Below are 72,089 nucleotides of genomic sequence, written 5' to 3'. Positions count from 1 at the left end.
GTGTTATAACAGTGTAGTACCAGATGGCACTGTAGAGCTGAAATCGCAACTCAATTATATTCAATTGTGAGCTTTACAATGGTTTTTTGCAGAGCATTTTCATAGCGTTTTTTATTAGCTCTGTAGATCTAGCCACAGTGTTAGAATTAGAGAACAAGGTGCTTATGAACACATACCTGAACCAAGGAATTTATTTTCAGTAGCAGAACTGACCTGGCCACTTTTGTGGTTAGTGTTCTTCATTTCAGTAGCTTGATTTAAGTTGGTGAAAAGCCTCTTTGTTGTTTGCTATTGGGAGTCAGAAAACCTTGTTGATCTACTAGAAAACACTGGGACATCTGGCAGGAGATCCAAACCTTTATTTTGCCAACCCCTGCTCTAGCTGCCACAGGTGGTTCATAATATCCTGCTATAATACTGCTAGCCTTCTGGAATTTGTCTTCATGATGCATATCAGTCTGGGGTTATAACTTACTATATTTGTGACTTGACTATGATCTCCCAGAAGCTCTTTATAGGGTGGTGGTTTTTTACATTATTCTATTCAGATTTATTGGCCAACATAGGTCTTCTTAAACAGACACAAAACTGCACTTCATTGTAAAAGAGCAGCACTCATTGCTCTCTTTGGGGGATTGTAAAAGCCTGCGGCAGCTGGGACTTGGTATTCCTACTACATCTGCGACTGCCAAACGACACCACAGTTTGCTCACAATTAATGTTCAGACCGAGACTTTTCAAAACATAGCAGTTATTTACCGAAAAATTATGTCAAAGGAATGTAAGACAGATTGCCATCCAATTCTACTGTTAAACAATTTGCTCTTTTTGCTGCTATTTCATATTTAGCTAGGATCCTTGCCAGGTTATATATTGCCCAGAGATTCCATTTTGGTTTTATGTTTTCTGGTTTAAACCATTTGGTTACATTTGACTAAAGTCATCTTGAGGGGTCTTAACAGGCACTTAGTTTCTCCTGAGCTAGAATTTTGTACTTAAAATTCCCAGGCTTCACACCTAGAATTGAGTGCTCTGATTTGCATAATGTGTGAATGCAAATTTAAAATTTCAAATAATTAAATGTGCCTGCTTTTAAGAAAAATAAAACGTCCAGGAGGAACTTCCCCTACCCTTAAAGGAAGGCGGGAGGCGAGTGTTTGAAATATGCAGTTTTTAGAGGAGCTGCCAAAAGGCAAGTTTCAAATTGTCCCCATCATTCTTTCAGTTTACCTAAAGCAAAAGAGATATCTATAAAAGGCACCACCTTTCTCTCTTTCAAAAGCTCTACCCCATTTATGTGGGATATATCAACCTCAAATAACCAGCATACTTAGATCTAGTTAATGCATAAACTAGACTAATGCTAAACTAATGCATAAACTGGCAATTACAAACAGAGGTGCCAGCTTGCGAGGGCAATTTCTGGGGACGACAACGTAGCACGTGTGATGTCGTGCATGTGATATCAGGACGCTGGGAGCAGCTGGGGGCACAGCCGAACACGGTGGCGGCACAGCTTAAATGGCTGGCGGGTCTTGCTCCATCTCCCCCTGGCAACACCAGTGGCGCCACCACTGGCGGAAGATTGCTTCAACACTCCTTCCCCTCAGGAGGAGGAGTTGAAGGGGCTGGTCACTGGAGCTGTAGCACACTCAGCTCTACACTTGGCCTCCACGCTTTATTATGTAGAAGTCATTATCTCTGCTTTACATGAATGCGAGGGCGGGGAAATCCAAAGATTATGTTTGTAGGAAATTCGGCAGTGATATTCTAGGTATGAACGAGGGCCAGATGATATCTGGTTTTCAGCATTGTGATATATCACCAGCTAAACATTGTGATATACTGATTTATCATGAGGTCTGAAGGAAGGATGGAGCTATGTAGAGGCACTGGCTGGCTTCGCGGTCCGTCCATCCCCCGCATGGTGTTTTTTGCCGGTGCCCGCTCTTGTGATTCGCTGCGCCCTGCAGGAGGCAGAGAAGAGCTGAGCTGGCAGAGTTAACAGGAGCTGCAGGAATCGAGAGAAGCATTCGCTAGCTTCAGTTTTCCCCACATTTTTTGCACAAAACACACACACACACTGAGTCAAAATATATTGCTGGGCCCAAAACTAAGAAACTGATAACACGATATGAACTTCAAACCAGTTTGGGACGATGTATCACCCAGCCCTAGTATGAACTAGCTCAAACGTTAGATTTAGAAAATGATTCCCTGATAATTGCAATTATCACATTAAAATCAGGTAATGGGGGTGTTATGCATATCAGCGATCAACAAGAAGAATAGCTGGGGCTATTACCATGTCCATGAATTGTTAGCAGGGTGTCAACATTTACACATGTCAGGGTGTAAATGTTGTGTTAGCAGGGTGTCAACATTTGCTGCTCAGTATGCAAAAGTTAGAGTTTTGTTATTTTAGGTAGGACATGAGATTTGTTTTGTTTTGTTTTGCAATATGTATTAGGCATTGATATGTCCAACACCAATGACTTAATCTCAGCACAAATATCAATTCAAAAGGGCTGTTTAAAGTAGCGCACATGGTATTGCAAAACCGTATTCCCAAGGGGGCTTTTGAAATGACACTCGCTATATATTGAACTTATTAGGCAATGGAATTTGTGCTTCTGAGGATTTCTACGCTCTCATCATGAACTCTGCAGTGGCAGCCTACCAAACCCCATTAAAGCCAGAAGGACTGCGGGGAAGTCTAGGTATAAAACATCTGAGGATCTGGGTTTTGGGGGTGCTTTGGCAAAAGAAGACCAGAACGGCAAGACTAGAAGATCAATGGCAAGCCCGTAGGGACTTGTGTGTGTTTGACATGGAAGGACTCTTCACATTATTTACTCCACTCAAAATGTCAAAGGGACGGGTATAAAATATGAATATATGCCTGACAAAGAGTGCTTCCTTCCTGCTAATTGAAAAACATTATGCAACCCAATATTCTGTAGTGAAGTAACTATAATCTACTGTAAGTAGCTGCTGGGAACAGAGGTTCCTGCACCTTCAATTGTCAGTATGTAGTACAACACATGCAGGTATTATTTTGGAGTTTGATGCAAAGGGTCAGTAGCAACAGGCGGAAGGCAGTTCTGTACGTGCCATGGGGAGAGGCATGATTACCCCACTTCTCCCCTGTAGTGACATCACCCTGCACCACATCCCATGCCGTCTCTGAGGGTCAACTTCCAACTTTTTCGGAAGTTACTTTTCTTTGCTGGAATTTTCAGTCAATGAAAGAAAATATGGACAAGGCATCTAGTTAAAACCAAAACCAAATACAACCCCCTTCTCATCAAATAACAAGCAGTCAGAGCCAGAATCAGTCACCCGCAGCATACATTTAATGCACCATCATGCAACTTTAAATCGTCACAACTTCCCTCAAAATAATCCAGGGAGCTGCAGTTTGTTCCTGGTGCTGAGAGAGTTGTTAGGAGACCCCCTATTCTAGACTCCCCTCCAACTGTCCCTATTTTCCAAGGATGTGCCTGATTTAGAGAAGCCGTCCTGGTTTCTGATTTGATCCCGGAATGTCCTGCTTTTCCTTAGGATGTCCCTATTTTCACTGGAGAAATGTTGGAGGGTATGGAATTATCTGACCCCCAAGCTGTCTGAAGGCAATCATGTATAGGAAAGGTTTTTTAAAAAATGTTTAATGTTTTGTTATGTTTTTATATACTTCAGAAGCTGCCCAGAGTGACTGGGGCAACCCAGAAGATGTGTGGGGTATAAACAGTAAAATTATCATTATGGAATGAGACGTCCCTATTTTTATTGGAGAAATGTTGGAAGGTATGCTATTCTCCTTACAGAGCTACATTTCTCACAGTGGTTTAACAGTCAATCCCTCTTCCCAGAGAACTCTGGGAATTGTAGCTTGGGGAGGCGGGACAAGGGGCCTCCTAACAGCACTAAGCCCCCTTAAGAAACTACAATTCCCAGAATTCTTGGGTGGGGAGCCATGACTTTTTAAAGTGGTACAATCCTATTTTAAAAGTGTAGCAAATAGATTAGAATAGAATAATGGAAAGCAATGGGATTTAAGCTGAAATTTTAGAAACATAGCTTTCTGAAGGTTTACACAGCAGTTGTTGGAAGCTGTACGGCTTCCAGAACAACAGACACAACTCATTTCAGCAAAAATGCCAGCTCAGCTTGAATCAATTTCCTGTTCTTTGCCATGGGCAGCTTTAACATATAATCCTATTTCCCCCCCTTCTGGTTACTATTTCCTGCCAGTGGCATAAATCATCCAAGAATACTGAGCCCAGTTAGGCTTTATTTTTTACAGTCTTTTCCTTTTCCAGATAATTCAGTATGCCGATCACTGTTGCACCTGGATGAGGAGTAGGGTTTAAAAGGCAATAAAGTCAAAGCAGTATCCTACCCTATAATATATTTCATTTTAAAATATATTTTTTATCTTGCCCCTCTTCATAGCTCAATAGCTATATAAAAATCAAAGCAGCTAACAGATATGAAAATCGAATATACATAAAATCCTACAATGAAACACATCTCAACAGAAGAACAACATGCAACAGCAGCAAGAACTCAAATGCAAAACCAGGAGAACTGGGTAAAAAAAAAGAGGAATGAATGTAATATGTGATGAGGGGAACACAGAGCACGGCCTCATCTGGAGGCTGCAGAGACAGGGCAGGTTCATACGGTCAAGAGAAGATGATTCTTCAGATTTTCTGGACTGTCCTATTTAGGGCTTTAAAGGTGGAAACTGGGATCTAGCTTATACGTAGCCAGACAGGCTTTTTCTTTCCTTAATCAACAATAAATAAAAAGAAATAGGGATACATAGCCAGGGTGATATGTTAGCTAGAGTGAGAGACCAGGGCTGGGTACATACCAAACATTTAACCCTCCCTCACCACAAAGAATAATAGAAACTGTAGTTTACCCCCTTTAGAGCTACATTTCTCAGTTCCCAAGATTCTTTTTTTGTGGGGGGATGTGTTTTAATGTATGGTGTGTACGCAGCTTAGGACTGGGGAAACCCAGGTAATTTTGGACTCTGGACTTAATGGTCTTATGACCCCCCCTCCAGAAATATTGTGTAGATGGCTTTGGCCCTGTATATCTAAAGGAGCATCTCCACCCACCATCATTCAGCCTGGACACTGAGGTCCAGTTCAAAGGAACTTCTGGCAGTTCCCTCATTGTGAGAAGTGAGGTTACAGGGAACCAGGCAGGGACTTCTCAGTAGTGGCGCCCGCCCTGTGGAATGCCCTCCCATCAGATGTTGAAGAGATGACCCATTATACGACCTTCTGTAGACATCCGTGTATTGGGAAGCTTTTAATGTCTGATGCTTTGTTGCGGGTTTTTAAAAATATTCTGTGGGAAGCCGCCCAGAGTGGTTGGGGCAATCCAGTCATATGGGTGGGGTATAAGTAAATAACAACAAGGTAAAGTAAAAAAAGTAAAGGACCCCTGGATGCTTAAGTCCAGTCAAATTCGACTATGGGGTGCAGCGCTCATCTCACTTTCAGGCTGACGGTGCCGGTGTTTGTCAACAGACAGCTTTCCGGGTCATGTGGCCAGCATGACTAAACTGCTTCTGGTGCAACGGAACATCGTGATGGAAACCAGAGCACACAGAAGCACCATTTACCTTCCTGCCGCAGTGGTACCTATTTATCTACTTGCACTGGTGTGCTTTTGAACTGCTGGGTTGGCAGAAGCTGTGACGGAGCAATGGGAGCTGCTCATCACCATTGAGTGGATTCCAACCGCTGACCTTCCGATTGGCAAGCCCAAGAGGCTCAGTGGTTTAGACCACAGCGCCACCTGTATCCCTTAAATAACAGCAACAACAATAATTTCTCTTACCTCAAAATGTGGTAAATGGATACATTTGGGGACCCTTCAGCTTATTCTGTTGAACAGGCCCTGTCCTCCTTCCCCAAAGTCCTACTCTGATGGTACCACGAGACCCACGTTCAAATCCCTGCTCTGCTTTTACTGAGTGGCCAGTTGCCACCAACAGCCTAGCCTCCCTCACAGGGTTGTTCGGTGGCTAAAATGAGAAGGGAGAGAACCACAAATACCACTCTGGGCTACCTGAAGGGAGGGCAAGAGAAATAAATAAGCAATAACTAGTTTATTCAGTAGTAAGTTAACCAATCAAGTTTCCGAAACATTTGTCAGCTCTGAATTAACCCATCAGCAGCAATCGCAGGGCTTTTTATCAGCCAGAACTCACCGGAACTAAGTTCCGGCACTTATCAGCTGGACACCATTGCCGTTATAAGAGAACAAGGGATATATTCATGGTGAGTTCTGGTACCTCTTTTTCTAGAAAAATAGCACTGAGCTATACGGTCCACTCAGAAGTAAGTCCCATTGAACTAACTAGGGGTTTCTCTCAAGCAGGTGGGTACAGGATTTCAGCCTAAAACAGCATAGCCACTTCATGGAAGATCATAATCAATAATAAAATCTGAATGGAAATGGTAATCAAAACACATTTTAATTAACGATTCAGTTCCAATCCCGTCTTTTAAAAATAGCATTGAGAATTTTCACTTTGTCATAATCCAGAATTGGAGAGTTAGACGGCAGCCCCAAAGAGAAATTAAAATTGGCCAGAGCAGCTAAGCAACTGCCTCAAACAAATAAAACACGAGAGCAGCAGACATGAATATTTTTTACAGATAATTTTAATTTTCTGAGTTCACTGAATTTATAGTCCCCAGATGGAATAGAATTTATAGCCAAACATCTTCCTACCAGTCATGATTTGACAGACCACCGTTGTTTCAGGGAGACAGTAACTACAACAGCATATTCTACAACTTGCTTTACAGCAGTGGAACAGGAGTTCCAAAACGGTAGTAAGGTGAAAAACACAGACTTATTGCGACTCTGTCGAGTGGAAACATTATTTACTTGCCTTTGCCAATTTAAAACGTGTGGCGTGAATTCTGCCTTGACTAAAGAGCTTGTGGGTTGGCCAACATGCTGTGAAAACCAGGCATTTGGACCTCCGATGGTTGTGGTGATGGAGAACGTAGCAGGATGGCCTCCAGTGATGTTTGTCTCGGGTCGGATTTTATATCAACTCTGTGATTTGTGTGTTCACTCGGACCACTACAAGTACCAAAAGTTCAATTGTTACACACGCTGAGGGACTCAAGTAATAATTTCTGCAGATGCCGGGTCATGAGGCTCAACAGGCAACAGCAGCTGAGTCCCAGAAGGTGAACTGTTTCTCACCTTTCCAACACCAGGTCATACCCTCCAGGTGTTCCGATTTTCCAGGGACAGTCCTGGAATTATGAAAGTCACCCCAGCTTCTGATTTGATCCGAGAATGTCCCTATCTCCCCCACCAATGCCACCGCTGCCGAACTTGGAGAGGAGTTATGGTGGCAAGGGAGCAGCCCATTACCTCTCCATGGCCACTGGTGCTGAGCTCCTCCCTTGGGCAGCTTGTAGAAGCTTCTGGAGGGTGGGTGAGGAGGATGAGGAGAGGTTGCTGATGTGCCAACTCTGAGGGGCAGGCAGAGGGCAGAGCTGCCCTCAGCTGGAAGAAAGGGGGGGGGGAGTGCAAGAAGTCTAGATCAGGGGTCTAGATCCCTCTGTGGGCTGGATTGCGTGTGTGTGTAAGTGCCCCCTCCTGTGATTTTTGGCGTTGCAGAGCAAGTCCCTGTGCTGCGCTGCGCTGGTTTAGTGCAGCACGAGAAAGGGTGGCTCAGCAGGGGGGCAACTCGTGGGACGGTCAAACGACCTCCGCGAGTCACTTCTGGCCCATGGGCCTTAGGTTGGTGACCTCTGATCCAGATTAAAATAAAAATAAATGCTGTGTGTCCCCGCGTCTAAACCTGCCAAAAGCAGTTTGAAGAAACACCTTTCTTGGCAAGATCCACCCAAATGAAAGCATTTTTAAGTCCTGCTAATTTCAACGGAAGAGGTTTAAGCACATGCTTAATTTTGGCTGGGGTCATGCCCATGGTACTTTCTTTTGAATCTGGTTTTATTCAAAATCCACAGGCTGGGTTTTTATACTTGGGGTGTGTGTAAGAACAGTTGTGGGGACTGGGAAGATGACTAATAACTAGATAACCAGATGCATGCATTAATTATCTTGCATGTCTCTTTGGAAAACAGGCAAGAATAGCATCTAGAATTAAAGATTTTCGGTAAGTATTCTTTTGAGCCATTAGATGTCACTATTCAATGCAAAATGCTTCAGCTTCAGTAATTATGTCTATTCTCCACCTACCAAACATGTTTTTTTAAAAAATCTATCACAGTTTTTTTTAAACTATCACAGAAATCCAGTTAAGTTTGCAGATGGATTGGCAGTTCTAAACTGTTTTGTGTTGAGTTCCTTAGAAAAGAGAGTGGAGTGGTATAAAACAATAAATATATGTTTTGATGGAAAAGGATGTAAAATGAAAGGCACCGCAAACACACTGTGGTTTAAAACAAAATAAAAATACAGGGGAAAATGAAATGTCAAGGATTGGCAGAGACATGTGGAAAAAAACACTTCAGGTCTCAAAAGATGTGAGAAGCAAGATTTATAAGAAAGTTGAAATGTGATTCTTTACACAGAACTCCATGTATTCCAAGTTTAATTCTTTTACTAAGTATTAAAAATAAATCACATCACAGATGTCATCACACATGGCTCACCATCTAAGTGGCCCATTCATTTTTAATTTTCTTTTCTTTTCTGATATGCATTTAATTTACAGTAAATAAAATGGGGTCTGGGTTTGTGGCTAAGGCTAGATCTACACAGCTATTAAAAACACTCTGAAAATGATCTGCAAAAAACCACTGTAAAGTTCACAATTGAAAATATCACTGAGATGCGCTTTCAGCTCTAGAGCGCCATCTGGTGTCACAGTGTTATAACGCATTTACAACGCTGTATTTTGACTAACGTAGCTGAGTCCTAAGTGTGCATGGGCACTACATAAATCCGCAGAATGGCTGTTTATATAAATGCAGCGGCGGAGCAAGCCGATCGGGCACCTGGGGGGTGCGCGTGCTCTGCGCTCGGGGCGGGGCGAGCTGGGGCAGGACGCTCTGTGCGGCCTCTGAGGAGTCTGCCTGCCTCCTCCCACTCAGCTGCCCTATAGCTGAGGGGGAGGCGGCGGGCGGACTGTATGGGGCAGCGCGGAGCCTGTGGGTGCCCAAGCCACCGTGTCACTCCCAGGAGAGATGTGTGGCTCGGGCGTGCTGCAGGCCCCGCGGTGAGTGCCACCCGGCATTTTGTGACCCCCCCTCAGTGGTGACACCCGGGGCAGACCGCCCCTACTGCACCCCCTTCCTCTGCCCCTGTATAAATGCAGCCCTTTGTCCCAATCCAGCAAGAATATGATTTGTAAGTACAGTCATACCTCATGTTACGGACGCTTCAGGTTACGTCTTTTCAGGTTGCGTCCCGCAGTGACCCAGAAGTACAGGAAAGGGTTACTTCCGGAGTTCGCCGCTCGCGCATGTGCAGAAGCACTAAATCGTGCTTTGCGTATGCGCACAAGCACCAAATAGCACCACGTACCTGCACAGATACGGCGCTTCAGGTTGCACTCTTTTCAGGTTGCGAACGGGCCTCTGGAACGGATCCCATTCGCAACCAGAGGTACCACTGTAGAAGCAGAATTCTTCACAAATCCCTTGGTCAGATCAGGAACCACATGCACTACAGCTGCTATGTGCGGAGTTCCCTTGACTGGGTCACTACACTCAGCATCAAGAAGAATCTGAAAGTGGTGTAGCTAGATTGGGACTTGGTGCCAAACAAGTGGATGCCATTGCCAGCTTTAAAAGTGGTGACTGTAGGGGTGGGAGAAAATGAGCTTGGGCTCCCTTTGTCCTGAACAAGTTACTGACTTTGTGAAAACGGCAGGGTAGACCCATGACATTTTGCTGGTTGAGGCAAAGGACCTCTTGGGCTTGCCAATCAGAAGGCTGGCAGTTCGAATCCCCCCGACGGGGTGAGCTCCTGTTGCTCTGTCCCAGCTTCTGCCAACCTAGCAGTTTGAAAGCACACCTGTGCAAGTAGATAAATAGGTACCGCTGCAGCAGGAAGGTAAACAGTGTTTTTGTGTGCTCTGGTTTCCGTCATGGTGTCCCGTTGCACCAGAAGCGGTTTAGTCATGCTGGCCACATGACCCTGTGCACAAACGCCGGCTCCCTCGGCTTGAAAGCTAGATGAGCAACGCAACTCCAGAGTCGCCTTTGACTGGACTTAACCGTCCAGGGGTCCTTTGCCTTTTTTTTTTTACACAAAAGCTGACTGGATTCCCCACTGAGTCTTTCTTCAACAGGGGCAACAGAATAAGCTCTTCCACTGTACTCAAGTACAGCTGCCTAGATTAGAAGGTGCAGTCTACCAACTGCTCCCCACCTGCTGCCTGAGGTGGTCACCTCAGCTACTTAAGAGTAAAGTTGGCCCCACAAAACAGAGAATGAGGAGTATCTGATTGTCAGGTATGCGAATGCTGCCCAGTATATGTATCACTGAACCAAGTGTCCATGATTTTGTGGGGATCTATTTTGTGATTGGAAAGTTCATTTGAAAAAGGATTTAATTCACCCTAGTTCAATTTAAAATTCATTCACATGTTCCTCGGCATTTTTTTCTTCAGCCTTCAGAATTATACAGCCAGCTCTGCTAAAGTATAAAATATACTAAGAGCAAAATAAGAATCAAAATGTATAGGGTAAGGTGGACAATTGCTTTATTTCCTCCAACAATTACAAACTTTAAGCTTAAACAGCTTTTCGGACAGATGAAAATGGTAAATGCAATTGCCAGAATCAGAGTTAAGTGTGACAAAACCCATATATACAGAAATTATTGAATTAAACTTAAAGCTGAATTGAAACTGAATTTTTAAAACCACCCCAAGTTCCACTGCAAAAGGAAATTAATTCACATTCAGTTCACCTGGCAATTATAGGAGTTACTTTCAGATGCAATTCAAAGATTTTTGAATTAGATCAACAGAAATACTAGATTTATTTATAATCTGCCTGCACCTTTAAAGTACAAACCTTGGTTAAAATATCGTTCTCCAATTCAGGTATGATTTGTCCTGGCCAGATGGAAATCTGACTGGTTGTTATTGCCATTTTGTGCAAGGGAAGCTAGAGTGGAAATGTTTTTGCAGCTCATGTTTTGCGTTGAATGGAACTGGGGGACAAATGAGGCAAGCAACTTGTGTTCAATTTAACATCTGTACCTGGAGCTCTTTTTGCCCTAGCCAGGAGCTAAGAGATAATGGAGCAATATTACCCTTTTCATGTTCTACAGTTGCAGACAGACTAGAGGAATATAACCCATAGTGTGGGATGTTCCCAGCACTAACTAACCCTTAATTACCTTCCTTTGCACACTGAGAGTTACATGAGGGTGGTGGGTGCACTTTTTGTGTGTGTGTGGGGGGGGGGGGTACATTCTGGAGAGGTGGCCAGAGTCGGTGGTGGGTGAAGCCATTCCCTCCCTGTCTTTTTCTCTCTTGTTAATCTGGGCCCTGCTCATGGGCGTAGCCAAGATCTATTTTTTTGGGGGGGAGCAGGCATTATGCTAGGGGGGCAGAACCTAGTTATCTGCAATGGAACTGGTCTGTTAAGTATTTTTATCTACTTACTTGATGGGGGTGGGGTCAGCTGCCTCTCTTGCCTATGCCCATGGTCCTGTTACATCCAAGCAACCACTAACTTCAGCAAACATAAGAGCAACCACAACAAACCAGAAACAGATGATGATAAAGAAAAGTTCAACTTTGTGCAAGCCGCTTGGGGGTTTTATTGAATCACAGTGATGGCACCTGAGACGCTGGCCTCTTGGGCGATCCTAAGAACGCAGCGCTAAGGTTAAAGAAAACATCATACCTAAGAAGATACTAAAAAGAAGAACGGGGCATCTTAGCAAATGTGGAATCAAAACGTTACTGGGTTATTTGGAAGAATATGATGGAATTTGCCAAAGTGACTTAAGTAAAGAACTACCCGACACCAGGAGTCCTAGTTACGCTTTCTCCTAAAGATACATCTTACATGGCTTTACCTTCGTGAATAATGAAATTGATGGAAAAGAGGGGAAAATCTGGTCCAGTCCCTGATCAATTTAAAAAGATGTGCAGAGACACTTTCACACCCTCCTATCTTAACACTCTCCCCACATGTACCTGCTGTTCATCACATACACACACTCCGGGTAACAATGAGTTTTATTAAAAAATGCCAGGAAATTTCAAAATTCTTTTACAAACTAGGTAGGCTGGAGGACAGTGGAAAGACACCAACTCTTCCACTAGGGTAGGAAATGGCAGGCCTAGGATTCTCATGCTATTACTATGACTGTTTTGCACACAAATGCTCTATGCATCATAACTACATTGGCAAAACAGTCATAGTAATAGCCTAAGAATCCTAGGCCTGCCATTTCATACCCTAGCAGAAGAGTTGGTGTCTTTCCACTGCCTTGAAGAAAGCTAGAGCAACATAAAATGTAATATGGTACTTAAAATATCACATGCATATCTTAATCCATATGATATTTTAAGCACCATATTACATTTTCTTTTATGTTGCTCTATCTTTCTTCAAGGCTCATTTTTAAAAATGAATTTTAGTCTCTGAATTAAGCATTGCGAATCAGCACATGGAATGATTCATTTTGGCTGCTAAAGTTCAAGTCTGAGACCAGCTTACACCAGCAAATTAACCTTTCTCCCACCCACACTCATTAGTGACTAATGAAAATGGTGATAGTGGCTTCGGGTTTGAAGAATAAGTCTTCCTTCTATTTTAAATTCAGATATTGTAAAGTCACTAATTGACCTGCAAAACCAGACCTGCCAGTTCATGCCTAATGCAGCTACGGTAATTCATTGATCATTTCTGCATCCCCTGCAGGCGACTGAATCTGGATCAAGAGGGCAGTGTGCACAAACAGGTTACAGAAGTAAATCCCCCCCCCTTACGTTCAGCAACACCCGAGTCCTGTATGCTGGAAGCATACAAAGTTCCTCATATTTCTCAATCTTCATAACCCTGCAGAAGTTCACAAAAGTGATGGGTCATCGTGACAATCTAAGAGCTGCATATCTGTAATGTAATGGTTTCTAGCCTGGGGATGCATACCAAAGTATTCTCAGGGCCAGAAGTGAAAGATCACCACACCACATACAATCCAAGCTATTTTTCTCCACCCATCTTCCTTGTCTGTTATAATAACCCCTCTAGAAACTGCAAGTGGGGCTGGAGCTGGATTAGGGCAGTACAGGCAGTTCTCCTCCACAAGGCGCCAAGCCAAGGGGGAGCAAAATAACAACAACAAACCTATATTTATATGGGTATCTACTAAGAAGATCCATAAAAAAGCAACTGTACCACAATAAATTGTGAAAACTAAGAGATTTTTTGGGGGGGGGTGTGTGCCAAATTTTGTCTTCACTCAAGGGGGTCTTGTGCAGTTTTTTGGCAGGAGTGCAGTGGTCAAACTGTGGATGCTGAGGTGACTTACAGGTCAGTCACAAACCACCATTATGTATGAAGGCTAGTACATTTTCAAGATGATGCTGTCTCTATGGGAAGAAAAGCAAAACAGAGTGCTAATCTGAGATGGGGCTCAGGAGGTAGGGCTGCCATATGTCTAGGATTTAAAAGGCAAATCAATCGAAAAATTGTGGGTGGTTTTTTTGTGTGTTTTTGTAAAAAACCCCAAACCACAACTTTGGGGTTTTCATAAAAAAGCTCAACAACATTTGGGGGGCCCTGGTTTTTACTTCTTGAAATATGGCAACCCTAACAAATGCTTTGCTGTCTCAAAAATGGGGGGGGGGTACATAGCCTACCTAAATGTTAGAGTTTTAAGTCAACATTGCTGGTCCCTGAATCCCTGCCCCCCCCCGAATAAGCAATGTATACTGCATATTATCTCTGACCAGATTTTTTAAAAACTATGGAATTTTGAAAGAACAGCTTGAAAATGGGCACTTAAACCGATTTCTCATTTTGAAGGTATCCTCTTAAAATATATAAATGCCTATGTAAAATGAAGTTTTGACTGTTTCAACTACATGACTATTAAAAACTGCACACCTTTGTCTATGGCAACAGAGGAAGCAGCCACATTCCAACTGTATGGGACAGCTCTGGAGTTTCAGACATTGGCCACAACATAGTCCCTTCCAAAATTCTTTATTTGCTTTGTCTTGCTCTCATAAAATAAGTTCAAAGTACCCACAATGACAGCACATTGAGCTATCACAGAGTTTGGCCCTCCCTTGGAATTCTCTGTTAGGGGAGACTAATACTTTTCAGTAATATGCCTATTTAACTAAGTGCAGATGTAGCTGATAAAATGTTGGGTCGTTTCAAGGTTTGCAATTTACTTGCTATAATATGAACTGAACATTTGTTGTCATAGGACACTGAATGACAAAATACCTATGGAACTAAGTCTAAAACATGCAAATTGTAAAGTGAGCCTACATGATTTGTGTAGCTAAACCAAAGCTTCAAGCGCAAACTCTCTTACATTCTAAGAAGTTAATACAGTGGTTCCTTAGTTGTCAAACGTAATCCATTCCGGGAGTCCATTCGACTTCCGGAACCGTTTGAAAACCAAGGTATGGCTTCCAGTTGGCTGCAGGAGCTCCTTGCACTCAATTGGAAGCTGTGTCAGACATTCAGCTTTCAAAAAAATGTTTGCAAACCGGGTTGGTGGTGTTTGGAAGCCCATTTGTTCAGGACCCAAGCTGTTCAGCAACCAAGATACCATTGTACTGGATATCAGAACCAAAGTTGCTGCTTGGGTAAAGCAGAAACCAAATTTGGAGAGGGATATTTGGATATTCATCTTAGATATCAGAGGAAAACACTATGAAGAAGACAGACGTCTTCATGAGCAAGACCCAAAGCTCAGTGGCAAAAGACACTCTCTGCTGGCAAAAGGTTCCAGGCTCAATCCCCAAGTTTTCCAGGCAGGGCTGGAAAAGAGCAATTGCCAGTTAGTATGTACAATGCTGAGATAAGTGGATCAATGGTCTGATTTGGTGCAAGGAAGTTTCCCATGTTAACTCTTGTAATATTAGACTCCAGAAAAAGTGAAGGCAAAAATAAATTGTGGCAACCCACACACATTTTTCTATGCCTTTGCCAAGTTTAAGAAGAAGCAAAAATTCAGTTACAATTCCTCCCATCAGGACAAATTGGGAAGCAGCTTGCAACTGATGGGTCTGATGGCTTTCAAGTCAGTTCCAACCTTACCAGTAAATTCTATTAGTTCTTACTGGGGTTTCCCAGTTATTTTTTTATTACTATTACAAAAGTAAAATCAACACCATGATACAAAAACATTCCGTAACAAAGTAAAATATAAATAAATCTCTTTCCTTTCTCATGAAGATGCCCAGCAGGCCTGCATCCCACATTCACAGGCTCCTGAACATTACCTGGTGATGGCGATAAGGAACAAGGCACAGTTAGCCTTCATCTTGATTGGGACCCAAAGAACTATTTCAGGGGTGCTGAAGGTCATAAACATGCCAAAGGACGACTTGACTTCCCTCTTCTCGGAACAGGAGATTCTCCCCTCTTCCTTATATTACACAACCCCTTCATTTTGAAATGCGGTTTCATCATATGGTACAGGGGACTGTTCTTTGACAGACTCAAGTACAACGCTGCCTTAGGCATAATTTGAGGGGCTTTTTTTGGTTTTTTGGTATCCACAGACTTTGCAGCCTGGGCTAATGAGGTACTTGTGCATTGACAAGTGCATGATAGAATCCACCCATGGCCAGCAGCTGGCTGTGAGTTCCCTGTTCCACTACTTTGCCATTCTGGATGACTGCTATGATGTCAGAATTCTGGATCGTGGACAACCGATGAGCAATGACTATGCAGGTCCGACCCTTTCTAGCTTCATCCAAGGCCTTCTGGACAATCTGCAGGCATGGGCAAAGAAAAAAATAATATTTAGAATGATAGCCTCGATTCACCCCTACCCTGCTGCAGTACAGGAAGCAAGGCTGCAAGTTGACTAACCTTTTCACTTTCTGTGTCAAGAGCTGATGTGGCTTCATCCAGAAGAAGTACTGCTGGTTTTCGGACAAGGGCACGGGCAATGGCTATTCTTTGTTTCTGTCCTCCTGAAAGCTGTGCTCCTTTGTCACCTACTCGAGTATTATATTTCTGTTTTTAAAAAAGAAAAGATCACAGACATTGTGAGTGTTGTGAAGAGCAAGTTAGACCTTTCGGCATCCTATCAAAACTAATAGGCTGTGCATCTGGATCTTGTGCAGATGTTTCAACAGGGAAAAAAAAAAGGATTTGATATCCCGCCTTTCACTCCCCTTCAGGAGTCTCAAAGCGGCTAACATTCTCCTTTCCCTTCCTCCCCCACAACAAACACTCTGTGAGGTGAGTGAGGCTGAGAGACTTCAGAGAAGTGTGACTAGCCCAAGGTCACCCAGCAGCTGCATGTGGAGGAGCGGAGACGTGAACCCGGTTCCCCAGCAAGAAGCAAGACCCACTGCTTGCCACAGGACTTCCTCAAGGATAAGTGTGCATGGGAATGCAGCCTTAAATATGCATTTAAAAATTAATCTCTGACCATACTTTATAAGTCAACATGATAAGGTTGGGGTGGGCTACCTGTAGCCCTTGGCCTAATTTCATATATGTGGTAGGGAGAGAGAATGACCAGAGTGCGGGGAGATGTGACAGAGAGAGAAAAGGATACACCACCCAATTTTGGCTCCAGCCCTGCCCACCATTAGCACATGGCCCCCTCAGAGGGACCCTAGACAGGAAGCCCCTTCCCTCATGCAAAGGATTCAGCTGCAGGTTTCTATGCAACTGGGATTTGTGCAAAATAGGATAGTTATTCCTCTGGAGAAAGAGAATGCTGGAAAACGTAAGGACATCATTTACCTCTGGGAGATTTTCTATGAAGTTGTGGATATTAGCTGCTTTAGCTGCTTCTTCAACTTCTTCCTGACTGACAACTCGGCTGTTGTCGCCATACTGGATATTCTCTGTAATACTGCAATCAAAGAGAATAGGCTCCTGTTGCACAAGACCAAGTCTGGATCTTAGCCACTGTATATGTAGAGATTTGGTGTCCACGCCATCTGCAAGCTGTAGGTAGAAATGGAAGTACAGAAAGTTTGCAATGAGCTTCTGCAGAGTTGAAAGACACAATAGGCAGCTGAACCTGCGAAAAATTTAATGGACGCACCAAGTTTATGGTCTATATTTATTGTTGGGGAAAATATATAGACATGTAGCATATATAAACATGTATTTTTAGGAGAAAGTAAATACAAAAACTCGCATATCAGATAAAATATGTGCATTTTAAAAGCAATTTTTGTGTGTTTAAAAGACATGGCAAACGACAGGATCAAATGGACTTATGATTTTGAACACATACAAAACTGACACAGAATGGAAATAGCTGGATCTGTCCATCCCTGCTTACCACTTGTCCTGATCCTGGGTCGTAGAATCTCTCCAGAAGCTGGATGGAGGTGCTTTTGCCACAACCACTGCTTCCCACCAATGCCAGAGTTTGCCCCTTGTTAACCTTTAAACTGAGTCCTTGCAAAACTTGAACTTCTGCTCTAGTTGGATATTCAAAATGGATGTCTCTGAATTCAATGTTGCCGTCAAATTTCACCTACATTGCGGGGGGTGGGAAATGAACAAAGATATATGTTATGGGTTATGTATAAAGCCATATCTCAAATAAAGGAGTTTCTTTTTGAAGCCAATTTTAAGCAACCAGAAACTGAGCTGACAGCAGTAAATAAAACAGCATTATATTTCTTTTCTTTTATTCCAGTAGACTACACCGAGCCCTGTTAATAAAAGAAGCACAACAATTCTATTTCTGAAAGCACTATCTGTATAGTCTTACCAGTTTTTCACCTTCTTCACTATAGCTATCAATCACTGGCTTCCGATCCAAAAGCTGAAAAATTCTTTGTGCAGAAACCTTTGATTTGCCAAAATCTGGTGCAAGAGAACTGGACTGAGCAACATTCATAGCAGCAAAAATCACAGAAGAGAAGACTCTGTAAAACACAAAACAAAGAAGCATAGAAAAGCAAATGTTTTGCATTGAAAAGCAGAAGCCATACATCTCTGGATTCAATTGCAAACTACTGTTTATCGTGCAGAACTGAGATTTATACAGTGAGCTCCTATTAACAGGCCTGCAATATTACTATGTACAGTGCATCTCTAACACACTTATCCTGTCACTAAAATAGTGTATCTGTACATATTGTGTACATACGATATATACATAAGAGCAAGCCTAAAAGAGCACCCATTGTCTGCAATACAATTCATGATAAATTATTTGTAGGACTATCCAAGCCTACTTAAGTTAAGAAAATATGCTTGAGACTGCAAACATATACACACTTTGGACTACTTTTGAGTACACACACACACATAATTGCAATGAGAATCTATACAAGTATAACTAAGCAAAAGACTATTATAACAATGCTCAAGTTGAATCAGAGATGTTTTATTCAACGAGTATACAATTTATGTACCTGATTGCACCAATAATTGATCTGCACACTTGTAGTTATTCACACATAACACTCAACATTTGGGAAACTTTAATGTGGGACTCCCACCCTTTGTCCAAACTGCAAGTGAGGGCAGGATGGAACTTTGTCGCTTGCTCCTCCTCTGTCACAGTCTCTTGCAGATCAGAAGGCGTCAGGAAACATTTTGATAGATATACATATTTATGTATATAGATTTTCACATTAGTATTTAAAATCAGTTTATGTTTTGAGTTCATTGCCTAGCTCTTACAAAATACAGAAGACACACTCACATAAAAAGTTGCTCGAAGTCCATTAAACAATGGGCAATAAGCCACGCTCCAAATCTGAAGACAGCAGCATTTATAAAAAAGTTGAAACACTGGGCTATTCCATATGTAACTCCATGAAGGGGAGCCTTCTTCAGAGAGTCCCTGTTAAAGGAGAAAGCCAATTAAAGAGTCACAATTCATCATGAAATAAAAGGAACAGTATAGCTTCTGCTCCCAAAGCATTTTAAAAAAGCAAGTCAGAGTCATTGACTAAGATGCTAGAAAGCTTTTAAAACCAAAAAAACACACTGCAGAAATGAATCCTCAACAAATGGGGGTAGTGGAATCATACTACCCATTTTCTCAACAGCCAGCCCATCTTGGGACATGACTCATCTATATATGTTGGGCATAACAAGCAAGTAGCACAAATCCAAATACCAGAAGCCCAATAGCTTGTCATTGTTATCGGGCAAGATTGGCCAAGCAAGGGTCTTCACCACTTACATACTGTGCCCAATCTGTGTAGGTGATAACAATTTCTTGTTATTCTGTATCACTGTGACGTTAAATTTCAAATCCTCTTTTGCAAATCCTTTCTTTTGATCCAAGTTGAATATACTTCTAAGTTGTATATACTGCCATCTGTCAATTTCATATTGCCGTATCTCTTCATATAATTTTAATCTGAATTTCCATTGTTCCTCTTCCAATAATTGTCTATATGTTAGCCAATTTGTCATCATATTCAGTTTTTTGATAGCATAAGCCTCCAGTGGTGATATCCACCAAGGTGTCTGTAGTTCCAGATGCGATCTATATTTGTTCCAAACTTTATATAATGCACCTCTTAATATATGATGACATGTGAATTCTTTATTGACTTTTACTTTCTCATAATTAAGATACGCATGCCATCCAATCTGTGTAGGTGAGCTGAGTATGGCAGCAGAACAAGATGCACCCATGCTGCACACTGAGAGACACGGTATCAAAACCAAGACTTGTACTCCACTAATACTAAACCAGCTTGGATCACGCTAACGCTCATCAGTGTCTCTAGTGTCATCAGTAAGACCGTTTGCAAAATTAGCTGTAAATGAAGTAGAAATTCCTCCCTTTCCATTACAATACTAAAAGAGGATCATGGGAGACACATCATCACATCGCTATGGGAACTCAGAACTGCTGGGAACACAAATAAGACTGTTTGAATGGTGGTTTCTGCATGCACCAAAGTTTTGACATACCACTACTATTAGCTGAAAAGACTGTCTAGCAGTTGTATGCTAAAACTCAACATATTCAAAGTTCTGCAGGAGCCACTGGACTTTAGACATCACTCAACTGCACATTTTGGTACTAGCTGTTTAAAGCCATTGCAAGCCCCAGATATTTGGACCTTAAAGGGGTGATATCTATCTATCTAAATTGTGTATGGGGAAATGGTACAAGCTGGATTCAATCACACTTCCAGAAATTTAACATAATTATGCACAATAATATTTTTAGTTTGTGAAATAATGTAATTAAGAAATAAAACTCAGGAACTCAAAGAAGAAGACGACAGACTTGCATACAAATTTACCTGTATGGACCTTCTACGCTTGAAATATATCTCTCAAAAAATCTGTCTTCTCTTGTTAATGAAACCACAGTTCTTATATTTTCTACAGCTTCTGTTGAAATCTGATTTGGGAAACAAGGAATGTACAAGGCTTTAGAAAATCCCGACTTCACTAAAGGTTAGGTGTTCTCCATTAGATGTTTAACCTCATAGCCATACACAATATTGAACTAGGTGCAACTAAGGGTCCAGGCATTGAAACAATATCAGAAGTCAGGCACTTGCACCCGGAGGGTTTGGGGACAGTGTCCTTGAAACCTGAAGTAACATATTGGAAGTGGTTATCTGCAGGGTTACTCCTTCAGTCAAGTACTTGCCGGACCATCCAAAGTGCACCATGCTGAGCCCCTTGTGGAGGAATCACTGTCCCCACTGTGGGTATTGATATCCCAGCAGTCATATCAGGAAAGCGGCCACGATTCTGCCTGAGCCAGTCTGTCACCTGAGGGCACCCAAATGAGAGCCAGTGTAGTGTAGTGGTTAAGAGCGGTGGACTCGTAATCTGGTGAACCGGGTTCGCGTCCCCGCTTCTCCACATGCAGTCACACTTCTCTGAAGTCTCTCAGCCCCACTCACCTCACAGAGTGTTTGTTGTGGGGGAGGAAGGGAAAGGAGAATGTTAGCCGCTTTGAGACTCCTTAGGGTAGTGATAAAGCAGGATATCAAATCCAAACTCTTCTTCTTCAAATATAGCTGGGGACTTATTCCAGTTCCATGTACAGTCGTACCTCAGAAGTTGAACTGAATCTGTTCCAGAAGTCAGTTCGACTTCCAAAACGTTCAGAAACTGAAGCGCGGTTTCTGATTGACTGCAGAAAGCTCCTGCAACTGATTGGAAGCCGCAGAAGCCTCATCAGACGTTTGCCTTCCAAAAATAGTTTGCAAACCGGAACAGTCACTTACGGGTTTGCGGCATTCAGGAGCCAAAACGTTTGAGAACTAAGCTGTTTGAAAACCAAGGTACGACTGTAATTGAATGAACCCTGTATAGATTCTGAGGGCATTCACATCAACTGTTTTAATGGTTGGCTTTAGTGGAGTGTGTTTTAAATCAGTGTTCATCCTTTTACAGTGTTGAAAACTTGATGATATAGAAATATTTTGAATAAGCCAATCAACAAACCAACCAAGGGCTTCTGGGATAGGCATCAGTGGACATGAATAAAAGTTAAGAGCCGCGTTGGAAATTTTCCCTTCTCTCACTGCCACAGATCTAATCAGAACCACATGTTTTAACTATATAGAACTCACTCTTCCAGCTTCCTCGAGGGCTTTTTGATCCTTTGACGCATGGCCGGTCACTGATTTCAGTCGTATAACATGGGCTATCATAACGAAAGGAATACAGGCCAGGATGAGCAATGTTAATTGCCAACCATGCACAAAAGCAATAATAATAGCTGTCAAGAGTGTAAAGATCGTTGAGGTTAATAAGGCCAGCCGACTTCCAGTAGCCTAGAAATAACAAAAACAAAAGACAACACGTTGGAAGTTAACCTCATTAAAGAATTAATTGCAAACACACATGCAAGTTAATCATGTTCATTAGTGGGTCTAACTCTGCATATGGCTAGCCATTGTCTTCCTAAAATAGCAAGTGAGTCACAATTATACTTGGGAGTTTAACTAAGAAGGCACAATGCACATATTTAATCTCTCTTTAGCTTCAACCAATACAGCAGCCCTGCTCTTGCCAAGTCATGTTCCTAAAAGTTTTGAAAAGCCATTCAACAGTCCTCACAAAATTCATCTTTGTTAGTTAGAATGATTCATCAGGATTTTTGCAAAGGCACCTTGTAAGAGTCTCTATGCCAACATGATGTCAGCATGAGATGCTACAAATCTAGTAGGCTAGTTGGCACAATTACACCTGCAACCCAATGTCATAGTGCTGAAATAAATCATCCAGAGACATCTCTGTCAAACAACATTTAAGCGACTGCAGGAGATCCTCTCTAGACTGACCTCTCTCACTCTTAACCAACCAAATGCCCTGAGGTGTGCATTATATTCAACAAGCTACATTTACAGAAGTCAAGCTTATAGCAAGCTGAATCATCAATAGCAGCCACAAATTAAAGACAATGAGTTGTGTACTGTTCAATTTCATTCAGAGCAGACTCTCTGAAATTTATGAACCCAAGTTAGTCATATCCATTAATTTCTACTCTGAGTATGACCAGTACTTGATACAGCCCACTGTCAGTGTGGTACATTAAATGCCATGCAGTTTCAAAAGTAGATTCATTATGCTCTTTCCACAAAAGCTTCTTTTTGAAATCACTGCAATTTAAATTTCAATTCTTTTTTTTTTAAAAAAAACCCCTAAATAAATGGAAAGCATACTCCTTTGACTTGAGAAGCATCTGTCGCAAGCCGGGTTAGCAAAACTCCGATGCCGTTGTTATGGTCATCAAACCATCCAATTTCCTGAAAACAAAACAGATAATTTTTGCCTTTGCAAATGGATATTGTCATGGCTCAAAGCAGCCTATGAAGCTTTTGAAGTACGTGATAGTTTTTTGTTGTTTTTTTAAATAAACCCTTAAGAAGTTGGGAGGGATTGTAGCTCTGTGACAGAGCACAGGTTTTGCCTCGGGCTGAATCTTTGGCATCTCCAAGCAAGAGCTGTGGCCAATCAGTGGAGACAACACTGAGCTAGATGGTCTGACTCAGCAGGTCAACTTCCTACGTTCCCGCAATCTTTTGTGTAACGACTTGAGGCTTCCCTACTTGGCCTTCAGCATGGAGACTAGAGACTGCCCCTGAAGACAATGGACCACATCCCAGACCCACCCACAAAATTGCTCCCCTTTTCCTGTATCTGTTGGTGTTACCTGTTGAAGCAATGCTTTGAATGAAAGTGATCGCAACCTCATAGTCAGAGCTTCCCCAGACCTCCCAAACATGAATCCCTGAAAAATGTAAACATAAAGCATTTAGATTTTATTTACCTGTACAATGCCATAACATTTTTAAGACTGACGAGCTATAGACTAAAGCGCTGGAAGAGTTGAAGCTATTTACTAATACAGAAGCTCAATAGAAATCCTACAGTATGTTTTGGTATTTTTCCATTTGTTAAGCTAAGTTGAGGAAGGTTTGCTGAGGGCCAACATTTTTCTGTTAGTTGAACAAGAACCAGGCTGTCCTCATTACAACACACACTGCATTTCCATTCCAGTGCTTCTAGAATAGGAATAAGGCCAATTTGCAAAACTAGTCACCCTTTTGCCTTTTCAAGCTTGCTCCTCTAATTAAGACACTGATAAAGTGTCCTATAAGCATAACACCCACAAATTTTGAGTACTGATTATGAAGGTCCACCTTTCTAGTCGCAAGGTCCACGGGGCAGAGGGGGACTAGATGTTGGTCTGAGAAATGCAGTAACAAGAGGGGTCATGAGCAGGAATGGCAAAACATGCGTAAAATTAAGTAGTCAGATAGGAGAAACTACCTTCCTGAAACTGCAACAACCAACTTCTTCCTTGGTGCTAATGGCTACCAGGAACATAGGTTGCTGCACCATCGGTCCTAAATATTCTTTTCCCCACCACCTCACCCCATTTTATTTACATTTGGTGTTCTTATCATACTGAATGCACTGCAGTGGTTGCATTTTTGAGTGACAGCAGCTCCTCCCTCCATTTATAAAGCTACAGCCCAATCCAACTGTTGCCTTTGCAATATCAGTTTTAAGTCACTGGGGCACAGAAGCTCATAGAAGTAGGTGGTAGGATCCTACTCTCACCATCTTGTACCCCAACCCCAGTTCTGGACTGCCATGGATCCCATTACAATCAGAGTTTACAGTAATCATGCATCATTATTTGATTGAAATGTGCCCAGAAGCTTGAGGGCTTCTATATCTTAAATAAATGAAAACCATGGTGCCTCAACACCATTTATTTATTTTTTGCTGGGGAGTGGGGACAGGGATTCCTTGTTTTGCTTGAATTTTCTGAGTGAATTGGTACGTTATCATGGTCTCACAAATTTCAGCAATCCGCTGCACCATTCTGATATTATTATTAATTACTATTATTACTATTATTATTATTATTATTATTATTATTATTATTAAGTAGGCCTTAGGATAGTCCTTACCTGGACAACATATGTTATTAAGCTGATCACTCCCAACAAAAGAAACATAAGAGAAAACAACACCGTTTTTTGGCTTTTCTTGACTTCGTCTGTTTCTTGGAAAGCCTGGGTTACAAAACACAGAGTTAGTCACCAGTACTAGAAAATCATTTATTTATTTTCTACACTGTCTGTCACCCGAGGATCACAGGGTGATTTACAATATAATAAAAAAAATAATACATAACATGGTAACAAACAAAAACAATACCCCCAGCCCACCAGTTTAAAAGACCATAGTTTGTTTAGTTAGCCAAAGGCCTGGGAGAAGAGAGCCATCACTGAAGAGGCCCTATCTTCCACTTCAAAAGGCAGAGACCCTGAGAGAAGAGACTCTCCAAGTGTTAGAAGACTGGAAAGATTAATATGGATGGAACTGCCCTTTAAAGCTACCTAGGGCTTTAAAATGTTATATGCATTTTGAATTCTGATTGGAAACAAACTGGAAGCCAGGCAAGATCTTTTTAAACTGGCCAAATATGTCCAAATCAGAAAGCCAACTTATGTACTGTATTTTTCGGTATATAATGTATAACACATGTTTGTGGGGACTCCAAATTAAGAAAATGGGGGGAGACTGTCAAGAGTTGTTAAGGACCAATGCTGAAAATAGCAAGCAAAGCAAAAGCCGCCATTCGCCGGCCCAATTGACGCAGGGGCAGCCAATCGACAACAGCCCTTGCCGCAGCCACCAATCAACCGCCCAATAGCCGCTGACAATCTCCTGCTCATGGCTGCAACTAACCGCCCGTCCCCCCTCTGCACTATCTGTGTATAACACGACCCCCAATTTTTAACATAATTTTTAAAGATAAAACCCTCGTCTTATACACAGAAAAATACGGTATTTCTAGTTGGCCCGTAAAAAGGCATACAGTGGGGAAGACTGAAAGCTACGCTCCTGACCTGACACCAGAGTCACTGTAGCTTACGTGAATCAAACTGGGCTGCACTGGCAGAGCCTATCCAGTACTCTTGCAGCCCCAACCTCTCTACTGCTCCCAGACGAGTAAGCTGTAGCGAGGCCAGTGGCAGGAGGGCAGCTCCATAGCCCCATAGGCTGCCCCCACAGTTGCCCAATATTTAACGCATATTGGCATTAAATCTTTCAGGCTTTTAAATTATCTAGAAGGTGTTTTTTAAAAGTATGCACTGGTTGAGAGCAAAAGGTGCTAGCAAAGTATCCTTATTCTAAAGGCATTTGGACCAGATGTCATTATGGAAAACCAACCAATGACACACTGAATTTCTTTGTTTTCAATGAACTGAGAAGAGGGTAACATCTTCTGATTTCTTTCTGCAGGGCCTGTAAGACAGAGTTGTTCTGCCTGGCCTTTGGCTTAGAATCAGTTTGATTCCCTCCCCCCTCTTTCTTTTTTCCTTTCTCCTCCTGTGAAGAGGCTGCATCTTAATGTTTTAATGTTGTATTATAAACTTGTTTTTTAAATTGTATTTTAATCAACTTGTTTTTATTATTGGTTGTTAGCTGCCCTGGGGAGGGCGGGGTATAAATAAAAATTATTATTATTATTATTATTATTATTATTAAAGATAATGGAAAGTGGGAGCAAAAGGTTTTTGCAGAGGCTGAAGTATAAGCTTCTAAACTTACCCCAATTATTTTACCGAACAGAACAGCAAATGCAGGCGTGACGCCACCTCCAATGGCAGCAGCAATGATTCCAAACACTATAGAGCAGAATTCGGGCTTATTTAGGGCTAGAATTCTAGAATAAGGCACCTCAGGGAGCTTCTCTTCCTGTAAGAGACAAAATTCCAGTTGTCACCAGCAGGTGAGAACACCGAAGGGGGTAATGTAATTGCCTGGGCAATGAACCATGCTAGCAGAAGATTGCTGGGAAATTAGTATGAACTCAGAATGTACTAAATACGGAAACTTACTGAGTTATGCACACCCATTGATTGTCAGCAAAGTTTTAATTGCTCAAAAATGTGGAGAAAACAAAGGGGGGAAATGGAACAAAAGGCCGACTCATGTCAAAATCTATGTAAAAGGGCACTGAAAAGTCAAACTGGATCAGTCATAATGAATGGCAACTTTAACGCATGAACCTTTCTGATGAATGATTTTTAAAAGAGTCTTTTAATTTAATTTTGATTTCTCATCATTTTCATGTTTTGATGTAAGCCGCTTAATTCTTCAGAAAAAAGGGATCTCAATGTTTAAAAATTAAAAAGTAAAAATTGAGAACATTAGTCTAACACAGCTACAGCCATCCTTGAAGTCAGTGGTTAGGAAGCAATATCACGAGTGTATCAAACCTCTTCCAAATTGCTTTGTCTATCAGTCAAGCCCAATTACCCAAACCACCAGAGAGTTGTACAAAACTGCAATTTAACCAATATATATTTTTCTGCAGAAATGGACATAGGTGTATCTTTATGTCAGGTTATATGAAGACAGAATCAAGCATACAAGTTTGTAGAAAATATTACATGAAGTCATGAGGCAAGTTTTTCAGACAAGCTATTTTTCACAAGATTGATAGATACTGACAGAAGCATGACTATATTTGGCATATTATTATTACTATTACAATGGATATATTAAAAAGGTAAAGGTACCCCTGCCCGTACGGGCCAGTCGTGACCGACTCTAGGGTTGCACGCTCATCTCGCTCAAGAGGCCGGCGCCGTCCGAAGATACTTCTGGGTCACATGGCCAGCGTGACGAAGCTGCAACTGGTGAGCCAGCACCAGCGCCGCACACGGAAACGCCGTTTACCATCCCGCTATAAAGCGGTACCTATTTATCTACTTGCACTTAGGGGTGCATTCGAACTGCTAGGTGGGCAGGAGCTGGGACCCGAATGGCGGGAGCTCACCCCGCCGCGGGGATTCGAACCGCCGACCTTACGATCAGCAAGTCCTAGGCACTGAGGTTTTACCCACAGTGCCACCCGCATCAATGGATATATTAATTACCTTTTAAACCATCGTCTCAAGGAGATTTACTCAAAAGATTATTTAAAACAGTTTAAAACACAAATACATTCAAAACAAGAGTAGAACCTTAACAATTGGGCACTCATGGTAAAGACCCAGCTGGGAAAATCTATTCTCAGCTTTGCAAAATGGATGCTTCCAGGAATGCTACACAGGGGCTGTGTCTTTAAAGTCTTCACTGGCTCCCAGTTCCACTTTCCCACTCTTAACTCCATCCCTTCTTCCACTTTGCCTACTGTGAAACAATATTTTGTTCATCTGTCAATACCAGGCATAGGCAAACTCGGCCCTCCAGATGTTTTTCGGACTACAACTCCCATCATCCCTGACCACTGTTCCTGTTAGCTAGGGATGATGGGAGTTGTAGTCCCAAAACATCTGGAGGGCCAAGTTTGCCTATGCCTTGTCAATACGCTCTCGTTTGTTTGTTCTGCACAACTTTTTCTACACCACTGGACTGTCTCCCATTTCTGCAATCCCCCCCCCCCTATTTTTTCTTCCCACGCATGAAGACAAATGCGATAGGGGAAGAAAACAAGAGGGCACTCCCAGGGCATTTGTCACCTGACAAGCAAGTCTGTTTCCACAATGGAAAATGTCAAGTCTGCCCACCAGTGGATCTAAACAGTGGTTCACCTCATCTGCTTTACCTCTCTCTTGTGCTTTGGTTGGGGTGGGTCTGCCTTTATTTTTCACTGCCTATTTAATAATAATGGAAACTTTTCATTGTTATAAGAGTCGTTCAGGAAGTGGGTGGATAAATTCCTGCTGGCACTGTGTGAACCCACCTCTGGCCTATGCTTCAAATTTGCAGAATTGCTTTGTTCAGAGTCCAGCCATGGAAAGCCATTTGGACTGAATGTAGTGAAGGCATTTCCAGGTTGACTACTCATGTGCCAGAAAACCCTACATGTTAGACAGTTCCCACCATACCAATGCTGGTTATGCATCAGCCAGGGAGCAGGCCCACCATCATTTAGGGGAAGAACATCCCCTGCATGGTCCTCCTTGTTCCTTCACATATTCAAACTGACCCCTGTAGAGAGTTAATGAAAGATTATCTCTGAGTGATAGTGTCAGGGACTGGGCAGAGGAGCAATGGTGGAGACCGACTCCCCAGTCTGACCCTTCCAGAGGGAGGGAGGTCAGAGCTCAGAGGAAGATGAGGGGGAAAGTTGGGAAATAATGGGAGAGAAGGAGCAGGCAGAGCTGGAGCAGAAGCTGGCTGACACGTTATCACTAGAAAGCATTCCAGACCCACCATCTCCCAGAACCAAGTAAGCCTTAAAAGTAGGAGAGCAAAGAGCTCAAAGACAGATGCCACTAAGTGGCGTGATGCTGATGACGAATGAGGAAGTGGGAGAGAAGGGTGTGTGTGGAGATTTACTCGGGACAACACCATTATCCGAGAGGCTGTGTTCCAAAGCCTCTCTCTGTAAATACTGAATAAAAAGCGGATGGTAAGAAACTTTTCTCTGTCTTTGTACGTTCCTGGCAACCGGCCGTGGGTGTTGCTTGCAGCCACCTGATAGACAGAGACTTTGTATTTAAACCTCAGCCAACATACATGCATCAATAAAAAGCATATGGATTATGAAGTTCATGAAAGCTGAAACTAAACAGTGCTCAGGTCTAGCATGATGTATAAGAAACACAATGCATCTACCATCTTAACAAAATGGAATGTTCTGTTCTAAATTTTATGCTATTCTCACAAGGCATGTTAAGAATTAATCTTAGCACTAACCACTTTCTTCTTCTTCCCTTTCTTCTTCTTCCTCCTCTTCCTCTTCTTCCTGTCAGAGTATCTTTTCGTAGAAGCCCTACTGAGGCTGCGTTTACGGAAGCTTCCTCCCTTAGCTAATTCTGTGCCACCAACAGGATTTTCCAAGACACTGGCCTCCACCTCATTTAGATAATCATCCTCAGAGTCGTCGTCATCTTCCTCAGTCTCAAAATCTGTTTCTTCTACTGTTTCATCGCTTTGATCATCTCCACCATAGCACTAAGGTAAAGAGGAATTAGTCATTCCGAAGAAAATTCATTACCCATGGAAAATATCAAGAGAAACATATTTAATTACTATGTACAATGATTAAATCTCTGTACACAGAAAAGCATGTGGTGCACTCTGAAGTGGCACAATTTCAGATTTTTTGGGTGGTGGTGTCATTTTTGAGTTCCATTCCAAAACTAGTTGCCCAAGAGATATTCAGAAAAAGGATTCTAGCATAGTCTTTCTTTTTGTACATAAAGGTTTTCCCCCTTTTTAAACGTGCAATGAGTTTTTGACAAGAGTATTTTAACAGGCTGCCACACTTCTGCTCTGAAATCCTATGGAACTTGTGCTACGTGCCTTTCCTGAACATGTAGAGCACTTTTAACTGAAAAGTACTTGCCTATTTCTATCAATGAAAGTGGAATTAAAATAAATAAAACTACCCAATACAGTAGTTCTCAGAAACAGACACAGACAGAAGAAAGCACCAGTTCAATCTGTAACTTTGCTTGGGTGTCATCTGGGCAGATGGGTAGAAATAACCCTTTTAAGGCTGAGGGCCACACTTACGCATGGTCAACTATGTCAACTGGGGCCCTATGTCAAAGTTGGCTTGACCAAATGATTGGGGTTTTTTTTAGCAACAATTTTTGCGGGGTATTCTGAGCATCACAGAATCACAGCAGGGGACTCACGGGAATCATCAGTAAAGAAGGGGGGTAGGATTATTATTATTATTATGAAAAATGGACATTTGGGGTGCCACAAGAAACATTTTAGTATTGTGGCATTACAGTGGCTTTCAGCATTTGAGGCATAGGTTTTCAGGACCCACCTTATTTTTTATGGTTGTAAGTGTGAAGGGCAGGAAATAACTAACTAACTAACTAAAACTAACTAACTAACTAACTCCCATTTTAAAAAAAGACAATGGGGAGGTTCTGGGCCCTCTCTTCAAAAAACCTCTTGCATGACCTGATACGACCCATAGGTCATGGGTTAGCCATCCCTGATATATATGAATTCTTTGTTATGTTACACTAGAGAAGCAAACAACATTTGACAAAGACAAACATGTGTTGTTTCTGTTGAGTATCCCCATTTGTGTGCAAATTAGCTTTTAACCACCACTGCTGTGCCCACCAAGCGTGAATGCTTAGCTGTTTCAAGCACCTTCACTCAACACAGGGAATATAATTGGGTGAAAAGGCAAACCCAAATGGTAGGTGCAGTAGCATGATGCAAACCTTACAAAAGTGGTCCGTAGCAATGGTTTCGCTTCTTTGGCAACCTGCCATCTTTCCCAACACTCTTAACTCTGTGAAAAGGATCTCTAGTCTCTCACCTGCTTGCCACAAAGCCCTGCGCACTTCCACGCTTCACCTGGTCCAACCTCTTTCTCCGAGTTCCCATTATGCTGACCCATGGGTTTAGCATGATGTGTAAACTGGGCCACGATGGCTCATTACCTGTTGCATTACAAGTGCATAGTAGACTCCCTTATGTGCCATGAGCTCGTCATGGGTCCCCTGTTCAACAACGACACCTTTCTCAAAGCCAGCAATAATGTCGGCTGTCCTGATGGTGGAGAGTCTGTGAGCAATCACAATGGTGGTTCGCCCAGTTCTGGCCTTGAGAAAAAAGAAACGAAAAGGGGTGGGAGAAGGCAAACATTTTTGTATACACAAACACAAGAAACATATACACAAGAAACTTTGTTCATCTGACATCTGCACACAGGATGTCTAAAAGGAGGAGTCCCAGAGATTATTTATTTACTACCAATAACATACATCCAACAATTCTATTAATCACCTCTTATATTTAACTAGATTGTTATAGTTATAATTCATCTCTCACTTTTGATTTCCATTCAATGTATTTTCAGCACGTGATTAGACATATCATTATTGCTGTTTCCTCAACCGATTTAGCATTTCCTTTACAGATTTCACATTAAAATCTCAGTGTTGGCTAAATTAACATGGTTAACACTACAGTACACCAAGTCTCACTGCTTTGGCACCTTGCATTTTTGTTTGTTTTTATTTAAGTATTTTTAAATAACACATAAGGGGGGGGGGGTGAGAATCCAAGGTGGTATACAACCTAAAAACACAGTATAATAAAAACACTAAACATATAAGTAAAAGCTGGTTGGGCAAAGAACCTCAGGTTTGGAAGTTCTGTCTAAATAATATTTTTCAAGGGTTATGGCATATTCTTAAGGCCAAACTAGAACTGGCCTAGGAGATGCCTCAAGGAACTTCAGTTTTTTAAACTATAGCTCAGTTGGTTGAATTGTGGTGCTGATAACACCAAGGTTGCAGGTTCGATCCCCAGCATTGCAGGGGGTTGGATTAGATGATCCTCAGGGTCCCTTCCAACTCTACAATTCTATGATAACAGACTATTTACCTTATCAAGTGCTGCTTGCACTATGGATTCGCTTTGATTATCCAGAGCAGAGGTAGCTTCATCCAGCAACAGGATCTTGGGGTTCCTGGCTAGGGCACGAGCAATTGCTATACGCTGCTTCTGCCCTCCACTCAGCTGAGCTCCCCTTTCGCCAACCATGGTGTCAAATTTCTGGGAAATTCAAAGCACAGAAATCAGACTGAATCACATGAGAGTTTCCACTCTTAGTTACAAACAAGAAAAGGCGATGCTGCGTAGAAGTAACACTCTACAGCCAAACACAAAACATTCAGTAACATTCAGCAAAGGAGCTTTCGTTTCTGTTTTCAGGGTACCATACCTCATGAGCATGGGTAGGCAAACTAAGGCCCGGGGGCCGGATCCAGCCCAATCGCCTTCTAAATCCGGCCTGTGGAAGGTCTGGGAATCAGTGTGTTTTTCATAGGCACCGACTCCATGGGGCCTGAGGGGGCCCGAGCCCCCTCAAAAATTCGTTTGGGGGGGCTCTGCCCCCCCAATAATCTCGGGCGCCCCTCCAGCAGAGCGCCACCACCGCCCCTCCCCCAGCCCAAAATGCACAGGATCGGGCTGCATGCCTCCTGCCCTCCCTCCCGAGCAAAAGCTCCACCCAATTTCCTTCGGAGCTGATTAATAGGCGCAGCACGCTCTCCCCTATTCGCTCACGAGGAGGCGGCGCCACTTTATCTGCATATTTATGAGCTTATTTATTATTCATGAGCTTTCGCGGGCTCCCCCAATATTTTTTATAAGTCGGCGCCCCTGGTGTTTTTACATTAGTAGAATATGTCCTTTTATTTAAAATACATCTCTGGGTTATTTGTGAGGCCTGCCTGCTTTTTTTACATGAGTAGAATGTGTGCTTTTATTTGAAATGCATCTCTGGGTTATTTGTGGGGCATAGGAATTCATTCCCCCCCCTCAAAATATAGTCCAGCCCCACACAAGGTCTGAGGGACAGTGGACTGGCCCCCTACTGAAAAGGTTTGCTGACCCCTGCTCATGAGCATAAGGACTTATTACTTGCAGCACAGATGGTGCTAATAACAGATTTATCTGTAAATATCTGGGACGCGGGTGGTGCTGTGGGTTAAACCACTGAGCCTAGGGCTTGCCGATCAGAAGGTTGGTGGTTTGAATCCCCGTGACGGGGTGAGCTCCCGTTGCTCGGTTCCTGCTCCTGCCAATGTAGCAGCTTGAAAGCACGAAGTGCAAGTAGATAAATAGGTATTGCTCTGGAGGGAATGTAAATGGCGTTTCCGTGCGCTGCTCTGGTTCGCCAGAAGCGGCTTAGTCATGCTGGCCACATGACCCGGAAGCTGTCTGCGGACAAACGTTGGCTCCCTCGGCCAATAAAGCGAGATGAGTGCTGCAACCCCAGATTCGTCCGCAAGTGGACCTAATGGTCAGGGGTCCCTTTACCTTTATATCAGGGACAGATTTAGCTAACAATACCTGGAAACTTTCCTAATGGAGAGAAGAAGGGGCGAAAGTGCTATGGTGGCACTCCAGTAATAAAATGGGTTTCTTCATTTGTGTGAACAGTCTAAATGATTTGGTTAGCTATTCACATTGGATTCACCAGTGTGTCCTGTATGATCCAATATGCCATTTGCTAAGAATAAGTTTTTCTGTTATCAAAAGGAAGCAAAGGATTGGTTGACTGGAGCCATCTCAATGATTAACCACACTTAAACAATGACTCATCTAAGCCACACATTTGAAGAGGACTGAATATCCAGAAAATATAGGAACAAAGAATTTGATTTAAGAGCTGAGCAGAGGGATATTTCCACTCACTCCAGTGTCCCCTCCCACAGCCAGATGTACAGCTATGCTGTTGTTTTAAAAAAGAAAAATTCTTTGTCCATCTACTGGAGTGAAAAACAATTAGCAATACAGTCATACCTCTTGTTACATTCGGTTCAGGTTATGTCTTTTCAGGTTGCATGCTGCGGCGACCAGGAAGTACCGGAAACTGTTACTTCTGGGTTTCACAGCTTGCACATGTGCAGATGTGCAAAATGACGTCACATGCATGCGCAGAAGCGGCGAATTGCGACCTGCGCATGCGCAGACGTGGGTTGCGTTCTGTTCAGGTTGCGAGCAGGGCTCCGGAATGGATCCTGTTCGCAACCAGAGGTACCACTGTACAGTCGTACCTTGGTTCTCAAACAGAATGCATTCCAGGAGTCTGTTTGACTCCCGAAACCATTAAAAAACCAAGGCAGGGCTTCCGATTGGCTGCAGGAACGTCCTGCAGCCAATCAAAAGATGCAGCACACAGAACACTCACTTCCAGGTTTCAATCGTTCGGGAGCCGATTTGTTCGGGAGTCAAGGCGTTTGAGATCCAAGGTACGACTGTAGTTTAAAAGCTGACACGTGTAAATCCTTGCACATGTGGGAACGAAGTTCTCCAGATCGTAACAGAGAATGTGACAGTTCAGGTACTCACATCAGGAAGTTTGGATATGAAGTCATAAGCATTAGCTTCTTTTGCTGCTTGCTCAATGTCAGCATCAGTAACATCCTCTCTGCCGTAGCGGATGTTGCCTGCTATTGTAGTAGCAAACAATACGGGTTCCTGGCTTACAATGCCAATGTTTTCTCTCATCCACTTGAGATTGAGTGTCCGGATATCATGTCCATCTATGGTTATCTGGGATAAAGATGTAGCAATTTGTAAGAGGTCACAAAAGCAGGTTTTAAAATGGGCATAGTTAATAGCTACATTCAGATAAACTTTCTTAGATAACTTCTAACTTTACGGATGATGAAGGGATAAATATACTCCAGTAAGCTATAGTTTTCCATTACATCTGAACCACAAAACTGTGGTTATTTGCTTTTAAAGAAGTCTGGATATGAAACTATGATTTAAAGTTGGCTTCAGATTCAGACTTGTTTGGAAACCACTGACCACAGTTTCCTGGTTCGAGCATAACAGATGACTTCTCGGTTTGTTTACTAAATTGCAAAGGGAGGGTGAAGAGGGGAAATGCTGTTTGTTCATATCTTATCATGATTGCTTGAATGTAGGGAATAGCTAAAATGTTGACACATACGTACATACAGACTTGCCCTGGCCAAATCTTACGAACCTTCTTAATATGAACTTTTTGTATTTAGGCAATTAGTTTCAATAAGAGTTGTATACTGTATATTGACTTGAGACTACAGTAGGTCATGAAGGTAAAAAAAAAGGGCAACGAAATCAAAAAGAGGACAAGGCATTGCTAAGAAAAGCAAAAACTACAAATTGGGAGTTGGAAGTGGGATTAGATAAAGCCAGAGACAATTTAGAATAACTTCAGCAAGAAATATGCAAGAGAAATTCAAAACCTAGAGGGGTCCTGGTAGGCTTGCAGAGAAGGAGTGTGGTAGCTTTCTTAAATGAACATTTAGCACAATATATATCATTAGATCAGCTCTGATCCAATAATATAAAGGCAGCATTCAGTCTGGGTGCTAGCCAAATATGGATAATATTTCCAAGTTACATTATGGTCAAGTTTATTAGCTTATGAGAATAAGAGGCCATTAACTATTTTAACTAGGTGGGTGAAAAATTATCAAACGAAGGCCATGATATTGAAATATTATCTATATCCATCCTGATGTTCTTATTAAACATAGGGAGTTTAAATTTCTAAGATATCAATTAAGGAATAAAAGAATTAAATAGAGATGGGGCATTCTGTTTAGACTTTCAATAAGGACAATGACTGACAGTTAAAACTACTGAAGAGCTACATGAGATGGAAAGGAACCTTAAGTTGACATTTTCAAAGGTTGAAAATAATCCAAATTCATGGCCCAAAACTAAAGATGGAGATCAGACAGCAGAAAGCGTAAATGTCAAGGACTGAGGGAAGGAACTAACTAACTAACTTCAGATAAGGGCACAGCAGATTTGGGCAAAGAAGAGCTTTAAGTAAAGGAAGGCCAAATAATCAAATAATTCAGAGAATTTATAAGATTAATTTTAACAAAACTATATAAAAAACATAGTCATGTATATATATATATATGTATAATATCTATAAATGAAAATGTTAACAGTATTTGTGTGTGTGTGTGTGTGGAATCATTTGTGACCATTTTTATTCTGTTGAAATAATATGTAAACTAAATGACCAGAAGCAGGAAGCACAGACTAAGAATTGCTCTTAAATTTAGTGAAAGTATTTAAAATGGGATTTCTTAACACAGTGGCAAAAGCACAGATGAATCTCTTACAGCAATGACTTCCAACCAAATATTTCAGTGCTTTTTCATATAGCAAGCTGCAACTGCTGACACTGAAAATTGAACAGCTATGGTTCTGTCAAAACATACCTCTCCTTCAGCGGGATCGTAGAATCTCTGCAATAGCTGAATTGTAGTACTTTTCCCACAACCACTGGAACCGACAAGAGCAATAGTTTTCCCAGGCTCGATTTTTAAGCTCAGACCTTTGAGAATCTGGAATTATTCACAAACATTTAAACATTTTAAACACAATGAAATAAAACAACAACAACCCAGAGATCACAGAAGCCTTCAGGGTGATTTGATCGATGAACAACACCCTAAAAATGAAACATGTTAACAGAGACATGGTTGCTGTATCTCAAAAAAACACATGATGTGTTCTGAATGCAAACACCTGATTTAGTTGCTGATATTTTTATTTTGTTAAACAACAGCAATCCTAGTGATATATTTTAACAAAACCTATCAGCACTTATTTGAACATGCAGTAAATCTTAATGCACATTTCCTTAAATACCCGAAACAACCAAAAAGAGGGGGGAAAAAGAAAAAAGAAAAGCTTACTTGAGTATCAGGCCTTGAGGGATAGCTGAAACAGATGTCTTTGAATTCAATCTCTCCTCGCAGTTTGTCTGGCTTGAACCCCTCACTGGAACTGCTATCTATGGGGCGCGGCTGGAAAGGAAATTGGAAGTAAGATACATTTCTGTAACTGTAGCATAACACAGGCACGTTCTTCATTTTATGTCTAATGATAAACAAACAGGCCATTTCACTCTTTAAAATACTGCATGACTCTCTTCTCTTCCAAAAGGGCTGTATTTCTGGAAACCAGAACTGCCATTTCAGATGGCGGGGAACAGGATTCACAATGAAGTTCAAAGATCACAACTTGCATAATATACTTATGGAAAATAAAGTAGCGAAAAAGCCAGTTTGCTGCAGCTACTTTATTTTAACACCTCATAAATAAATATATGAGTGCTCCTGAGGAATGAAGGAACACGGGTGGCGCTGTGGGTTAAACCACAGAGCCTAGGACTTGCCGATCAGAAGGTCGGCGGTTTGAATCCCTGAGACGGGGTGAGCTCCCATTGCTCGGTCCCTGCTCCTGCCAACCTAGCAGGTCGAAAGCACGTCAAAGTGCAAGTAGATAAATAGGTACCGCTCTGGAGGGAAGGTAAACGGCGTTTCCGTGTGCTGCTCTGGTTCGTCAGAAGTGGCTTAGTCATGCTGGCCACATGACCCGGAAGCTGTACACCGGCTCCCTTGGCCAATAAAGCGAGATGAGCACCGCAACCCCAGAGTCGGCCACGACTGGACCTAATGGTCAGGGGTCCCTTTACTTTTACCTGAGGAATGATTATTTGTGGGCTAAAGCACAAGGCTGAGGTGACTCCTTTCTTGTTAGCATGGTGTAGTGGTTAGAGTTCTGGATTAAGACTGGGGAGGCCCATGTTCAAATCCTCACTTGGCCACGAAGCTCACTGGCTGACCTTGGGCCAGTCATTTTCTCTCAGCCTGGCCTACCCCAAAGGGCTGTTGTGAAGATAAAAGCTGTATTTTGTGATAATTGTGTAATATTGCGGTTCATAAAAAACTTTTTTTTAAAAAAATATGCCTGCTCTAAAGGTCTTATCTTATTACACGCGGAATTATATTCCATGCATATCAGTTAATATCTTGACCCTGCTGCACTGAATTGAAATTTCAGCCTTCACGACATAGGAAAACAGCCAAGTAAACAGCTATTTTCGTGGAGGAGGGTCAAGATATTAACTGATATGCATGAAATTTCAGATATAGCTATATAATCCCTAGTGTAGTAAGATAAGACCTTTGGAGCAGGCATTTTTTAAATTTTTTTTTATGAACTACCCTATTGTGTAAGCCAATTTGAGGTGCTTCCAGGAAGCTTGGCTATCCAAATTGCAGTGAGCAGCAAGAAGGCGGCAAATGTAGAATGGTGTTGCTCACTTTCCTTCCCGGTGCTGAGTGTTGCTGCCAGTTCCTGAAAGGGGCAAGGAGCTCAGCACAGCAGCAGAAGTGTTACCGTATATTGCTGCTGAGTTCCCTGTGTCCCACTCCTCTCTCTCAGAAATCAGCAGTGATGCTTGGCATTGGGAAGGTAAGCGAGCAATGCCATCCTACCTGAACTGCCTTGCTGACCATTGCGTTTCTTGAGTCCTGAGAATTTCTCAGTGCTATAGTTGCCCACAATCCATCTGTAAACACATCATTAAGTCTTGTTATCCCACATGTCGCCCAAACTGGTTGCATTTTTCTGTTTTAAAGCCATAACTACCGTATATATAAAGGGATACTAATGGGTTTGTTTGTTTTAAAATCCATTTTTTCCTATATTTGCAATGCTGATTCAAGAAATGGCTTAGGATAATTCATAACCTTCTATAAGAGCCTGTGTGATACTAAGGTAATTAGTTAATTAGACGATTACAGCAGTCATATTATACATCCCAGCCAATAAATACCTTCCTGATAATACTAAAGACTTCATAGGCTGCTCCTCGAGCATTAGCCACACTCTCCAAATTTGGGGAGGCTTGTCCAATGGAAAATGCGCCAATAATCACAGAAAAGAACACCTACAGTGAGGAAATGGTTGAAATAATTAACATTTGAAAACTAGGGATTTGCCAACAGTTAATGTAGTACCACAACAATTACAACTGCAATTCTATGCCTAGAAGTAAACCTCACTGAACACATGCAACTTACCTCCAAGTTAACATGACTTTTTAATTTTATTTACAGCAGAAACACTTTTACAAACATTTCTCCCCTCTCTTAAGTTTCTTCAGCTATTAAAAACCTCCTATGTAGTCTAGCTATTGTGTCCAATGGAAAGAGCAGTTGAATTGTTCAGTCTGTAGAGCAAGAGACTTGAACTCAGGGCCATGAGTTCAAAACCCACGCTGGGCGAAAGGATTCCTGCATTGCAAGGGGGCTGGACAAGATGACCCTCGCGTTCCCTTCCAACTCTACAATTATATGATTCTAAGAGTGCATAGTGTGCTTATTTCTGCAAACAGATGGAGCGGTTGATTGACTTAGCTCTGATAGAGGCACCTCTGTCTCGATTATTTTATCAAGAGGTGCCACTTCAGGGAGGAAATCTGTGCAGAGTAGGATTTTGTGTACAGATTGCCTTGCTGGGTGTTATGTGCATCAACAAGAAAACAGGTCCAATTATGCATATTGTGATGGTAGATAAGGTCCATACACAGAGAGATTTAGTTAGGTAATGCTAGATTCTGGGCTTAATGGTATTCCCTCTTTAGGTTGCAATAGGTTTCTTGGGTTATTGCGTTTGGTTTGATTTTCTGTGTTGTGGTACTGTTGTGAACCAGTCTGAGACCTCCAATTATAGGACAGTGTATAAGTTGAATAAATAAATGATGATGATGAACTAAGCCAAGAGAAGAGTACTAGACTTCTGCCCTAATGTCCTTGCCCAATGGCACATACATATACACTGAAACAAACTTTGGTCACCGTGAATGTTGGAAATTACTGCTTCCAGTATCCACACAGCACCAGTTTGAAACGAAGTCCATTACTGCACATACTGATCTGCAGATCAAGATAATATGTGCAGAACCAGGTAGCAAAGCTTCTGTGGGTTGGGCTCAAATCTCCAATGCAGCCGCTACTTATAAGTTCAGAGCAGTGGCCTCACAACGGGGGGGGGGGGGCGGGCACTGCACCCTGGGTTTCATGGCTTGGGTGGGGTGACAAGAAGGCACCCCGTGGGTGATCACCACGGTGCGAGCAGCCATGCTGCAGCCGCATGTGGAGGATCCTCCGTTCATGGCTGCAGCCGCGAGCAGAGGATCCCGGTGCTGGCGGCAAACGGCTATGTACAGCGCATGTGCAGCATTGCTACGTACGGCGCGTGCTTCCTACGTAACAACGCTGCACATGCGCCGTACGTAGCGACGCCCCGCCTGGGGTGTCACAACGCCTTCGTTCGCCCCTGGTTCAGAGATCATTTTTTTTAAAGTCTGCATTCAGCAGGACAACTGACTTACAATTAATACTTTCCCGATGTTGTAATTTTCTTGCTCCTCCAGTGTGAGCTTGGTTCCATACCAAAAGGCAAGTGCATAGCATCCATATATGAAAAACTGGGAGAGACCCATAGAGACATTGGTGGTGATGCTCTTTTTCATTCCAACAACCCTAGCGTCCTCTAGGTTTGCATCATACCTGAAAACAAACCGCCAAATGTGATTATTTAAGGTATTTCCCACTCAGTTCTGCTTCCATACAGGCAAGTACTCATTGCCATTTATCTCTACAAACAAACCCCATACTGCTTAAATCTTCTGAGGCTGCTAGAACCACACTGGATTTTTCCTATCTGAAGGTGTAACCCACCGTTTTAACAAGAAATGTCGTGAGAAAAGCAGGCATGTTTCATCCTGTGATGCCCCTTGGTTGAAGACAGACGTTCGAAGAACATAGTTCACACTGGTTACAAACCTGTTTCCATCAGCCATGCTGGATGGGCAGAATTATAGCTTGATCTCCACCTGAACATGCGCAACAATACACACGTTGGGTTCTACACTAATCTGGAGGGATGCTTTCAGTTGCTGATCTCTAATGCTCTCAAAGAACGCCTGTTTCAGCTTCTTCAGAGAAGGAACAAATGTACCTTCTAAATAGCTTTCCAATTACGCTTATTGTTAGAAGCGGCCTTACCTGGCTGTAGCTTTCGCCTGCCCATTAAAAGCAACAACGGTCCTGATGGCCGACAATATTTCTTCTGCCACAGCACCTGCCTTAGCATAAGCTGACAGTTCTTTAGTAGTCAACACCGACAGGAGCTGGAATATGTAAAAAATGAAACGAAAAATGAAGTTGTTTCACAGAACAACCCAATAAACTCATAGAACTATCTATGTGACAGGAAATGGGAACGGGTCTTTTATTCATAGGCAGTATTTCAATTCTAGCTCTGAATGACCCCTGGTTTACACCAGAGTAAGGAACATGTTTTAGCCCATGGACTGCATTGTCTTATAGGCAACCATCGGCAGGGTGCATGCCAGTGATGGGCTGCAGGCCAGAGGCAAAAGTGAGCAACAGATCCTGCAAAACTCTCTTCACCCAGGCAAGCAAGATGCATAAGTATAGTTCAAGGGCACTTTCCAGGCACGCAGAAACACTTGAGGTGGTCAAGGAGCAGAGTGGTGAGGCGAGGAGCCTGGGCAGAGTCCCAAGGCCCAGAGAAAGCCCCAGAGGGCTGCATTAGTCCCTAGGCCTTATGTTCCTCACCTGTTTTGCACCAACAAAATGGGTTACTTGTGCAGACAGTTCTCTTGCATGAGAGACTTTTCTTGATCATATAATAAAGCTGATTATATGGGTTTTAGCAAAATGACTAAAATACTACTTTAAAAATGTATGTGCTGAAAGACTGGAAACTCCTTATAGACTTTTTGAGTGATAAAGAATACGAACTTATGATATCTGGGTTTGAGGATTGAAGAAAATATTGCTTTTATAGAAAGCTGAACTGATGGGTGCTATCTTGGAGTGGATGTTTTGAATAATTTTCTACATAAGGCTGACAGACGAAGAATAAGAAGTTCTCTTTTCCCTTCCCTTTTCTTTTTTCTTTCTTTCTTTCCCTCCCCCCCCTCCTGGTTTATGTTTTTAGATTATTTTATCTTTGATTAAACAGTATTGGATATTAACCTCTGTACATTTTCTTTGAAACATTAATAAAATTTATTTTTAAAAATGTTTGTGTTTAAAAAGGTTGCTGCTTTTCTTGCAAACAATGAATTCAGCTACGTCTTTGTGTGGGGATGCAGGGAAATGAGGCTGTATCTGTCCAGTTCCTTTCCATAGCTATTTAATTATAGTCATTGGAATCTCCAATTATAAGGCATATGTGCCTTATCAATTAGCACCAATTACAGGAGGCTCAGATGTGGGTTGGGTAGATTTATTATTCATTATTATATACTTATCCCACCCCTTCCTCTCAAGACCCCAGAATGGTATACATGGACCCTGCTATAGGTCAGGCTGAGAGAAAATGGTTTGCCCAAACTTCCCCTGTAAAGTTTATGGTCACGTAGCAACTTAAGCCTAATCTTTCTGGTCTATGTCCAATTTTCTAACCACGCTATCTCTTTCCTACAAATGGTTAATAAGAATTCTTAACATGACTGGAACAGTTTCTTGGCACCAAGTTATGCCAGATTAATGGGACACAGTCTTTAAAGAGTGTTTTAGTTCATGAACACCATGCCATTCCCCCCTCCATGCAGGTTTTCATTTTATCCTTTCCTTCGGTTCTTCACCCCCCTTTGTTGCGCAGATAAGAATTTTCGTTTGTAGCAGCTCCAGCAACTTACATATGACCACACACCACCAGATACAACGAGAAGCGGGCTAACAGACAAGATAACCAGGGTCAGCTTCCATCCGTGCACAAATCCTATGATAATGCCCGTCAAAAACGTGCTTAAATTCTGCATTATTATGCTGAGCTTGTCTCCAAGTCCTTCGTGAATGGTGTTAATATCACTGCAATTAAGGATGAAAAATGTGAATGTCAGTTGATGTTTTTATTCAATAGTTAAGTCTTCAACACCTTTGTGAATGGTGTTGAAATCACTGCCATTAAATACAAACTCAGTATAGCAGCCTATGTACCTTCCCATCCATTTGGTTATGAAGGAGGAATGCATATGCAAACACATATAGGAACTAGCCATGTAGGGATTTACACCTGGCCCACAGCTGGAATCAGTTTTTGTTACATGGCACTGACCCCCCCACCTTTCCCCCAGATTATAACATAAAACAGAAACATCTTACTCTGTTAATCTTGTGTTCAATGTTCCAATCTGGTTGGTATCAAACCAGGCCATCTCTTGGTGAAGTACAGCAAAAAAGAACTTCTCGCGTATCCTTGCTGTTTGTCTTGCGGAACTGGTCACAAAGGTCCACACCTGAATCATGCTGCAGAGCAACACCCCAAATCCAATACCAACAAAGTAGTAAGCATGCCTGTTGAAGAAACGACAGGTCAATGGGGTATTGCAATCCAACGTTTCCCACATCATGCCCTCCAAGCGTTTGGGACAAGAATTCTCAACAGCACAGGTCATCCTGGCTAATAGTTAGATACGATGTGATTTAGAGTCGAAAATCTCTGGAGGGTACTAGGTTAGGGGATGTTATTTCTATGCCACCATTCAGCCGAAGAGGCAGCTCGCAAAGCTTAGAAGGTGAACAGCGTCTTCTGTGCTACAACACTTATATTGGGGAACTGAGGCTGCACTCACAGTTAGGAAGTGCAAGTGCAAAACGAAACCGATCCTTTAGTGTGGCAGCACCTACATTTTGTAACTCCCTTCCTGCTGACATTAAGCAGGTGCCTTCGCTGTACTCTTTTCAGTTCCTCCTTGAAACATTTCTGCTTAGGCAAGCCTACCCAGACAGGTGGAAACTATATGTTTACAGTGGAACCTTGGTTCTCGCACAGCTTAGCTGATGAACAAATCAGCTCCCAAATGCCGCAAACTCGGAAGTAAGCGTTCCAGTTCTCGGATGTTTTTGGGAAGCCAAATATCCAACGTGGCTTCTGTTTGAGTGCAGGAAGCTCCGGCAGCCAATCGGAAGCCGCACCTTGGTTTCGAACAGTTTCAGGAGTCACTCGGATTTCCGCAACACATGGGTAGGCAAAGTAAGGTGCAGGGGCCAGAACCGGCCCAATCGCCTTCTAAATCCGGCCCATGGATGGTCCGGGAATCAGTGTGTTTTAACATGAGTAGAATGTGTGCTTTTATTTAAAATGCATCTCTGGGTTATTTGTGGGGCATAGGAATTTGTACATTCCCCCACCCAAAATATAGTCCGGCCCCCCCACAAGGTCTGAGGGACAGTGGACTGGCCCCCTGCTGAAAAAGTTTGCTGACCCCTGCCGTAACAGATTAAGTTCAAGAACCAAGGTTCCACTCTATTATCTCTTTTTAACAACAGTTGATTTTAATAATCTTCTAATACCCATTTTAACTTATTTTATGTAGAACTACCTAGTTTTTAGCTAGATTTTTTTTAAAAAAGGTTTTTATAAAAACAACAACAACAAGCCGTATATGAATTCTGTTAAAAGAACACAATGTGCTTGAGAGCAAGATGAAAGTCCATGGAGGGTAAATCTGTAACTGGCTACTAGCCATGAGGACTATACATTACCTCATAAATCAGAGGCACATGTTTCATAGTACCTGTGTTCAAGCATTTGAAGAGTACTCTTTGGAAGAAAGACCCATATATCCTTCATGTCACTCTCATTATCAGAAGAAAATTCTTAACTAATGTTTTAATATAATTTTTCAAGGTAGTTGGGGGGAAAAATCATTGGGTTGTATCCAATGCTGGTCATATTCCTTGGAATAGACCCACTGAAATTAAGTTTATGTTGTGAACCACCCTGATACCTGTGGGTATAGGGTGGTATACAAATTTAATTCAACATCATCTGAATAGCTGTCAGTGGGGAACAACTGTGGGAAGAGGGATGTGACTTCCCAACCAGCACCTGTTGGGTCTTTAGTCTTCTTATGTTTTTAAAGTCAGCCATAGCTCAGTTAAAAAATAATAATTGGATAGGTCCTTACATGGCCATTTCGTTTTCTATATCTGAAGGTGGACATCCTGAGATATTAGCTAGTGCAGGTTCTGCAAAAGAGAAGGCAGTAGTTATAATTATCAGAAGAGGTGCTGTAAGATTTTCTGGCAATGCCATCTTAGCATTTTTACATGGCATTGCATGGCACTGTTAATTATTACTTGACTTAACAACGAAAAGTCTCAAGTAAAGAAAGATTAAGAGTTGCAGGCATTAAGTAGCTAGCCGGTTTCTAACCTTCAGACCTGATCTCTTCATGATGTAGGCAACTTTCCTAGGCATTTTAAAAAATATGTCAGTGTCAATAAAACATGCATTCAGTCCATGAGGGACCAAGCATGGCACGTTAGTTCCATTTAATGTTTCCCAACTTAACGTAACTGGATTTAACAGAAGCATATGACTGTCACACAGCCACTAAGTAATACTAAACCCACAACCCATCCATGGGAAAGTCGCTCATGAAAAAAAGGAAAAATTAAATTGAGAGTTGTGTTTTTTTTAAGCACATAGCATTTGGAACCTGGGATGCAGGTGGAGCTGTGGGTTAAACCACTGAGCCTGGGGCTTGCCAATCAGAAGGTTGGCGGTTCGAATCCCCACGACGGGGTGAGCTCCCATTGCTTGGTCCCTGCTCCTGCCAACCTAGCACTTCAAAAGCATGTCAAAGTGCAAGTAGATAAATAGGTACCGCTCTGGCGGGAAGGTAAACGGCGTTTGCGTGCGCTGCTCTGGTTTGCCAGAAGTGGCTTTGTCATGCTGGCCGCATGACCCGGAAGCTGTACGCTGGCTCCCTCAGCCAATAAAGAGAGATGAGCGCCGCAACCCCAGAGTTGGCCACGACTGGACCTAATGGTCAGGGGTCCCTTTACCTTTATTTGGAACCTGTTTGACACATGTAGCTTTTTCATCCCTCCCCCCCCATCCTATATATCCTTACATCTCTGCCAATGCATTCTTTTAGTATGTAGACATCTAAGTATGAAACACGCAATTACCCAAACATATGAGATCCATTTTCAAGCCACATTGTCCACACTGTTGAAACTGATGCCCAAGTGGACCCTGATTTGTAGGCCGGATCCAGTTGCCATGGCTGCCAAACAGTAGCCATTTGCTTCTCCCAAGCTAAACTTCCTGTTAAGCAGCAATGGGGAATCTCTGGCCCTTCAGAAGTTCTTGGACTTCAACTCCCATCAGCCCCAGTCAGTGTGATCAATGATCAGAGGTGATGGGGTTTGTAGTTCAAGAATTTCTCATTCATGCTGTCAAGATTTAACCACTTCAGCAAAGGTTCATTTATTTTATTTTATACTGAGTGCTTGGAGTAGCCTTTGCTTGATTACAGTTCATCAAGATTATGAATGTAAATGGGGGGGGGGAGGTGAATACTGATCTCTAGCATTTTAAAGCTCTGTGTTCTCCAACAATATTCTCAGTCTCCATATCTAGAAACTCAAGAAGCCCATAATATTCATATATTCTCTCTCTCACACACACTGCTTTCCCACCTAAAACAATGTCTAGGGGTACTCTCATTTTCCTGCTCATATTGAAATATTGCCCCACAATGAGATTAAACTTAGATTCACAAAACATTTAGGGGTATGTGTACCCCTGCGCCCCCCCCCCCCCAGAAAAAAGCACTGTGTGTGTGTGTTTATGTCTTATATTTATGTTATTTTTCTTTCTCATTATCCTGTGTATGACTGTAACACAGAATGCATTGATGATGATATGATAAAACAGAAAAGCAAATTAAAAATATATTAATAATAATAATAAAAAAGAAACTCAATAATCCGAAAAAAGCACAGATGGGGCAAACTTAGTGATTTTTACCTGTAACATTATTGTGAGCGGTCGACACAAAGCTGTTTGTCATTTCGCCAAAGACGATGATTAAAAGTGGCTGTCCAGTTCCAGCCGCAGCAGCTGCAATTAACCCCACTATCATTAAAGTAATATCTAGCCCATCTGCAAAATGAAACTAAATTGAGAAAGAAAAAACAGGAGGAATCAGGTGAAATTATGGCAGAATGTGTGTATATATATGTGTGTCTCTGTGTATATGCCCGTATGTATGTACACACACATCATACTTAGTCGGCTGCTGGGCTTTCTTTCTGTTCTTCCTACCCTACTGGTGCTCTTCGTCCGCTTATGCAGAACTGACCTTTGTACCCTCCAACATTTCTCTGATGAAAATAGGGACATTCTATTGTAATTTTTTTTTTTATTATTATTATTATTATTATTATTATTATTATTATTATTATTATTATTCCCTCCATCTGAGCAGCTTCCAACATATACAAAAACATAATAAAACGTTAAACATTTAAAAACTTCCCTATACAGGGCTGCCTTCAGATGTCTTCTAAAGGTTATATAATTATTTAGCTCCTTGACATGGGGGGGTGTCACATAATTCCATACCCTCCAACATTTCTCTAATGAAAATAGGGACGTCCTAAGGAAAAGCAGGACATTCTTGGATCAAATCAGAAACCAAGATGGCTTCTGTAAATCCTGGACTGTCCCTGGGAAACAGGGACACTTGGGAGGGTCTGGACCTTACGTCAGAAAGGCCTCTCTCCAGCTGAGAATTTTCAGTCATCATTTTAACCTTCTCTCTCATGGTTTCTTTGTTCCCATTGCTCTCCCCATTTCTGAGCAACTGGGAGTTGATCGACAGCCCACCTTTCTCTTTTAGTTGACTAGTTCCTCACACTAGGTCAGGCATATCCAAACTTGGCCCTCCAGCTGTTTTGGGACTACAACTCCCATCATCCCTAGCTAACAGGACCAGTGGTCAGGGATGATGGGAATTGTAGTCCCAAAACGGCTGGAGGGCCGAGTTTGGGGATGCCGGCACTAGGTATTCCAAATCTCATTTTGAAGAAAAAGAGACATGGCTGGTTGTCTTCCTCATATTTTGTATTGTAGGATCAAGAGCAGGGCTTGGGCTCATATATTCCCTCATCACTCTTCCCCTAAAACATCTGGAGGCCACCAGGTTCCTGTGGGTTATGTTGCTTGTGCTATGGAGGAAATGGGGAAGGGGTACATGACTCTGAGTGATGCTCCTGATGTCACTACATTTGTAGATGTGAGGAAGGCACACATCTGAGCCAACCAAAGAAAATGACGAAGGCAAAGAAGCATACTGACCAGCTCGAAAAAGCCAACTGCCTCCCCTTTCTTCTTTGGCTTCTCATTTTTCTTTCTGAAAAGTTTTGAACAGAAAAGCAAGTCAGCTGAGGTCATTTGTGGAAAATGAAAGGCATCAAAGCGCATAAGGAAAAACCTACTTTTTCTTCTTCTTCTTTAAATGACCATTTGGTGTAGGTTCTTCATCCAAATGGAAAGAAGGGTTGTCATAGCCTGGAGGTTCTGTTGATGGGAAAGGGTTGTCATAGCCTGGAGGTTTTGTTGATGGGAAAGGGTTGTCATAGCCTGGCGGTTCTGTTGATGGGAAAGTCAGTTGGATTTCATAGAAATAGTTGGGTTGGAATCCAAAGAATTCGCTTGAAACTTTATTCACCAAATTCTCCAGGAACACGCTTATGTTTGGCAGGTGCCAGCCCCATACCCTAAACACATCTACAAACTATATAAACCTATTTAATTCTATACTACTGACTCAGGCTGAAATTCTAAATATACTTACTTGGAAGCAGGACCCGTAGAAATCAGTGAGACCTGCTTCTCAGTGAATGTGGAGATTGGACTTGCAATAGGATGGCAAATTTTAGAAGCAAGTCCCTGAAATGTTCAATGAGCAAAAGAAATACTATAGATATTAAATTTAAAAGCAAAGCAATTGTTTCTATTACTGATGCAATAATTAATCTGCATTGTGCCTGAAAATGCAGACAATTATTTCTGTTGTACATTAATGAAGATTAATCGTTGCACTGTGAAAATGTTCCCATTTACCAAAAAGTCTGAAAACACGTTAGATTTTTATAGAGACACCTTACTAATATGTGTAAAACAAATGAAATAAGGAACGCACCCCTTGCAGTACACATCATGTGCCAATGAGATGATTTAAAAATATGGCTTTTCCCCCACTAAACATTTTAAAAATAATGTTTTAATCTGCTAATGAGTTCACAGGTCTTCACCAATAATATCTCAAGAAGATTTCAGTAGACTTCCACCCCCAACCCCCAAATGCATTATTTTCTCAACAAAAAGTATTTTATTATTTGGAAGAAAGGTCATTGCAGGAACAGGTCTTTGGAAATTCTCACACCCAACAAGTCACATATGAGTCACATTATGAAGAGAAGCTCAGATCACTGGGTAGGTGGGAAAGTAGCACAATAGCTTCAAAAATGTCCATTTTAAGTTATTAGATGCAGATTGGAAATCTACACAAGTATTATGGCAAAGTTAAAACACAGGTACTTCCACAATATTGTGAAAAACTGGCACAAGGGGTAAATAAAAACCAAATTTTGTTGTAATTACTATTAGCCACTTAATTTTTTTAAAAAATGACACTCAGAAATAAATATTTGGAGAGGGAAACAACAAAGTAGTTATAGCTGTTGAATGCAATTTCATGGCTATCAATCCAAATTCACAACACCTTGCTCTATTTTTATAACCATTCCTAAACAAAGGGATCCAAATATTAAGGAGTAATGAAATATATTACAACTTACCAGTTTTGGACACTTGATTCACTGTGTAACTTCTCATGGTTTTGTTCTATGGTCCCGTTCTATGGTAGAGAAGGAAATGGTGTTCACCCAAAATCTGTGTAAAAAGAGCACAGTGATATAATATACCCATTTTTAAAACTGACGTTTAAACATTTTATTTAGATCACCTTCATTTTTCCTTATTTTACATATTTGTATCATTAATACCCTCTGGACAGGATCAATATTGTATAATATAATTGATTCTGATCCTTATTAAACACCGAGATGTAATTTTCAAGGTTTATTTGTCGAAATATCTGCTTATTCAAATTGGAGAGCACATCAGAAATATGCAAAGGAAAAGGTGTCTCAGAGTGCCAACATTCTGACATGCTTTTTCCATACAAAAGGTGGCAATCATATACCATCAGCACTTGAAGTGTTTAAAGCTAAACCCCTAATACAGTTACTATATGGGGCTCAGATCTGGACAGGTGCTCACCTTGGATCTACAGAAGCTGTTCAGTTTAAATTCCTAAGGCAATTTTCCCCCGTTCCATCCTGTGTTAATTGTGCTTAGAGGCTAACCTCCCCTCTGTTGAATTACAGATTTGGTGTAGCACATTTAATTATTGGCTTCGGCTAAATTTAAACCCCACTGGTCTACTACCCTTAATATCGCAAGATTGTCATGAGAGCGCTTGGACTAAAATTGCCAACCCAAAACTTTATTTTTCTGGTTTAACACTGCAACTGTTATTAACACTGGGCTTCAGTGCAGCAAATAATTTAATTAGACAGCACCTATATGATATTGAGAAACAGAATAATTTGGTCATGATAAGGAAATTTTGTCCAAGGTATGATTATTTTCCACCTAGCCATTTTGATATGTTGGCACCCTATTTGCAAAATTTAACAATTCCAAAATACAGACGCGCATTCACTTATGCAAGATTAAATATACTGAATTCAGCTGTACTCAAGGGTTGATTTCAAAAATTTCTGCTGGAAAAGCGCTTACGGCCCTGTGGAGATGGCAGTATTGAATCAATGGCTCATGTGCTTCTAGCTTGCACTCTTTATAAAGATTCGAGGAGTGAGGTTATTACCCCTCTGCTACTGTTCATGCCGGGTTGCTCAACCCAGTGGTGGAGCTAGCCACTCCTGCACCAGGAGTGGCGTGGCGATCTGCCCACGGGGCGATTGGCATGGTGGAGTGATCCTTGGGGGGGGGGTGTCCAATTGTGGCGAGACAGCACAATCCTCCCAGCAGGGGGCCGATCGCGGTGAGGTGGTGCAATCCTCCCGGCAAGGAGCCAATCGCGGCACAGCAGCGCGATCCGCCCAGGAGGGATTTTGTCACCCCCCTCTGGGATGGCACCCGGGTTGGTCCTTCCCCACCACACACCCCTGGCTCAACCATTGCTACTGTGTCCTTTCTTCTAGCAGATTAAGTTAATCAGGTGACAGCAAAAAATGCAAACTTTTTAGCAGGGGCAATCAGAATAAGATCTACTGTTTGGTTATGGATGTTAAACCTCCAGAATGTATGTCGTATAGTTAAGTTTTTACCTCTATCTTCAGTACATTGTATTTTATTTTAGTGGCTGATGCAAATAAAGATTATTCTGATTCTGGTTCTTTGTTTAGACCATATTATTGCACACCACCCCAGCCTCAGAGTGGCGTGGGATTGGAGGGCTTCTAGGTGCTTACCCAGGGTTCGTGTTTCCTTTTAGAAATGAGGCACAGTGGAGACTGTGGTGTCATTATGATATATGGTTTATTTACTCTTATCTACAACCTGAGCCTACGGTGGAGCATTAGCATCCCAAAAGGGTCTTGTTTCTCCCATAGCCACAGCCTTGGAGTCCAACAAAAATCAAACACTGTGTTCTGACTCTCTCTCCAGCTTGTTGCTTTTTCTCTGGTTCACATCGCAGTCCCAAAACTCTTCTTCAAACTCTGCCTTTGTTTGTCTAGGTAGGCCCCCCCCCCATCATTTGCCATCTCACACCTAGCCCCTTAATCCTGTGTTCTCTTAATGGACCACCACACAGGCGATCACCTCGTCAGGAAGCTAGGCTGGCTGGTATTTTAACACTCGCTGGTTCCAGAGGTTAAAAAGGTCTCAACTTCCCCCGCAACTCATAATACTATAACTACATCACAATTTTGACAACAGCTGTTAGACAAGGGAAAAGCCTATAAAAACACAACAATATGCTCTCCACATATTTGTGCTGAACAGACAAGTTTGCACTGTTACCTTTATTAGCACCAATTCATTTTGTTGTTTATTTGTTTTTAAAGACTTTAAGATTGCCTTTGTAGTTCTGAACTAGCACATAGAATCAGACCTGAAAACAAATTGGAGGCTATTGACGGGAAAGCTTGCTTTCCCTCTGGAGAGCTCAACAGCTGCTCCTGGGCAGTCAGTGCCTTGAAATCTATTTAAAGAGAAAGAAAGGGGAGGAGAACAAAGTGAGGATGGAGAGAAGGAGGAGGACAAGCCAGGGCCTCGGAGGGGAAGAGAGAGCGAGGAGGCAAGGACGGAGCAGCCACTTTGTAGCGGGCCTCGAGATCTCACATCTGTACATACTCCAATTGACAGCAAAGAGGGATAATATTTGCAGACCTCCCCCAAGAAGGAAGGGGGCTGGAGGAGGTCATTTAACTACGGCATTTCCTCATTATTCCAAAAACAAAACAAGAATCAGCCCATGAAAAAGGGAGCAGACCCCCGCAAGAGATTTACACAGCATCATGTCCTGAACAGCTTCACTTGGATCTCTTTCTGTGGCACTTACTTCCAAGTAAGAGTGTCAGAACATATCCCAATCCTAAGCACAGTATTTGGGACTCAGTTCTTTGAGAAAGAGCGAGTTTCTGCAATTATACGTCTAGGTGTAAAAGGCAAATCAGGACACTTCTGTTATTTCGACCTAGGTGATTTGTGGATCACTAATCATCATGTAAAAAATACAGTACTATAGAAAGTGATTAACGGTCTAATAGACCACCTGCAATAATAATAATAATAATAATAATAATAATAATAATAATAATAATAATAGTAACAACCCCTTTTGGAGGGAAGCCTTAATATGATGCTGCCATATGAGACGTGCAGTCTCACCTTGGCTAGGATTACGACCTACCTGAGACCCAGAACTTTCCCTTCTCCCCTCCAGGAGTGCAGTAAATTTCGATTTAATTTTCTTACAGAGAAAATCTTGGCCAATGTGCAGAGGGTTCCTAACTGGGGGTTTGTCCTGAGTGTGGCCTTAACGGTGGTTTCAATAGGGCTAGGAAAGACGGGGACAGGGGGCTTATTCACACAGAATCAAGGGCAGATCTGTGTGTGCCCTGGTTGACACTCAACAGAAAGCCTGCTTGACAAACACCTAATTGTTGCCACTTGCACACCTTTCCATGTCAAAGGCTGGGACCCCAAACACACTTACTGGGGATATGAAACATGTGCCTGGAGGGTAAGGGGTTCAGTACTGGAGTGGTGGGAGGGACTCAGTGTTTACAGTCCACAGGTTAGGGGGAGCAATACTTGCCTTGCCCCGGGTGCTGGCAACCCATGCTACGCCCACTGTCCTGTGATGCCCTATTGCACAAATGACATGGATTAAAGCAAAGGTTCTCAATCCAGCACCACCTTCTGGAATCGATCCGACAGATAGGAGGAGAATCACAAGTGAGTTTGCATTAAATTCCTGTCCTCAAATCTGGTACACAGTATCATAGGTTCACGGTATCAAAAGTTCCCGGAGAATGAAGGGGTACATTTCCCCTGTCCTTCTTGAAATAAATGCAGTCCACCAGGGCCATCAAAGCAGCTTCACTGCCAAACCCAGGCAAGAAACTTATCAGTGTCATCCAAGAATGCCTAGAGTTGGAAAGGCCACCACTTTGGATGAGCAATTTGTTCAAGAATAAGGCCAGAAATTTGACCATGGGCAATAGGGACTAGTGGGAGATGGGTTGGGGGTCAATGTCTTGTGCAGGAAACAATTGTTCTTAGCACACTCCCTTTAATAAGCAATTGCAAACAAATGCAAAAGCTTTAAACACACTATTGGAAAAAGTTAAGAAGTTGGGAGGCACCTGTGTAAGTGCAGGCATCCAAGATAAACAGATTCATATACATGAAAATATGTTTTAAAATAGCTTTTTCTTGGCCAAATCTTTTTTAGTACAGTATCTTGTATTTGCACTGTTTGATTTGTTTCAAAGTGTCTTTTGTATTTTATTATTGTAAATAGGTTTGGGACACAGCTGAGTGTTTGAAGCAGTATATAAATATACTAACTAACTGTAAAGGAATTCTGTCTTTTTCCTGTTTGCAGTTCTCTATTGTGTAAAATCATTCTACCATTCACCGATTCAGTTTGACATTTAGAATCCTGTTATTGCTGTGTAATATATCTGAACAAGTAGAAATTTTCAAGAGTACTCAATCTTTGGATTTATTCATAGTATAATTTATACAGAAAGGATAACCCCTTGATGAACACGTATCAGAGACAGAAAAGGTACTATGTGGCACCTTAAAGACTAAAATTTATCACAGCACACACTAGCCTTGAATCTATTTCTACCAGATGAAATTGTTTCATCTTTTAGGGTGACACAACACACACACACACTTTTCTGTTTATTTACTAATAAAGCTACTGTTCTAGAATGCAACAGAGATTCTCCAAAACTCAAATGGATTAAAAGAGGGCAGGAAGTGACTTTGGATTGTTAGAGGCTACAAGAATAAGCTTAGTGTTAAGGTTTAGACTTATTATAAGTTATTGTAAGTTTAAGTTAAGTCTGCTGCAACTGGATTTCTTATGGACAGTGCCAATCCAGAATGTATACAGTGGTACCTCGGGTTACATAAGCTTCAGGTTACATACGCTTCAGGTTACAAACTCCGGTAACCCAGAAATAGTACGTTGGGTTAAGAACTTTGTTTCAGGATGAGAACAGAAATCGCGCAGTGGCGGCGCGGCAGCAGCAAGAAGCCCCATTAGCTAAAGTGGTGCTTCAGGTTAAGAACAGTTTCAGGTTAAGAACGGACCTCTGGAACGAATTAAGTACGTAACCAGAGGTACCACGTTATTGGATTTGTGACTATTATGTTCATTTGCCGTCAGTAGCAGTAAAGCTTTGCTGGATGAAATACAGTTACCTCCGGTCTATTTTTTGGGGGAAAGTTTTTAAGTTTTTACTCTGCTAACTATATGTCAGAGTTCTGCTCTGGATCAATATTGAGTAGAATTTCATGGATAACCAAATTCTGTTTCCCATCAGGATAATGGGCTATTGTATATTAAGGGATGTCGGGTTGGGGGTATCCCTGGCAGGTAACTGGTAACAGGTAACTTTGATTAACCTGACCCAAAGGACCTCGGGAGAGGGGAGGGGAAGCTGGAGTGATAGATAGGAGGCAAATGCCATTACCTCGCTCTTCCACCACAGCTGAAAGAATCCAAAGGCAGCAGGTTGTGTAGACATGTGTCAATCCATCCTGCGTGCATTGCTGAGGTGGGGCTTCTGCCCCAAAGGCAGAGGGGGGCGTCACGCACATTCTTAACTTAAATCGCGCGCGCGCGCACGGACAACCACTTGGACGTGTGAGGATGTCTCTTTTACAAGTAAAGCCTCATTACTTTATTCTTTACAACGCGTTGCTAAAATCTGGCTTAAAAACCGAAACATTCTTAAGGCGGCAGCCCTGTAAAATCCCTTACCCGCGAGTAAGCCCTACTGATCTCACAGCAACTTACTTCAGAGTAGACACGCGCAGGCTTGCACTTGCCAAGCAGCCCGAAATCTCGAGGCTCCACCAGTCCTATAGGCACTTCCCTGAGGGTTAAGTGCTACTGAGCCCAGTGGGACTTACTTCAGAGTAGACTCCTAAGATCAGAAAGGCAGAAACTGCGGTCCAAAAACTTTCTGGTCGGCTGAAGGAGTCTGATGCAATGAGAGAAGCCTTCCAAGTGTGACCGCTATCCATCCCCTCACCCCCCCCCCCAACATTGCAATCCTGCAGCAACTCACCTGGGACCCGATGGGGACCTGAGACGCCGCTGGCGCGCGGCAAGCCCAGGCGCTCCGGACCGGAATGCCTTCGCCGGGGGATGCAAGCTTCGCCTGCGAGCTGCGCCGCGTGAACGCCCCTTTACAGCTATAAAGGAGGCACGCCCACACGGCTCTTTCGCCTCGAGGAAGGTGGAAGGTTGCGTGACCTGCAGAATTCCCCTTAGCAACCCTAAAGCTAGGAAAAAAGGATGAAAAAAAGAAAACCAGTCCGGAAGCAGATATATGCCTCTGTCTGGGTATGTTGGGCTCAGTTCAGTGGCGAGCTCCGAAACGACTTTTAAAATGAAAATGCCATGTAAAATACTTGAAGTATATAGGAGCAACTGACCCTCCTCCTGGTATTTTGAGACTGCCTGTAAAGTCAACAATAATTAACTTGGGAGCTGCAGAGACTTTCTATTTTTGTCCAGCTCAACTCAAACGTTGGTCCGGATTTATCCCACCCATCACAGGCTTCGCCAATCTGGTGCCCTCCAGATGAGCGGGACAGCTACAAAACACAGTTTTCTATGTAGTTAAGACCTGAACCTGTACTGGAAGATCCTTTAAACATGGATCCTGTTGACTAGAAGTTGCTCTTCTGCAAGCAGCGGCATCCTAGCTTGTGTAGTATTTCAATGGCCAAACCACATGAACGGGGATCGATCTGATCAATTGTCTGAGTGCCAATTAGGTATTTGGGACCTGGGATATCAGGCCCCACTGATCATTGTAATTGGATAATTTACATCAGGGGTCACCCACAGAGGCTTTCACTGGCACCCTTGGCAACCTATTTTCTGATGGGTTTCTCCAGCGCTCTCTCAAAATTTGAGTCATGCACAAGGGTCCAAAAAGGCGGATAACCCCTGATTTACATGTTATGATGGCAGCATGGGAGCTTCTCCCAGGCAAGTGGCTTCCTTGTAGCTCAGGCAACCTTAAAATGCCCCTATCAGTTGTCATATATGGTTGTAAATATCTCAAGAACCAGGTTAAATGTAGAAAACAGCTCAGGAATGTCGTTCTTAAGTACAGCTGATGATCCGATTTACCGTATTTTTTGCTCTATAAGACTCACTTTTCCCCTCCTAAAAAGTAAGGGGAAATGTGTGTGCGTCTTATGGAGCGAATGCAGGCTGCGCAGCTATCCCAGAAGCTAGAACAGCAAGAGGGATTGCTGCTTTCACTGCGCAGCGATCCCTCTTGCTGTTCTGGCTTCTGAGATTCAGAATATTTTTTTTCTTGTTTTCCTCCTCCAAAAACTAGGTGCGTCTTGTGGTCTGGTGCGCCTTATAGAGCGAAAAATACGGTATATACAAAAATTGAAAGCCAGACTACGCTGCCGTAGAACATGCATGTACCACAAATATAGACATAATGCACACATCCTTGCAAGGTCCATTCTGGGAATTCTTATTTTCAATTGTAAAGGCAGTTTAGAGCCCTGCGCTCTTTGGGCTGCTACTCTGATGGGGAAATGACAACACACCCTCGCCCATAACACCATTCCAAGCAACCTTAGTGGTTGCTACGTAAGTGAAGCTTGACCTTAGCTCTTCCAACTCTGACCATCAACGTTTTTCTTTGAGGATGACAGCCTTCACTTCCTCTTTCTGCATAGCTCACGGTATGATTTGCATCATTTTAGAATTTTTGTCCAAAAATAAAATAAAATACATAATTGTAGTGTACTTTGATGGCTTTGGTACAGCCAGCAGCTTCTTTAAAAAGCAGAGCAAAATTACCTTGGGCCTAGCTCTAGCTTGAGAAGACACTTGGCATGCTGTGAAGGGAATGCCTCTCATATCAGAATCAGTTACTTTGCTGCTTCTTGTGCAGATATTACTTGGGGCGGGGGGTTGGGGGGGGGAGACACAAAAACCCAGAAGTGAGAAGCACAATCCAACTTCCGCTATCAGGGCCCCTGGGAGGGTTTACCTCCTCCTTTCCAGCAAGAACACTAGACTGTAAGCAGTTGCGGAAACGGTGTGGTTTGGTTGCAATATCTTGCAGTTTTTAACTTGATATTACTGCTGCCACTGAGGGAGGGAGGAGAAGAGGGTAAGATACGATATTGGTGTTTTTATTTCCCTACTCTATTAGCAAATTATTCTGCTGTATTTGTTGTACAGTGGTGCCTCGCAAGACGAAAAGAATCCATTCTGAGAGTCTCTTCGTCTAGCGGTTTTTTTGTCTTGCGAAGCAAGGCCATTGACGGATTAGCGGATTAGCGCTATTAGCGCTATTAGCGGCTTTTAGCGGCTTTTAGCAGCTTATCGGCTTATCGGATCAGCTGATATGTGGCTTAGCGGCTTAGAAAAAGGGGGGAAAAGGGAAAAAAACCCACAGGAACTCGCAATACATTTTCGTCTTGCGAAGCAAGCCCATAGGAGATTCGTTTTGCGAAGCACCTCCAAAACGGAAAACTCTTTCGTCTAGCGAGTTTTCCGTCTTGCGAGGCATTCGTCTTGCGGGGCACCACTGTATTTTTATCGCATTACACTAGTTAAATTGAAATGGGCTTTATTAAATGTTACACTTTGAAATCTCACCTGTTTGCTGGGGACAATATTTGCCTGCGCCGAGGGAGATGGAGGGGAGGAGGTATCCCTCCCAGGTCGTACACATTGTAGAGATTTATACTGGCCAAGCGCTTGTGTAAGGGGGTAAACCATTTCCAGGTGTGACTTTACGGATACTATTTGGCATTGAATTGTTGCTGCTATATGCCCAGAAACCTCACCAAAATGCTGGAAAGGATGCACCTCCACAGGTACATACCTCCACATGTGGTGGGAATGTCCCCAAATCCAACTCTTCTGGACATCAATCATACAAGAAAAATGCAAAAGAACTAAGCAAGTATTAGAAATCACCCCAGAACTGGCTCTACTAAACATCTTCCAAGATAATAATGCCTACTCACATCATGAAGAGCTCATAACACACCTACTCTCTGCAGCCAGAAGCATCATAACCAGACACTGGAGAGACTTGTCAGGAGGATGCATGGACCAATGGTATCAAATAGTATGGGAAACAGCCTTATTAGAAAAAGCTCACCAATAAACTGAAACTGACACGGGGACAAAGAAGAAGCCTTCACTCCGGTATGGTTCTCCTTTATCACATACACAGTCCAACAAGACAACAACAAGAATCCCTCAACAGCATATGAATCAATCTAGCTAACCTGATCCAAACACAAACACACATCCCACTCACACACGAAAACAAAGTTCACCACAGCCAATCAAAAACAACCACCCACACCCTAGGCCGCCCCCAACCTCTCTCACTACCAAGGAAATACACCAAGTGAATAGTAAGAGAACCCACACAAGGGACGCTGAAACAAAACCCCACACATACACTAAGTAGAAGAATAGAGGCATCGCCACCCAACAGTGGCGTAGCGTGGGGGGTGCAGGGGGGACCGGCCGCACCAGGCGCAACATCTGGGGGGGGGGCGCGCTCGCACTCGCAGCTCTCTACCCCTAGGGCAGAGGGGGCGCAAATTACTTGCCTTGCCCTGGGTGCTGACAACCCACGCTACGCCACTGCCAGCCAACTCCACCCCACTCAGCATTCCCCCTCCCCCTCTTCCCCCCTCTTTTCTTCCTAACCTAACACTGTATGTAACACTGATGTCTCACAACAAATGAAACTGATCTGTAGAAAACGCTACTTGGAAAAAGAGAGACAATGCACGTATTTTTGTAAACTAAGAAATCTTTAAGAAAAATATATTAAAACAAAAATGGTTGCTGCTATGACTGCAGTTTCAATTAAATGATGACTTATTTTGTGCAATTTTATTAGTTCTTAGCTGCCTTGAGCTCCAGATCGCAGGAAAGGTGGGATGTAAAAATCTTGAACAGATAACTGAATAAATAAATAAGCAAAACACTACAGCAAGGCTGAGGCCAGCGTGACCTTAGCCATTGGCCAGAGCCTCAGCAGCTGCAGGCTGCTTGCTTCCCCTTTCCTTATCAGAAATAACTCTGTCCCAATTGCCAGCTGACAGAAGTCACCAGCAAGAAGGCTCAAGGGCACTGTCTCATTGCACAATGTTTAACAAAAACACAGGTAAGGAAATGTCAGTCTTTCTTCAGTTGGATCTGAATGCTGGTTTGCGGGTCACAAACTTATTGTCTCTGTGATCTCTGTTAGCTGAATATGGAAACAGGCAATACAATATGTATGTAGCAAAGAGTAGATGCAAGAGCCACAGCTATTTCTAAAAGAGTAGCTTGTTACTTGGCCTATAAAGAATGTCAAATGATACATATTATTGGACTGATTTAAAAATTCTGACCACAGAAACAAGAGAATGCTAAGGGCTGAGGTTCAGGTGTCAATGTATTCTTCCTTTCAGAGGACAGCCCTCTGTTTGAAGATCTGCTTAGGGGGTCTTTGAAACTACCCATCAACAGCGCCTAGAAGCAGGGGTGCAGGCCATTATGGCAGATGCATGGTCTTTCAATTTAAATTCTAGCAATATTTCTAAAATTGAATCTGTGCATATAAATAAGGATACACAATTTTTATGGAAGCCATTATTTTAGCGATGTTGGAAGCAGAGTGATGTGTAAGCAGTCAAACATAAAATGAACCCAACCTCTCTCTGTAGTCGGGTGATTTGTATTACATATATTCCTGAGTCCACAAGATCTGGCTGGCTGTGTTAGACTCCCTGTCAGACCTGAAGTGAGCGGAGCTGCGCCGTTAGATATGGCTGCGTGAAGGTGCCCCATGTCCTCTAGTGTTCTGCTGTCAGAAAGCACCTCACACACCTTCAGGAAGGGACAGCCAACACCCCCACCTGCTTTTCTAGAGCATGGAAGGCTAATGGGATCGGTGTTGCTTATTTGGTCCTGCATGGTCAAGGCATCTTCCACTAACCCAGAAATAGTACCTCGGGTTAAGAACTTTGCTTCAGGATGAGAACAGAAATCACGCGGTGGCAGCAGCAGGAGGCCCCATTAGCTAAAGTGGTATCTCAGGTTAAGAACAGTTTCAGGTTAAGAACGGACCTCCAGAACAAATTAAGTTCTTAACCCGAGGTACTACTGTACTGTATTAATTGTTCATAGATCTTTCTAACTCATGATTGACTAGAAATTTAGGAGTATAACTCAACCGCTTTCCTTTTTCCTAGAGCAAACAACACAAGCAATGTACTTCTGCATGGTAACAGTGTTTTGTTTGTTTACTAAAATAGGAAGTCTTCGACACCAAATGCCTTCTGTCCTGGCATTAGTCACATTTGGTTCAGCGTGAGTTTCTCCATCTTCTCTACTACAATAGGTGAGAGGTATAACTATAGCCATACATTCTTTGAACCTGTGTCAAACCCAAAATTGATGGACATCAGCAGAGCTTAACTGATGAAAGAAAAAAATTAAAACAGTCAGGCTATCATAAATTTAAAAGATTAAGGCAGCCTTCAGGACAATGTAGGCTTCCAAAAGCAGTCTTGCCAAGTTCCTATAAATGTTCAGTTAACCCTAACTGCCTTCTCTTTGGATGATGTTATAAAAGCATCCAACATACAAAAGCCCCACATAATGCTGTTTTACTGCACTGTCACCATGGCATTCCCATTTTACCAAAGACAAAACATCCAGGGCTTTCACAAATGGATAGAATCATCTTCGTTTCCTGCTTCTCACCTTGAACAGCATCCTGATGTACAGAAATTAAATGGCAACACTTTCCCCACGCCAAGGAAAAGAACATTATGAAAAGCACAGGATGAAGCTTGATTTTTATTATTATTTAAAAAGCCAAAAAAATAAATAAAAATGGTTTCAACTTTCCTATTCCTTCATCCACATTCACGAGATGATCCTTTTGAGCTCAGCTTTAATTAATCCAGATTGTATGTGCAGTCACTTAGAATTCTTACATCTATACGTGTTCACTGAAAGGGCTATGTATATATGACACATACCGGTATTCTCTTCCTTCCAACAATAAACCAGAGTGTTAATAGTAGGAAGGGAAAACAAGTCCATATTTAGTGAGCCCTATTCATGAGATTTGATGGGTCCATATATGTCTATATGTGAGGGTCAGAGCAGAGCCTAGTTATATAGAATCATAACATTGTGGAGTTAGAAGGTACATCCAGGGTCATCTAGTCTGCAGTTGTTGTTGTTGTTTAGTCATTTAGTCGTGTCCAACTCTTTGTGACCCCTGGACAAGAGCACGCCAGGCACTCCTGTCTTCCACTGCCTCCCGCAGTTTGGTCAAACTCATGCTGGTAGCTTCGAGAACACTGTCCAACCATCTTGTCCTCTGTCGTCCCCTTCTTCTTGTGCCCTCCATCTTTCCCAACATCAGGGTCTTTTCCAGGGAAACTTCTCTTCTCATGAGGTGGCCAAAGTACTGGAGCCTCAGCTTCATGATTTGTCCTTCCAGTGAGCACTCAGGGCTGATTTCCTTAAGAATGGATAGGTTGGATCTTCTTGCAGTCCATGGGACTCTCAAGAGTCTCCTCCAGCACCATAATTCAAAAGCATCAATTCTGCAGTACAGTGGTACCTCGCAAGACGAATGCCTCGCAAGACAAAAAACTCGCAAAACAAAAGGGTTTTTGGTTTTTTGAGTTGCTTCGCAAGACGATTTTCCCTATGGGCTTGCTTCGCAAGACGGAAACGCCTTGCAAGTTTGTTTCCTTTTTCTTAACACCGTTAATACAGTTGCGACTTGACTTCGAGGAGCAACTCATAGAACGTGGTGTGGTAGCCTTTTTTTGAGGTTTTTAAAGACTTTGGTGATTTTTGAAGCTTTTCCAAAACTTTCCCGACACCGTGCTTCGCAAGACGAAAAAAATCGCAAGACGACAAAACTCGCGGAATGAATTAATTTCGTCTTGCGAGGCACCACTGTAGTTCATGATCTGATGTAAGCTGAGGGTGCTTTCAGCTTATATTTCTTGAATAGCAACTCCTCTCGCCCCACAGCACTGAACCAGAGAAGAGTTTCAAAAGAAACTTATAATATCTCACTAGGAAATCTACTGTTCAACACGGGGAAAATTAGAAACCACACTGTCTGAAGTATATATTCTGTGTAGAATATAAAGTTTAGATTCTGGCCACAACCCCTGCGCTAGAAACAGGGAGGGCATGGAGTCTTTGACAGAATATGGAATGTGTATCTTTAAAACTGGAAGATGAATAAATCTACTTTTGAAACATGAAAGAGTAAGTGCTGCAACAATAACACAAAGTTTTTAAAGAGTTATCCAACACCCCCACAGTTCATCCCACCTGTCAGTATTTACTATTGATAGTTCTGACTTTCTGGTAACACCCCCCCCCCGTTTTACCTTTTTGGGATGGCTCCTTAGCAAGGGTTCTGTTTGCTCCTCAGAGTAAACAAAAGCGAAATCTTGCAGAGGTGGAGTTAGCAGCCTGACATTTCACACACAGGAAATCCTGAGGCACATTTTGAACTCTAAATACTGTGTACCATATTATAAAACCATTGTGTTATTACAGTATACTTTGGCCCAGAGAACAAATGCACTGCATCTTTTAAATCAACAAACATGGCGTGATATTTCAGTGTCAATGAACTTAGGGAGCTAGCTAGAACTTTCACAGGCTGTGGCACCCAGCTACCAGATTCAGAGGCACCAAGATTACTCTAAGATGCCAGGCCAGGATAAACACAATACTTTCTCAAGGAGGTTATAAACATAAACATAAGCATACAAACCCAGGAAAAAGGCTAACAACGGAAAGATATGTTTAGGAATTTGACTACAGAACAGAAAATAACAAAACTAGCTTGCCTCACCCTTATACTAAGCATCAGAGTCATGGATTCCACTAAAACAGTAATTGGCATACAGACACACATAGGTGCTGAAATCCACAATCCTCATCCAATTGGGGGCCATCTGACCAATGTCAAAGACCATTTTATGCGTGCGCACACACACACGACTGGATACAGGAGTGTAAGTTTTACTTAGCTGATCAGGGCATGGGGGCAACCTTCCCAGCCCCAGAGGGTGTACATATGGGTTGACCACGCAGCCAATTTCTTCAGTCTTGGTGATCTTGATGTCATCCTGCATTAGGTACTCACAAGTGGAAAAGTGAACTAATTAATGGAACTCCTCCTCAGGGAATACAGTACACAGCCATGGGAGAAACAGGACTTTCCTGGAGTGTAATGCTGGAAGCCCCTCCATTGTGGGCTCAGGTTGTATAGATGTGTCAATAAACCACATATCCTAAAGACACCACAGTTTCCGCCTTGCCTCATTTCCGAAGGAAACATGAACCCTGCATAAGTGTTTTGACCCCTAGAATCTCACACCACTCAGGGATTGGGGTGGCATGCAACAACCTGCCCAACTGAAGGTCTGTGGATCTGGTGGACAGCAACTGGGTGATGTTTGTTAGTGAAAAGTGGAGTTCAGTTGTAAATTTCCACGAACATTTTGCAAACAATTACAGCCGTGTTGTTATTTTAGAAAAAATGAAACAATTAGTCGAGACATTTGCTAATATTTACGGTAAGTTCACAGCATGAGAAGTGTCAAGGTATGTTAGCAGCCGCTCCAGTTTCTAGCTACAAGTATTAATGCCAACATAGCAGGAGCTCAATTACTGGGGCCAAGGGCAGCTTCCCAGTTATGCACTTGCATTAGTCTGATTCAATCAACAATGTGGTTGTGCACTGACAACTCAGGTTATTGCTTTTTATATATAAAAAAAACTCAAGGTAGCAGCAGCTGACGGAACCTTACTTAGTGGCCTGTGGCTTCACAGCCAACCTTCTAAAGTAGCACATATGCTCTGCATTTTTCTCATGTGGCTGCTTGCTGCTTTATTGTTTTATTGCTGCTCCCGTAAACTTGTCATCAAGTCCACATCCTGAAAGTGCTCCTATACTTTATCACCATCATATTTTATATACTCATTTCTAGAGGGGAATTCCACCAAATATAGCTTCTACCATCATTCCAAAATTGCGCCTAGAATAGCTCCGCCAGTCATTTATGAAACATTTAAGGAAACTGGAGCATATATACAAGAATATGGCGGAAGGGAGAAATAGATACAGTGGTGCCTCGCAAGACGAAAACAATCCGTTCCGCGAGTCTCTTCGTCTAGCGGTTTTTTCGTCTTGCAAAGCAACCCTATTAGCGGCTTAGTGGATAGCACTATTAGCGGTTTAGCGGCTTAGCGGCTAAAAGGCTATTAGCAGCTTAGCGGCTTAGAAAAAGGGGGGGGGAGCAGAAAAAAATCAGAACACTCGCAAGACGTTTTCATCTTGCGAAGCAAGCCCATAGGGAAATTCGTCTTGCGAAGCAGCTCAAAAACGGAAAACCCTTTCGTCTAGCGGGTTTTCCGTCTTGCGAGGCATTCGTTTTGCGGGGCACCACTGTACTGTATCTTATATTTCTCCCTTCTGCCATATTCACCTATGTATAATATGCTGTTGATTTCTATTTGCTGCTATTATGCTTATGGTATATATGTGTGTGTGTGTATGTGTGTGTGTGGAGAATTAAACAAAAGCTATAAAAGCTCAATCTGCTCAAAATTTTTCCATTTCAGCTGCTGATTCAGAGAGAAATGACCACAAACAGGGACAGGTTTAATGCATGAAAACCCTTCTTTTCTCCAAGAGAAAGCAAAAAAGCGAATCAGCAACCTTAGAGCTTTTTAAAAATCAAGAAAGAAGAAAGAACAAGGATTGAGGCACTGAGTGCAATCTCCTTTTGATCCCTGTTCACTCCCCACCTTTTCTCATTGAAATTCACTTCTCTTGTTGGTAAATGTCAAATAGGACAGTACTCCTGTAAAAGACATTTTATTTTACTTTTATTTAAAGATTTTTTTGGGAGTGACATATTCCCAAGCCATACAAACAGGGCTTTTTTTCCAGCCGGAACTCACCAGAATTCAGTTCTGGCCCCTCTCAGATGGGCACCATTGCCATTCTAAGAGAAGAAGGGAAGTGTTCATGGTGAGTTCTGGCACTTCTTTTTCTAGAAGAATAGCACTGCTTATAAGGAGTCTCGTGAGGGTCCCTCAGAGCTGCTAACCAGCCTCTTATCTTTACCCTGGCACCTGATTTCAGCTGGACTAAAGCCTTGCCAAGCCTTCTGTTCTCATGCTCCAGCAGGGGGTCCAGGTAGACTGAGGCATGCCAACCCTTAAAGCAGATATTCAGGACTGCTTGCCAGGCATGGCCCAACTTGGCCCTCCAGCTGTTTGGGGACTACAGTTCCCATCATCCCTGACCACTGGTCCTGTTAGCTAGGGATGATGGGAGTTGTAGTCTCAAAACAGCTGGAGGGCCGAGGTTGGCCACGCCTGGCTTAAACAATCACCCACGGTTTCCTTGATCAAAGTTTGCTTCCATTCCACTCCACAGTTTGTGGCATTATGACTTTAACCGTGCAGGCAGATTTGCCCCAGAAATTGAGCTGAGTAACATACCCTATCTTCTTTCGTGTTTATACTTATTCTCTGTGTTGCATGTATATTGCACCCTTCTTACTTCGCAAAATTCAGGTTTTGCTATGGCTGGGCTCTCATCTGGCCACTGACTATATCCAGCCCTAATTAGTTTCAGCATGATTGCATCATGCTAGATTTTGTTCTTGTACAGAATTGTCCTTGCAGGACATGATCATTCCCCTTTGCTCAGAAAAAGAAAAAAATCTTAATTGTCTTCAAGGAAATGTATACAATACATACACTGTAGGGAAGGTTTAACTAGCAAAATAAAAGAATTTGGCTGCTCTTAGGAGGTCATTGAAGTTTACACTTCAGGGCAGGGCATGATTTGCAACTTTTCCTAGGTCAATGTAGTTTACTTCTTACCATAAAAGGAGAGGAATGGAAAGACCTTGTACCTACAGAGAGTGGAGAGAGCTAGCTCAGCAAACACATGAAAAACATTGCCCATCTTGTATTTCCACCAGGGTCTATCAATCATGTTTGCCCAGGGCTTCTGAGACATCAAGGTTATCATCATAGTGAAGACTTTAAATATAATCTTAGGTGACTGAGATGCAATCATGCAATACTAGTTGCAAAAGATAATCATGAGGACAACAACATAGCTGGGCTGCATCTTACACAGGGGTTTGGCTCCAAGGGTAATGCATAGAGCAAAAATTGCATATGGCAAAAATTGTGTTAACCTTAGAACCACCCTGTGGCTAGCTAGCCTGCCTTCTATAAAGTAGCTGGTGGGGGGAAAGAGAGAGAGAACAATGCTATCTGTCCCAGAGCTGGTTTGTTGAACAGACCTTGCCTGGAAACAAGACTAAGAGCTTAAAAGTTATTTTCATGCCAGGTCTGCTTGGGCCTAAGGTAAAGGTAAAGGGACCCCTGACCATTAGGTCCAGTCGTGGCCGACTCTGGAGTTGTGGCGCTCATCTCGCTTTGTTGGCCAAGGGAGCTGGCGTACAGCTTTCGGGTCATGTGGCCAACATGACTAAGCCGCTTCTGGCGAACCAGAGCAGCGCACGAAAACGCCGTTTACCTTCCCATTGGAGCGGTACCTATTTATCTACTTGCACTTTGATGTGCTTTTGAACCGCTAGGTTGGCAGGAGCAGGGACTGGGCAATGGGAGCTCACCCCGTCGTGGGGATTCAAACTGCCGACCTTCTGATCAGCAAGTCCTAGGCTCTGTGGTTTAACCCACAGTGCCACCTGCGTTCTGCTTGGGCTTACTCAGCACAAAAAGAGCATTTAAGTTCTCGGCCTTGTTTCTTGGGCAAGGCCTACTCAGTGCGCCAACCCTGGGAGTGTTAGGCATGCCTTTGGGCTGACTTCCTTCAAAATCTCGAGAGAGCACCCCCACCCTGCCCACGTATACTCAAAATCACGCGAGCTAAGCACGCATAAGATCCGGGCATACTGTAATCATAATAATAGAACACCACCAGTGTGCATGGAGTGCATAATCTCCACTAGGATTGTACAAAATCCAATGAAGGCAAAATAGCTTATATCTTAGTGATTGTAAGTGGCTCATTGCTATGGTGATAGAAGCGCAGGATTCTTTGAGGGGTGGTGGTCTGAGAATGGCGACTGGTGTGGCCAACTGCAGTGTTTTGTTCTTCTGTAATTTCCACAAGAGAATAACTGAGGGCAAATTGAAATGCACATAAGTGAGATAGATCCTTATACAGGGACTACATCGCCTTCAGTTTTATGTGGGGGTTGGCTTGACCGCATCTGGTTCCCCCTCACCTGAAGGAAAAAAGTGGTTGTCTCTGTCTTATGAGGTACATTCTTAGCATGGGAACAACATTCTTATTCTCTCATACAAATGGCATCATATGCTGTTCACATCATGGCACACCTCCCTCACAAAGACACTAGGAAGGCTAGACAGTTCCGTATGCATGGTGGAGGGGGGTTTACGTTGGCTCCCTTTCCGCTCCCAGCCCACACAGTGGCCATTCCCCCATCTTCAACTTTTGACAGTGTGTGAAAGGACTCTATATGTGTACGGATATAGGCACCCAAAGTTCCTCCACCCAAGAGGGGTGGGAGGGAAATGCATGGAGCTTTAGGCACATACATTGCTACGCACAGAGTGTGAACCCATAGAAACGTGAATGAGGGGCATATCCTCATACAGGACCTTTTGTTTCAATGTGAGTGGGCAGAAGCACCTGAACATGGCTTCTGTCACCTCAGTTATACATAGAGTGTTTGAATCTTGAGGCACATGTCCAACTCTGAGGCAATACGATGGTCATGGAAGGATTGTGTCTCTTCAGAATGATATGTATGTATCAGCCACAGATTACCCTTTCTGAAGGGAGGGCAGCATTAAGTGGCCACATAAAGACTTGTGTATTGTGGCATGAACTTATTCAGTCTATTATGTCCCTCTAATTATTTTCATTTTCTATCCACTTCAGAAAGGTAAAAGTGTAGAGAGGGGCAACACTGTAAGTCTATTGCTGGGGGGACGGGACAGTAAAGAGTATTGAGCTACCTTAAAGACTAGCAGACGTATCATGACATATGCTTTTGTGGACTGTAATGCCAGAATAAATTGATTAGCTTCCAAGATTCTGTTGCTTTTACTGAAGCAGACTAACAAAACTATAAGACTGGAAGTCATTCCCTTCCTCAAATGTGTGTGTGTATGTATGTGTGTGTGTGTGTGGTAATAATAATAATAATAATAATAATAATAATAATAATAATAATAATTAGAAAGGAAGACTATTACTCCCTGATATACTTCCAGTACCTGGAAATCTCTCATCAACCATATTCACTGACGGTCAAAATAAACAGCAAAAATAAGTTGAGTGACTGGGATCTGGGGGCATCATCATACCAGTTCCATGGCAGACTAAAGATGTTTTTAAACAGCGCAAAGCCTGACTCAAACTGTCAATTCACAAGGGGAGATTTGGAGCCCTACATTTACCTGAAATCAGATTTTTTTATCTTTGAAACACTCAGCGGGTGAGAAATGTCTGTAAAAAATCTTAATGGGTGTGATGATTATACTGCTGCAAGGAAGTTCATTCTCTTCAGTGACCTCCTGTATTCTAAACTTGTAAAGCAGGAGAGAAACCTGACACACCTGATTCTAGGCTGCATCTTGGGGCTCTTTCAGTCATGAAAATTTCTTAACTCTCTAATCGCGAATCGCTCTCTCCATATGGAAAATGAGAGTTGTACTGGTCATGCTAAAAATCAGCAGAGGTGCTTTCTGTGACTTTATAACTGTGAGAAGCAGCGTCTGAATGCATGCAAGGATGCCAAGATGAGAAAAATATAATTTTCCCATTTATAAAAAGTGTCATATATAAAGGCAGCCTTCTGTTTACATTTTAAGGACAAGGACACTGTCTTGTGAGCTCAATTTCTGTGCAAATCTAATGGGGAAATGACAGTACATATAAATTAACTGGGGGGAGCAGAATCCACAAGCGGAGAGATTATGCATATTTGAGTTTCCAGAATATTTTATAAACTATGGATACATTGTTAAGATACCTTGCACTCACATATATGTAATGTTTAACTTAGAAATCACCAGCAGCCATCTGGGTTTGCGATGGGTGATGGAAATGTTCCCTCAGTATTTCCCCTGGTGGTGCATACTGGGAAGGAAAGTCTAATGAGTCAAATTATTGCATTAATAACCTGACAGGAAATTATGGAAGCTATCTGTGTTCATAAAGGCAATCAGCACGGATCATGTGATCAATAACCGAAAGGGCCCATCAGGAATTATATCAGCTTAGTCATTTGGGTGCAGCACTAATAAGTAATGCATTTGTTCTAATGTAGAAAAAACCACAATGACATTTTTTGCTCCCTTACCTGTACGGTTCATTAGAAACACGTTTCATTGATTTTGAAGGCTAACCCAGCAAACCCAGCCTCGTGCAACTATATTACAGCTACCAAGGTCACAGGTGTTTAAAAAAGATTTTAGGTTTACGACATATTATAACATATACTCCAACAACAGAAGAAAAATAAACTTAACAAGGTCGTTGCAAAGAGCCTAGGATAACTGAACATCTTACAAATTAGCCATGACCTTGTCTGAACCAAATAATATTATGCAAGGACAGAGGAGGGAAAATGCCATGAGCCCAACAAGACTTCCCAATGTTTCATGTTAGAGTGAACTGCCTTAATAGTGGGCGTTTCTACCACTAGCAAATCTACAGTTTATTAAAGCATCATGGTAGAAGAAAGAAGAAAAGAGGAATCTGCCAACTCTCTTTATTTATTCATTTTAAACACACATTACTGTTTCTTTAGATGATTCAAAACCTCTGCATGAAAATCGCTTTGTTGTAGTAACCAATATGTTCATTTGATTTAGTCCACAGCCTATGGTTGTGACATCTCCAACCACATTTACACTATACATTTAAAGCACTATGACACCACGACAGACAGGAAGGGGAGTGGAGCCCCTCCTGCAGCCATGTGTTAGTGGGTGCAGACAAAAAGGGTTTGTGAAAGGTCTAGGGTTTCCATTTGGCCTGATGTAAGCGAGGAGGAAGGGACGCGGGTGGCGCTGTGGGTTAAAGCACAGAGCCTAGGACTTGCTGATCATGAAGGTCGGTGGTTTGAATCCCCGCGAAGGGGTGAGCGCCCGTTGCTCGGTCCCGGCTCCTGCCAACCTAGCAGTTCAAAAGCACATCAAAGTGCAAGTAGATAAATAGGTACCGCTCCAGCGGGAAGGTAAACAGCATTTCCGTGCGCTGCTCTGGTTCGCCAGAAGTGGCTTAGTCATGCTGGCCACATGACCCAGAAGCTGTCTGCAGACAAACGCTGGCTCCCTTGGCCTATAGAGCGAGATGAGCGCCGCAACCCCAGAGTCGGTCACGACTGGACCTAATGGTCAGGGGTCCCTTTACCTTTACCTTAAGCGAGGAGGGAGTTTAGTTTGGAGTTGGCAAGCTGCAGAGAAAGTGGGGGTCAAAGCACCATGTGGGCTGACAGGCTGTTATAGGGACAGAGAGCATGGCTTTTTGCTGTTTTGGATCCAAGACTGCTGCACCTATGGGAGAAGCAGGATATGTGAATTCGCTGAACTCCTTCTCTCTAGGGCTCAGGTTGCATATATGTGTAAATAAATGGTATATCATTACAATACCACAGTCTCTGCTGTGCCTCATTGTCCAAATGGTACTCCTAGAATCTTACAATGCTCAGAGATTGGGGTGACATGAAACACACACACGTAATTCTCCACAATGATCTGTCACAAAACTGAAATAACTTGTATAGTGTTACATAACATTTCCTGCTATATCTAGCTCAGTTTCAGACAACATGATACAATAAAAGGCACACAGATAAAATATATGTTGATGGGAAATAACTGAAAAAAGCACTATTGACATATGGAAGACTAGCTGGTTATTAGATTATATTTCTATATCCAAATGATATATCTATTGATGAATTCAGTGAACAGGGCTATGTTTTAGCACAGTTTTGCATATTGATTCATTTGTATGATAGAATTACAAGGGCTTGTCACAAACAAAGTGATTCACCTCCTATCACTATAATAAATTTCCTTGCAGGAATAATTCTTTTATTTTTTAGAGAAAAGAGTGGAGGAATAGAAGAGCAAACTTGCAGATCTCATGGAACTGTTTTATAAATGCAAAGCCGTACATCGAAGCTCAGGAAAGTTGCTTAATGTATAGTAACTATATTCCTTCCCACCCACTCACGTGCAAATTTCAAATGTTTGTGTGGTGAATCTGAAAGATGCCCAGGGTGGAAAGGATTAACTAGGCAGCACTGCATCCTCTGCTTCCTTCAACTTTAAGAGCATAGCTTCCTGATGTTTCATCAAGCTCGGCCCTTGAATCACCT

At 42.4% G+C, this 72,089-nt stretch overlaps 1 protein-coding gene and 1 long non-coding RNA gene across 8 annotated transcripts in view; both read right to left on the bottom strand.

Moving 5' to 3' along the window:
• Nucleotides 1–15,292: 15,292 nt before the first annotated feature.
• On the bottom strand, nucleotides 15,293–63,135 carry ABCB5 (ATP binding cassette subfamily B member 5). 7 transcript variants are annotated; one of them, XM_083467835.1, is made up of 29 exons: nucleotides 63,051–63,135; nucleotides 49,637–49,730; nucleotides 48,272–48,425; nucleotides 48,132–48,186; nucleotides 46,800–46,947; nucleotides 44,947–45,007; nucleotides 43,139–43,330; nucleotides 42,673–42,844; nucleotides 41,006–41,130; nucleotides 40,330–40,507; nucleotides 38,770–38,883; nucleotides 36,842–36,952; nucleotides 36,362–36,487; nucleotides 34,479–34,682; nucleotides 32,004–32,174; nucleotides 31,055–31,216; nucleotides 29,334–29,591; nucleotides 26,232–26,378; nucleotides 24,581–24,685; nucleotides 23,311–23,388; nucleotides 22,820–22,903; nucleotides 21,725–21,928; nucleotides 20,435–20,535; nucleotides 18,868–19,008; nucleotides 17,926–18,082; nucleotides 17,488–17,685; nucleotides 16,938–17,144; nucleotides 16,050–16,196; nucleotides 15,293–15,949 (listed from the first exon to the last, which is right to left on the bottom strand). In XM_083467835.1, exons 2-29 carry the CDS (start codon nucleotides 49,671–49,673, stop codon nucleotides 15,752–15,754), a joined length of 4,035 nt encoding a protein of 1,344 aa, XP_083323961.1. In that variant the 5' UTR covers nucleotides 49,674–49,730; nucleotides 63,051–63,135; the 3' UTR covers nucleotides 15,293–15,751. The 7 variants fall into 7 exon arrangements, with proteins under 7 accessions (XP_083323961.1, XP_083323964.1, XP_083323965.1 ...); XM_083467838.1 differs by having other exon boundaries at nucleotides 48,272–48,389; XM_083467839.1 differs by lacking the exon at nucleotides 63,051–63,135 and adding an exon at nucleotides 55,688–55,834 and having other exon boundaries at nucleotides 48,272–48,353.
• An 8,411-nt stretch (nucleotides 63,136–71,546) lies between these two features.
• The window catches only part of LOC310690271, an 8,323-nt gene continuing 7,780 nt past the window's right edge, over nucleotides 71,547–72,089 (bottom strand). The window contains exon 3 of the long non-coding RNA XR_014518015.1: nucleotides 71,547–72,089. This exon is cut by the window's right edge and continues 152 nt beyond it. This is a non-coding gene — a long non-coding RNA (uncharacterized lncRNA).

The sequence above is a fragment of the Podarcis liolepis genome, assembly GCF_965112155.1.
Source record: "Podarcis liolepis genome assembly, chromosome: 12".
NCBI lineage: Eukaryota > Metazoa > Chordata > Lepidosauria > Squamata > Lacertidae > Podarcis > Podarcis liolepis.
Note: the sequence above shows the minus strand (reverse complement) of the source record. Positions and strands in the feature narration are given on the sequence as shown.

What these genes read in the sequence shown, in the direction of transcription:
- ABCB5 (XM_083467835.1), bottom strand. Translation starts at nt 49,673, where the DNA reads ATGAGAAGTTACACAGTGAATCAAGTGTCCAAAACTG. An exon ending in GAATCAAGTGTCCAAAACTG is followed by an intron (nt 48,426 to 49,636) that starts GTAAGTTGTAAT and finishes TCCCATCAACAG; the next exon opens with AACCGCCAGGCTATGACAAC. An exon ending in TTGACACAGAAAGTGAAAAG is followed by an intron (nt 15,950 to 16,049) that starts GTTAGTCAACTT and finishes CCATGCCTGCAG; the next exon opens with ATTGTCCAGAAGGCCTTGGA.